Below are 72,089 nucleotides of genomic sequence, written 5' to 3'. Positions count from 1 at the left end.
TGGTGGGCCACTTGTTGTTTCTGGGTCGGGGGAAACCTTTCTTCCTGATGGGGTCTGTGATCTGCTGCTGATGCCTCTGTGAGACCTCCCTGCTTCAGGGCTTCCCCACTCCACTTTAAATGAGGGTTTCTTTATTCATTTTCACAGACTCCACAGGGTGCTATTTTCCTCCATTTACCTGAATAGCCTGGCGTCCTTCCCCCTCCTGGGTGCCTGCACACTTGGGAAGTGCCTGACTCATCCTCTGCTCTCCAGGCTCTGCTAAGCATCTCTCTAATGGGGTCCACTGATGGCCACACCTCCAGAGAAGCTCTGCCCTGAGAAATGGGGATTCAGGAACACTGGGGATCTGCCTCACCTCAAAGGCTCCTGAGGCAGCATCCCCTTCCCTCTGTTGATTTACAGAGGAGCTCTGCTGCCTTCACTCTAACCCTAACCCCGGGTTGGCCCAGGCTTGAGAGGTTGACTGGCAACATAAGAGTGAGGGCTTGGGTCAGGGAAGCAGGAGAAAGCTATGGGGTGGCAGGATAGAGAGTGCCAGGCTCCCACACCTTTCCAGAGGGATTTGACCATGAGTTTTGAGGTCCTGGAGAGAGGGGTGCACAGGCCCTGCAACAAGGCAGTTCTAGTGGTCCTCAGCACAGTCGCTGGGTGGTCTGGGGAGACTTGGAGGGACTGGCAAGCTGTTTAGGATTCACTCATGGGGAGACCTGACAAGGATTCATTTCCCCCTCCTCCACCCAATGTCCCCCAGGGTCTGGACCAGGTTGGCCTTGAGCATCCTGCCTGACCCCTTCTGCTGGAGCATGCCTCCTGTTGGGACAGGTCTACTCTCAGAGAGCATCCTCACCTTCAAGGCTCACTCAGAGTAGAAGCAGTTTGTAGCCTCCCAAAACTAGGACCCCCTCCCTAGCACAAGAGTTTGTCTCTCTCCTTGTCCCTCTTCCCATCGGAGTGGGCCTTCCTTCTGGTCACCTGTCCTGAGCATCAACTCTAGGGATCCAGGACCTCGGCCATTAAGGACCACAGTGTTGGCACCTGTTGACCGAATGAGTGACTGTGATCAAGAAGTTCTGAAGGGGAGGCTCAGGTCATGGATCCTCACTCTACAAACAAAGAAGCCAAGGCAAGAAGAGGTGAGGAGGCCTGCCCATCCATTCTTGTAGTCGTGTAGCACATATTTATTATTATATTATTAAAGATGAGCTTATGCTGTGACTTAGCAATTCAGCTCCTAGGTACTTCCCATAAAAAGAAAAAATTAGAAAAGTGGCAACTTTCAAAGCTCAAAAACATTCATTGCGAGGTATTTTTGATACTAAAGAAATGAAAACAGTCTAAATATCTAAAACTAAGAAAGCAGATAAATGACAAAGCAACCATGAATGCGGCCAGTACAATCCTTGTTGCAGCAGAAGGCTGTTGACATGGAGAGGTCCACAGACCAATGCCAAGTGTAAAGCACAGCTGTCAAACACCATCTGCAGGTTCCACACACCCGTGGCTCTAGAAGTGACCAAGGAAACACACACAACATTAAGTAGGACTGGTGGGCATATGGTGATGTTTTGTGTTTTTCAAGAGTATTTGTTTGTTTTTAGTTTGAGTGTATTGACTATGTAATTAGAAAAATGATCCACTTTTTAAAAAGCCCAACAACAAGGGAGAGATAGCCAAGTTTTTTCCAAAAGATCTCACACCTGATAATTGGAGAGTAAGGACTGAAATTTAGGACATGACCTTTCTGTCCTGTGCTTGGCCCACTGGTCCTCATGAGCCCAGTCAGGGACTCAGAGCTTCCTTCTACCTCAGGCTTCAAATACATCTGTCCCTTGTCCCTCTTGCCAAACTTCCTCTTGCTGACAGACAAGGGATTAGTAACACTTTTGGCATGAATGCTTACATGTCTGGACAAGATATTTACATATTAACATGGTTAATTCTTCTATCCCATTTGAAAAACAAGTTTAAGTTTTGCCAACCAGAATCTCACTCTGGGCATTTATGCACCTCTCGTTTTGTTACCAAACACAAGTATTTTGCGTGCCAAACAAACGGAAACATCAGAGTTTGGAGCAGAGAAAGGTTTATTGCAGGACCATGCAAGGAAACAGGTGGCTGGTTCCCAAAAAAAAACCCTGAACTCCCCGAAGGGTTTCAGCAAAGCTCTTTTAAAGGCCAGGTGAGGGAGGGTTGTGGTTAGTTGTTGCAAACTTCTTGATGTTGGAATCCTTTGTTCTTGCAGCTGTCCATGCAGGTCAGGTCATGATGTTCCTGTAAACCTCCAGCAAGACAAATGTTATCCTCTGTTCTGCAACTTTTTACCTTTATATGAATGGACTCTTAAAGGTCAGAGCCTTGAGAATGGGCTATCCTGTATATTTCAGGCTGTAGGCAACCTTCTTTTATAAAATGTGCAGAGCCAGCATGACTAAGCACAGGCAATAAAACACAAAGGTTAAAGCAAAAGGAACAGATCTAATATGGAGTCAGTTTTGTTCTTCTCTATTATAGTTTGATCACACAGGTTTTGCACCTTTCAGGTTGACATCATTCCTGGGATTTATTTTTTTCCTGAATGGACACTGTTTCCCACTTTATTTCTTAAATGTTTTTTGTTATTGTATAAGAAACCTTTGGTTAGTGGATACCGATCGGTAAGCAACAAGTTTGTGTGCCCCCTGTCTCTTGGCATCCAGCCAGCTATGGTTTCCAAGCCCAGGTGAATCTCAGAATATACAAGAATGAAGATTCCTGCACCCAACCCTTAGCAAATCTACTTCAGTAAGTCTGGGGCAAAGCCCTAAATATTTAGCAAGTGTGCTGCATGATTCTGATGGATGCAAACACTTCCCAAGGAGGCATCAGGAACCACCTCGGTGCATTTTAATATCACCATTGTGTCTTCCCTTTGTAGGCACTCTTTCCCCAGCTTGATCTATTGCATTAAATTATACCTCTGTGTGGATCTCTTTCAGTTGATTTTGTTTGGCCCTTGGTGATGTATTGCATTGATGTCTTTATTCAGTTCAGGGAAAATGTTTCATTAGTTCTCTGTTAACACAGTCTGAATGTCCTCAGGGTACCCCGTAGGACTCTATCCTATCTCTTCATCTGCATCATCATCATCTTCTCCCTTAGTTTTGGGAGAATTTTAGTAATTTGTCTTCTAATTCATGGGTCTGGTTTTGTTTTCCATATCTAATCTATTATTCACTGTCTACAATGTATTTTCAAATAAGTTCACTGTATTTCCATCTGAACACTGTTGCATTTTCAGAGTGCAGTAGTCTCTCAACTTGAGATTTCTGGCATGTTCTCCTACTTTTTGTTTGTTTGGGGGAGGAGATAATGCCTTGGCATCCTGGAATATTTTCTTTAACTCTTCAAACTGAAACATATTTTGAATGATGGCATTTTTTTCTAACCAGTGATTTTGTCCATTTGTTCACTCTTAAAGGGTTTTGGGGATTCTATATTTATCCAGTAGTGGGGGTAGATTTGGGTCCTCTCAAAAGGTTCTTGGTCCCTTTCATATCTTTTGAAGGTCAAATGAAAAGAATGAAAAGTCAATATATTTGTGTTTCAGCAAAATACTTTGGGAAAAATTCTAAATCTGGCATTTTCTAGTTGTATGATTTTGTATCTGTAGCCTTTGTTTTCTTCCATGTTCTGTCTGTATCATGAGGTAGACTTATATGAAACGAAGTCTGTAAAACACATAACATGGTTCCTGACTCCTGGTGGACAATCGCTCATTGAGGTGGGTTATCATGGTGCCATTGTTGATGTTGCTATTACTTACTTCCTGTTTCAGGTAGGTCTCTGATTCTTTTAGGACTTGCCCTGTGTACAGGTAAAGTTCAGGCCAGAGGTTGGGCCTGAATTCTGCCCTGGGATGTTCTGCAGCATCCCGTACCTTTCTAGGCACACTTTTGGGAGAAGGGAGGGGCCGAGTGTTAGTATAAAGGAGAACAAGATGGTAACAACAACCACTGCCTCTTAATACTTATAGTGAATTTCTGCTTCACTGCTGCAGTCATTTTTCTTAAATTTAGCAACTTGTACTGGTCACAAAAAGTACACTTTATAAGCAGATGGTACCCTTCACCACTCACCCACACAGGACTTGGGTTCTGTGTGGGGCCTGACAACCCATCTCTCCTCTGGCCCAGACCTGTGGCTGCTGCTGCTTCGGATCTGTGCTGAATGAAGCTTGAGCCCAGCCTCCTCCTTCCAGTTTTCTCTCATGCTGAACGTCTGCTGCATTCTCATGCGATCAGAAGCGATCTTAACATCTTTCCTCCTCATGTGGAATTTAATTTCCTAACTGCAGTTTTATATAGTGCAAAATGAAGACGCTGGGTCTCTGATCTTGCAGGAAAAAAAAAAAACCCAGATCCTCACTGGTGTGGGGAGCATGGATCCAATTGATATGTTAATGCAGGAGGATGCAGTCCTGGAAGGATGTCAGGGGCTTCCACATATACACTGTGTGTGGCCCAGTTCTGACTGCTGCAGGCTTTGATGTCAAATAAATGGGATAAGGATGGGAGAGTGAAGCCACACCACAGATCTTCTTCCTTCCAACAGAAGGGCAAAAGTTTGCAAAGTCCTCACCAACTGCTTACAAACAAAGGAAAGAGGACTTCATTCCACAGCTTGAAAAAGGAAAGCCGAGTTAAAATTTAGAGTTAAAGTGCTCAGCAAGGCACTCTTCCCCACAGCCAGAGGCACACTGGACAAAGAAGTTAAAGAAAATTTCAAGAATTCAAAGCCCCCACATTTGGAGAGAAGGTGATTATGGGGTAAGTAGACCAAGATGGAAAATATAAAGATCAACCCTAGGGAAGGGAAGGGAAGGAGAGGGGAGGGGAGGGGAGGGGAGGGGAGGGAAGGGAGCTCACCTGGCTTCTTTCTGGCTCTCAGAGAGAGGGAAGCACTCCAGGGTTCCCTGTCACTGAGGGTTCCCCACTGAATATTCCAAGAATATTCCACCAAGGGAATAGGGTGAAAAAGTGTATAAAACACAATTCAGCCCTGGAACTGAGACTCTGCAAGGAAGACAATATCAGAGAAGGTAGAATAGCTGTCAAGAAAAATTTGACCAATGATATTAGAGCAAATGTAGGTTAAGGACAAGGCAGACAGACAGAAATGACAGAGTAATTAGATGAACATGTTTCAGGGAAAATTATGGAAAGAAGATAGCACACAGCCTGCAAAAGACTGATGAAGAAAGCAATCTGAGTGAAAATATAACCTGAAGGCAAAATATATTTCCATGAGGCCTTCACATCAGAGAAAATCTATACAAAAATATGAATGAGTTAAAAGATGAGATTAAAATGCAGAGAATAGGTTTAAAAGAGTTTTTTTTTTTTAAAATTTAGCACCAAAGAACATTATTAACAGAACTAGTAAATTAACAAAAACAGCAAGGAACAAGATAGGTAATCAGTTACTGACATAGAAGAAGACAGGTTTGAGGTGACAGCTATGAAAGCCCAAGAAAAGACCTAGAGATTAAAACAATCATGGAAAAAACAATAGAAATGAAGGACAGGCAAGGGAGAGCTAGATATGACTAATTGGTGTCCCTGAACTGGAAACCTTACAAAAGGGGATAGAATGTCTTTTTAAATATGTAAAGAGGAAATTTTTCATGAACAAGGGAACATGGACTGAAACCAATCTAAAAGGTAAACTCTACACTCCAGGAAAATTTAATGCAGAATTAATGCCAGTGAAATTGTTCCTGGTTAAGTTAATAAACACTAAAGACAAAGGCTTACTTCATGCATTCAGGCATAGAAAGCAAGGGAGAGAGCTGGCCAGGGATGAACCAGACTATGCAGACAGGTCTCAGGCTGCCCCACAGCAGGATCCAGAGTTAAAAAAGAAAATGGCATGGAGAGAAAATTCTGAGAGCAAGAACATATTACCCAAGATTATTATACCCAGCCAAGCTGGCTTCCAGGAATCATAGTCACATGTAAACCTACCAAAAAGTAGGCTCTTTTCATGAGACATTAAAAAAAAGTCAGCCCACTGGCATGAACAGAGAAAGGACAGGTAGACCTGGGCAACACTTAAAATCAGAGGACAAACAGTTAAAAAGTACATTTTATATTATGTATACCTTACCATACAATTTTTAACAACCAGGTAAAAGAAAAAAATAAAAACAGAGGACATGGAGTATGGACTGAAGAGTTCTGAGGGAAAGGAAACATTGTTTACCCACCCAAGTTTCCTTTTGATTACATAGGCCACAGACGATTCTTGACCGACAAGAATTTAAGAATCCAGCATCTGTGAGAACTTAGAACTGCTCAATGATAAAATCCAGCCCAGCAAGCAAATAAAGCAAATAGAAATTCAGCCAGGAGAGGGAAAGCTATTAGGGAAAGGGCTCCAAATACCAAATCCACTCAAATACAGGAAAAGGCTAAACAATGGTGGGAATAATTGTTACATGATAGAATACAAATGCTACTAACCTTGCAAATATCACCAATAAAAATCACAAGAAATGTGAAAGTATAAGGATGCTGATTTCCTCATCTTTTATAATACAGCATAATTAAAATTTTCCGAAATTGAAACATGAAATTAAAAACATAAAAAGCCAACCTCTTAATGTTTTTCACATCCTTGTTCTTGATCTTAGAGGGCACTTTTACAAAATAATATCTTTTGTGCCAACGCAACATTTATTTGAAGATAGGCAGTTTCCTTCACTTAAATACCACCCCATTTTCTTCTTTTAAATTAAAGTAAAATTTAATAAAATACTTTTATATTGAAAATAGTAGGTGTCACTAATCCCATTTTTATCGAAAAGTCTTTGTTTATCTATACTTGCACCTTTTATGGTTGATATGGGTACAGAGATGTCTGAGGTGAGGGCCACCTGAGGCTGAGATGTCTGTTGCAGAGCAGCTGGATCTGAGGTCGTTTTAAAACTTTCTTTTTCTGTATTATTTCCATTCTTTACAATGAACAGGCTTCATTTTTACCAAATCAATACGATTTGAGAAGATGAATAAATTAAAAGAAATCAAATGCTTGAAAATTAAAACAGATGCTGTTTTCTGTAATATCGGGGTTTTTTTTTTTTTTCAGATTTTATTTGGAAAAGGTGTAATACCATCCTGGTGGATAAGGGAAACATTTATTTCTCCTGTGTCTGGAATAGCTAGGTGGCTCAGTCCCATGTCCAGGGTCCAGGACTGGCAGTCAGGTGATTTAGGATGAGCTGGCTAGGGCGACCATGGACACTCTGCTCCCCAAGTCCCTCGTCCTTCGGGTACCCCATCCCAGGCCTCTTTTCAGGGTGGAGGCAGCAGCACCAGAATAGCAAAGCCCAATTACACAAGTGCTTTTCATGCCTCTGCTTGCAACAAACCAAAAGAAGTCAGAGTCAAGTGGTGGAGATATAGACTCTGTTTAGTTGGGGGAAACTGCAAAGGTCATGTGGTATAATTCATGTATACAGGGAGGAGTGAGGAGCTGGTTTCAATACAATATGGCCAGGTAAGCTGTTTCTGCTTAATTTTGCCACTGTAATCAACACGTCGGTCAGTTTTATCCTAATACCTCTCTTCCAGTAGGATTGAGAGGGAATCGCAATGGCTCCCTAATCCATTTACCCAAGAATGGAAAGTGCAAGAGTTTTTTATTTCAAAATATTTAGCTGGAGGATGGACCTAGAGGCTGTCATACAGGGTGAAATAAGTCAGAAAGAGAAAAACAAATATCATATATTAATGCATATATATGGAATCTAGAAAAATGGTACAGATGAATCTATCTGCAAAGCAGAAATAGAGACACAGACATACAGAACAAATGTATGGATACCAAGGTGAGAAGGGAGGTGTGGGATAAACTGGGAGATTGGGATTGACATATATACACTACTATGTATAAAATAGATAACTAATAAGAACCTACTGTATAGCACAGGGAACTCTACTCAGTACTCTGTGGTGACCTAAATGGGAAGGAAATACAAAAAAGAGGGGACATATGTATATGTATAGCCGATTCACTTTGCTGTACAGCAGAAACTAACACAACATTGTAAAGCAACTGTACTCCCATAAAAAAATTTTTTTTAAAGAAAATTTAGCTAGAAGTTACCAGTTTCTTTAGTTCAAGAAAGAGATTAGAGATCCATTTCCAGAAGCAGTGACCCCAGGCTTGGGCAAAGAAGAGGAAGCAAAAGATTCCAGGAAGAAGATTTTTCTTCAAATAAAGAAATCCAGGGTAAACCCCTAGTACTGGTAAGGAGACAAGTTCCCTGGCTGGCTGGCTGTGAAAGGAGCATACATCAGAGAGCTTGGGGGAAGCAGGGACAGGTCTCCAGCTGGGCTTGCCAGTTCCAGGGCACAACACAGAGTTTTCTGTCCCTGAACAACCTGATGGCTACCTTGGACCTGTGTGTGAGCAAACTGATGAGAGGGAGGTGAAAGAGTGAATTCTACTAACCTTTGGGATATTAGACAATAGTTAACTTCAGAGAAGCTGAAGAGGTCTGACATTTCTGAGAGTCACACTTAAACTAGGTCCTAGAAAATGGAGAGGATTTTGCACATGGGAGAATAGTCCAGCAAACCCCCCACACACACACACATACATACACATATACGCACACAGTTTTGGACTGAGTTTTATTCCCAGTTTTTCTGGTTATCTGCCACAGGATCTTGGACTAGTTACCTAAGTTTTCTAAACTTCAGTTTCATCATCTGTAAAATGGGCATAACACAATAACCAAGGCTCAGGGTTATTCCAAACTTCAAAGGAGATGCTGTTTCTAAACTGGCCTATGGTTAGCCCTCAACGGATGGTAGCTGCCATGATTATTAATAGATAGATGTCAGGGGTGAGAGGAAGGACATGGCAAAGATGGGAAGAGCAATGCATGCTGATACATCTTCATTTGAGATTCACTATTTGGAAACTGCACTTAGTTTTCTCAGTGCCTCCATGGGCTGGTTCTCAGGTAAGCAAAGGTAATCTGTCCCTGCCTTCTTCAACCTCTGCTGTATTCTGAAGCATTTAAAGGACAATTAAACTGTGACAACTCACTGACGAATAACTGTGCTCTCTGCTAATCTTGTCACATTGGGCACTGGCTAGAGACACAATTAATACAACATGGTTGAACAGCTTACACATTAATTACATGCCCCACTAAAGGTGACAGGGCTGGGAGGCCTGCAGCATCTTAATTTCCCACCCTCTGGGGGTTTTCCCAGTGAAAGTGAGGTTCCAATGTAGGCATAAATCAACTTTGTCATACCAGAGCTCAGAGCTACACCAAGGGGGACTCAGTCCTCTGGGTCCCACACCCTCCATTCCCAGACCCGGGGCTCTCGCAGCTGGGTAGAAGTGATTTACAGCAAGCCCTTCAAGATGATGTGTTAGCACTCAAGGTCAATGAATTGAAGAGTGTGGCTTAATAACGTGCAGCACTTTGAGCTTCACCCTCAACTTCAAAAAGAACCTGTCTTTTGCAACACTAATGGGCTCTGATTGGTGCTTCACCCGGGTTCACTCAGTCAAGCCTCACAGCAGCCTGAGGGCTTCAAACAACACACCAATCAGGAACCCCTCCTTCCCCAGCCTCTGGACTCATCACTGTCACCCAGGCAGGATGCAATTTCCAGACCCTTTTCTATGCAAATGCAAACATATTTGTGTAAGCATTTATCATTTTATATATCATTTAAAATTTTTTAAACAACAGAACCATTTATACATAGTTTTCTTTTTCTTCTTTAACAGTATTTCTTTTCTTGTCGGTCCATGTAGGTCTACATCATTCTATTTAACGACTGCATCATACTCCAGAGTAGATGTTGGTTGACTGAAAGAAAAATGCACAACATGAGAGTTGTGAGTTAAGTTTTATTCAGTAAGACTACTGAGGATGGTAGCCTAGGAGACAGCCTCTAAGATAGCTCTGAGATACTGTTCCAGAGAGGTCCTGGGGAGGCTAGTTTATATGTGATTTTTCTTATGGAATACACGCAGTCAGTAAACATCTTGGTAAAAGATTACTGTTAGTCTCAAAACACAGACATCTCATGTTGATGATTACAGTACTTTTCTATGTATGGGAAGATGCAAGAAATGGGGCTCATTAAAATTCTTCCTGAAATGCATCCAACTATTCAAAGGCCTGTTTGTACAAAGCACAGAGCATCCTGTTATTGTCTTTAATTTCCTCTGTCTGAAGCACAGGGTGCTTCATCCCATCCTGTTATCACCTTAATCTTTGTCTGAAATACCAAAAGCACTGTGGGTCAGCAACTGCAGTGGGTTAATCTTTGTCTACTTGGATGGAGAGAGAAATGCTCACTGCTCTTCTTTTGTTTGCAATTCCCCCCTTTTGGTCATAAATTCATCCAAAGTTTGGGAGGCATTTCATGACCAATTTGTCCCACTGCACTAGGAAGGTTCACTTTTAGGTCAAGCAAGGATTTCGTTGATAGACCACTCAATGTGTTATGACCAAACTGAGCCAGTCTAACGGTAGCTATAAAGCTCTCTGGACCACCTGTCTTACTAGTCTGTTATGATCCAGGAAAAATTCACCCTTGTTGTTTATTTCCATATCTAGAGTTTATACTATTACAGTCCATCTTAATCTTATATGGAATTATATAGCTGGTTAATCATTTCAAGTCACTTAGCCATCATTATGTCTGGCAGAGACTCAGTTGCATATTGGGTAATATAAGAAAATAAGCAGAATACAAGTAATACAGCTAATAGCATTAATAAGGTCATAATTCATATGTAAAAGTCCAAGAAGTCAAGAAAACACTATAATTAAACATACTGGTCTGGTCCAGCATCTTGGGATAACTATCTACTTCTGATGTCACCTTTTTCCTGTCCTGCTGTGGAGATCCTTCTTCTCTGTTTGAGCATTGCTTTAAGGTGAGTTTGAGGTTAACAATCCTCTCTGTAGACCAGTCCAGTGCAAGGCCCTTTTTAAGTAGGAAATATGAATCCAAGAGTCAATTCCCTTTAGTTTTGTTGTGTATGAGCTAGTTAAAAGTACCTGATAAAGGCCTTTCTACCTAGGCTGGAGAGTGTCTAGTGTCTAAGATAACTTTTTCAGTATATATTTTCCTGGTTCTAGCTCTTGGGGCATCTGATCTTCATTCAAACAGAGATTATAGTGATGAACTTCAGAAACAAGCCTAAAATGTCCTTTCAATAATTCAATTAAATTTTGCAATAATGTTAACATAGCAACAAGGAGCCATCTAGGAAGTGAGTCTTAGGAGGTATACATATGAAAACTTAAAGAGAATTAATAGCACTAGAACTTAATATCCACAAAGGTGTATTACTGAAATGTAATTTTTCTATCTAAAATGATCTTCATTTTCACCAGATATAGCCAAACTAAGGCTAACTTGGTTGCAAAATAAGTCTGGTTTCAATAAACTTGGCCTGATAATTTACATAAGTATATCAAGAAAAGCAATTGATCATATAAGCTGTTTTAAATTTGCTTTGCTGGAACGTTCCATAAGGAATCTCAGGTTGAACATTAAAAGGCCTCTCAAGGCCAGGAAATTTATGCTAAGGACTTGTCATCAGACTCACCTGTAATACTTATAGATTTGAGTGAAGTCCTGTCTTCTCAAGCTCTGCAGAATATCTTGAGATCCCTGCACCTGTCAGGAAGTGACCTTTCTTATTCATCTGGTAAGGTTGCTGGGAACCCTGTAAGTAAGGTACCAGGTTGTTTTTCTAAAGGCTTTTTTGGCTCCATAAAGTCTATCTTAGTTCATTAAAGCTTTCTGGTCATATCTGATTCTATGTATGTTCTCAAATATGGCATTCCAGTCAAAGTCATGATAATATAGCCAATGTTTCCAACTATGTCCAGTTATAAGGAGAACAGATTCTTTTTTTTTCAACATCTTTATAGGAGAACAGATTCTTTTTTTTCTTGTTTTTGCCTACAAGAGACTCCCTTTATTTATTTATTTATTTTAATTAAAGCATTTATTTAGGCATTGTTTCAATCAATAAAAACACAATACAGGCCACTGCCTTGTTGCCTAACACAATAGGAGATTGCAGAAGCACAAAGATGAATTACAACATAGTCTCTGCCAGTAGAAGGCATTTCATTTCAACATAAGAAAGAACTCCTTTGACCAACTAGGTGATAAAACTCAAGAACTGGCTGAAGGAACATATATAAGATATAAATGCCTAGAGATTGTCAAGAATAATATTGACTGCTATTCAAGATTGTTATGATCGTTATGATCATAGAACTAGATGATTACTGAAGTTCCTTTCTAGACTGTGATACTAAAACCTGTACCTTAGTTTTTTGGTGTTTTTTATTGAATTTTATTTTATTTATTTTTTTATACAACAGGTCCTTATTAGTCATCAATTTTTATACATATCAGAGTATACATGTCAATCCCAATCGCCCAATTCATCACACCACCACTCCCACCCCCCGATGCTTTCCCCCCTTGGTGTCCACACGAGGAGAACAGATTCTTATTGAACATACGCAAATAACTATATTGCCATGAAAATAAGAATACTCACTAAGAGTTTCTAATTCTGAAGGATCAGGTACAGAGAAAAGATAAATGTTTCAATTCTGCTTACAAAAGTATAATTTACCAAATTGTTGTAAGTCATAATTAGCGTAAGGAGAAAAGTTTCCTTTTATCTGGAAAGCAACTTTTTTTTTTAACTGAGTAACATTTTAGACAAAAGTCATAAAATTTATAACCATATTCATCAATTCATTCAGTCCTATGTAATTAATTTTTGTTTATTTTGATCTTCTGTTAAGTTTTATGAAGCCATCAGTTTGTTCAATAGCATTCTTTAATTTCTTACCCAGTTCAGTAGTATGATCTGAAAGTTATCAGAAACCTGTGGTTGTTTAAAACAAAAGTCATTCCTATAAATCTTCTTGGGAATTTCCCTGGTGGTCCAGTGGTTAGGACACAGGGCTTTCACTGCCATGGCCCGGGTAAGATCCCTGGTCAGGGAACTAAGATCCTGGAAGCCATGCAGTGTAGCCAAGTAAGCAAATAAATAAATAATTAATTAATTAAAATAAAATAAATTTAGGGCTTCCCTAGTGGCGCAGTGGTTGAGAGTCCGCCTGCCGATGCAGGGGACACGGGTTCGTGCTCCGGTCCGGGAAGATCCCACATGCCGCGGAGCGGCTGGGCCCGTGAGCCATGGCTGCTGAGCCTGCACGTCCGGAGCCTGTGCTCCGCAACGGGAGAGGTCACAGCAGTGAGAGGCCCATGTACCACAAAAAAAATTAATAAATAAAAATTAAATAAATAAATGTGAAAATATATAAATCTTCTTGATGAAGCATTTTTGCAAAAGTATAAGGATAAAATAATAATCGTCTATAAATGACAAAAGACTTTAAATGGCATGGTTAGTAACCTGATTAAAATATAATTGACAAAGAAAATTGATTATTTCTGTGACATATATTTCAAGATAATAATTAGGATTATGAATGGTAATATTATATTAGGACATATCTGAATTTTAGGGATTTCATAAAATTTCTAGAATATTTATATTAATAACATTTAACCATACAATATAATCTAAGAAGGTTTATCATCATTTATTTTAAAATGTTTCTCATGTAATTTAATATACCAATAAGCCTCATTAGTTTAATATCTCTCCGAGATATTTCAGGGGCCCTGTGAAACATCTCAAAGTTAGTTAGAGGTCAAAAAAATTCATTTAAAATTTTATTTGAGGAAGTTTATCCAAGATAAAGGTTTTAAAATACTTGGTCAAATAGGATCATACGTCTCTGAGAAACAATACTTAGTTATTCACTTAACCAAAGTGACAATAAGATTTTAAAGGCAAACACGAAAAGTTACAACAGATCACTTAAAAGGTAAAGAAAAATTTACAATCTATTATCAAAAACAGATCAATATTCCAAGAGAACTTTGTCCTCTTAACAGAGAGAAAATAAAATTCTAGTTTTGCACTAGCTTACTTATAATATTAGAATTGTTTCAATCAATTAAGTCCATTTTAACTTGACCTGACCAGCCATTAAACTCTTTGCCGGTGTTTCTTTTCCACAAACCTTCTCCAACTTCTTTTTTTAATTTCAGATTTTGTCCTCTGCTTTCCATTTTTCTTTCTCTTTCTCTCTTAACCTCTCTTTAGGAAAAAAATATTTTCCTTTCCCTTAACAAAATGCATTTCTATTCGTTATATCCTTTTTATTTTCTTTTGGCCATTTATTTAAACAAGAGGAAAACAGATACATGCTAAAGAATATGAAGAGCACAAAAGAGCACACAGTGATATGTTAGCAGCTCCATCCTATAGGTAACTGGTATCAAGTTTTTCTTCTTTCTTTCCAGAAATGCTTTGTGCAAATACACATATGTATTCTCTTATTTTTTGTCTCATTTAAAGTTATTTTATTATGATGAACAGATATTTGGACAACGTAAAACTCCACTTCCTGTACAGACAACTCCAATAATCCCTCAGTTTAGCATGTAAATACGTATTTAAACAATTTAAAAACACATTGACTGCATAATTTTTACTTGTTACTGCTCAAAAGAAAGGACATTTGTGTGTGTGTGTGTGCCTGAAGTTTTTATTTTTTTAACGTCTTTATTGGAGTATAATTGCTTTACAATGTGTGTTAGTTTCTACTTTATAACAAAGTGAATCAGTTACACATAAACATATGTTCCCATATACATTCCCTCTTGCGTCTCCCTCCCTCCCACCCTCCCTATCCCACCCCTCTAGGCAGTCACAAAGCACCAAGCTGATCTCCCTGTGCTATGCGGCTAATTCCCACTAGCTATCTATTTTACGTTTGGTAGTGTATATATGTACATGCCACTCACTCACTTTGTCACAGCTTACCCTTCCCCCTCCCCATATCCTCAAGTCCATTCTCTAGTAGGTCTGTGTCTTTATTCCTGTCTTACCCCTAGGTTCTTCATGACATTTTTTTTCTTAAATTCCATATATATGTGTTAGCATACGGTATTTGTCTTTCTCTTTCTGACTTACTTCACTCTGTATGACAGACTCTAGGTCCATCCACCTCACTACAAATAGATCAACTTTGTTTCATTTTATGGTTGAGTAATATTCCACTGTATATATGTGCCACATCTTCTTTATCCATTCATCCGATGATGGACACTTAGGTTGTTTCCATCTCCTGGCTATTGTAAATAGAGCTGCAATGAACATTTTGGTATATGACTCTTTTGGAATTATGGTTTTCTCAGGGTATATGCCCAGTAGTGGGATTGCTGGGTCATATGGTAGTTCTATTTGTAGTTTTTTAAGGAACCTCCATACTGTTCCCCATAGTGGCTGTACCAATTCACATTCCCACCAGCAGTGCAAGAGTGTTCCCTTTTCTCCACACCCCCTCCAGCATTTATTGTTTCTAGATTTTTTGGTGATGGCCATTCTGACTGGTGTGAGATGATATCTCCTTGTAGTTTTGATTTGCATTTCTCTAATGATTAGTGATGTTGAGCATTCTTTCATGTCTTTGTTGGCAGTCTGCACATCTTCTTTGGAGAAACGTCTATTTAGGGCTTCTGCCCGTTTTTGAATTGGGTTGTTTGCTTTTTGATACTGAGCTGCATGAGCTGCTTGTAAATTTTAGAGATTAATCCTTTGTCAGTTGCTTCATTTGCAAATATTTTCTCCCATTCTGAGGGTTGTCTCTTGGTCTTGTTTATGGTTTCCTTTGCTGTGCAAAAGCTTTGAAGTTTCATTAGCTCTCATTTCTTTATTTTTGTTTTTATTTCCATTTCTCCAGGAGATGGGTCAAAGAGTATCTTGCTGTGATTTATGTCACAGAGTGCTCTGCCTATGTTTTCCTCTAAGAATTTGATAGTTTCTGGCCTTACATTTAGGTCTTTAATCCATTTTGAGCTTATTTTTGTGTATGGTGTTAGGGAGTGATCTAATCTCATGCTTTTACATGTACCTGTCCAGTTTTCCCAGCACCACTTATTGAATAGGCTGTCCTTTCTCCACTGTACATTCCTGCCTCCTTTATCAAAGATAAGGTGACCATATGTGCATGGATTTATCTCTGGGCTTTCTATCCTGTTCCATTTATCTATATTTCTGTTTTTGTGCCAGTACCATAGTGTCTTGATCACCGTAGCTTTGTAGTATAGTCTGAAGTGAGGTAGCCTGATTCCTCCAGCTCCATTTTTCGTTCTCAAGATTGCTTTGGCTATTCGGGGTCTTTTGTGTTTCCAAATTGCGAAATTTTTTGTTCTAGTTCTGTGAAAAATGCCAGTGGTAGTTTCATAGGGATTGCATTGAATCTGCAGATTGCTTTGGGTAGTAGAGCAATTTTCACAATGTCAATTCTTCCAATCCAAGAACATGGTATATCTCTCCATCTATTTATATCATCTTTAATTTCTTTCATCAGTGTCTTATAATTTTCTGCATACAGGTCTTTTGTCTCCTTAGGTAGGTTTATTCCTAGGTATTTTATTCTTTTTGTTGCAATGGTAAATGGGAGTGTTTTCTTGATTTCACTTTCAGAGTTTTCATCATTAGGGTATAGGAATGCCAGAAATTTCTGTGCATTAATTTTGTATCCTGCTACTTCACCAAATTCATTGATAAGCTCTAGTAGTTTTCTGGTAGCATCTTTAGAATTCTCTATGTATAGTATCATGTCATCTGCAAAAAGTGACAGCTTTACTTCTTCTTTTCCGATTTGCATGCCTTTTATTTCCTTTTCTTCTCTCATTGCTGTGGCTAAAATGTCCAAAACTATGTTGAATAAGAGGGGTGAGAGTGGGCAACCTTGTCTTCTTCCTGATCTTAGTGGAAATGCTTTCAGTTTTTCACCATTGAGGACGATGTTGGCTGTGGGTTTGCCATATATGGTCTTTATTATGTTGAGGAAAGTTCCCTCTATGCCTATTTTCTGCAGGGTTTTTATCATAAATCGGTGTTGAATTTTGTCGAAAGCTTTCTCTGCATCTATTGAGATGACCATATGGTTTTTCTCCTTCAATTTGTTAATATGGTGTGTCACATTGATTGATTTGCGTACATTGAAGAATCCTTGCATGCCTGGAATAAACCCCACTTGATCATGGTGTATGATTCTTTTAATGTGCTCTTGGGTTCTGTTTGCTAGTATTTTGTTGAGCAGTTTTGCATCTATGTTCATCAGTGATATTGGCCCCTAGTTTTCTTTGTGACATCCTTGTCTGGTTTTTGTATCAGGGTGACGGTGGCCTCGTAGAATGAGTTTGGGAGTGTTCCTCCCTCTGCTATATTTTGGAAGAGTGTGAGATGATAGGTGTTAGCTCTTCTCTAAATGATTCATAGAATTCACCTGTGAAGCCATCTGGTCCTGGGCTTTTGTTTGTTGGAAGATTTTTAATCACAGTTTCAATTTCAGTGCTTGTGATTGGTCTGTTCATATTTTCTATTTCTTCCTGATTCAGTCTTGGCAGGTTGTGCATTTCTAAGAATTTGTCCATTTCTTCCAGGTTGTCCATTTTATTGACATAGAGTTGCTTGTAGTAATCTCTCATGATCTTTTGTATTTCTGCAGTGTCCATTTTTACTTCTCCTTTTTCATTTCTAATTCTATTGATTTGAGTCTTCTCCCTTTTTTTGTTGATGAGTCTGGCTAATGATTTATCAATTTTGTTTATCTTCTCAAAGAACCAGCTTTTAGTTTTATTGACCTTTGCTATCATTTCCTTCATTTCTTTTTCATTTATTTCTGACCTGATCTTTATGATTTCTTTCCTTCTGCTAACTTTGAGGTTATTTTTTGTTCTTCTTTCTCTAATTGCTTTAGGTGCAAGGTTAGGTTGTTTATTTGAGATATTTCCTGTACTTAAGGTAGGATTGTATTGCTATAAACTTCCCTCTTAGAACTGCTTTAGCTGCATCCCATAGGTTTTGGGTCATCGTGTCTCCATTGTCATTTGTTTCTAGGTATTTTTTTATTTCCTTTTTGATTTCTTCAGTGATCACTTCATTATTAAGTAGTGTATTGTTTACCCTCCATGTGTTTGTATTTTTTACAGATATTTTCCTGTAATTGATATCTAGTCTCTTAGCGTTGTGGTCAGAAAATATACTTGATACAATTTCAATTTTCTTAAATTTACCAAAGCTTGATTTGTGACCCAAGATATGATCTATCCTGGAGAATGTTCCATGAGCACTTGAGAAAAATGTGTATTCTGTTGTTTTTGGATGTAATGTGCTATAAATATTAATTAAGTCCATCTTGTTTAATGTATCACTTAAAGCTTGTGTTTCCTTATTTATTTTCAGTTTGGATGATCTGTCCATCCGTGAAATTGGGGTGTTAAAGTCCCCTACTATGAATGTGTTACTGTTGATTTCCCCTTTTATGGCTGTTAGTATTTGCCTTATGTATTGACGTGCTCCTATGTTGAGTGCATAAATATTTACAACTGCTAAATCTTCATCTTGGGTCGATCCCTTGATCATTATGTAGTGTCCTTCTTTGTCTCTTCTAGTAGTCTTTATTTTAAAGTGTATTTTATCTGATATGAGAATTACTACTCCAGCTTTCATTTGGTTTCCATTTGCATGGAAGATCATTTTCCATCCCCTTACTTTCAGTCTGTATGTGTCTCTAGGTCTGAAGTGGGTCTCTTGTAGACAGCATATATATGGGTTTTGTTTTTGTATCCATTCAGCCAATCTGTTTCTTTTGGTGGGAGCATTTAGTCCATTTACATTTAAGGTAATTATCTATATGTATGTTCCTATTCCCATTTTCTTAATTGTTTAGGGTTCGTTATTGTAGGTCTTTCCCTTCTCTTGTGTTTCTTGCCTAGAGAAGTTCCTTTAGCATTTGTTGTAAAGCTGGTTTGGTGGTGCTGAACTCTCTCAGCTTTTGCTTGTCTGTAAAGGTTTTAATTTTTCCATCAAATCTGAATGAGATCCTTTCTAGGTAGAGTAATCTTGGTTGTAGGTTCTTCTCCTTAATCACTTTAAATATGTCCTGCCACTCCCTTCTGGCTTGCAGAGTTTCTGCTGAAAGATCAGCTGTTAACCTTATGGGGATTCCCTTGTATGTTATTTTTTCCCTTGCTGCTTTTAACATATTTTCTTTGTATTTAATTTTTGACAGTTTGATTAATATGTGTCTTGGCATGTTTCTCCTTGGATTTATCCTGTATGGGACTCCCTGAGCTTCCTGGACTTGATTAACTATTTCCTTTCCCAAATTAGGGAAGTTTTCATCTATAATTTCTTCAAATATTTTCTCAGTCCCTTTGTTTTTGTCTTCTTCTTCTGGAACCCCTATAATTCGAATGTTGGTGCATTTAATGTTGTCCCACAGATCTCTGATACTGTCCTCAGTTCTTTTCATTCTTTTTTCTTTATTCTGCTCTGCAGTAATTATTTCCACTATTTTATCTTCCAGGTCACTTATCCGTTCTTCTGCCTCAGTTATTCTGCTATTGATCTCTTCTAGAGTATTTTTAATTTCATTTATTGTGTTGTTCATCATTGCTTGTTTCATCTTTAGTTCTTCTAGGTCTTTGTTAAACATTTCTTGTATTTTCTCCATTCCATTTCCAAGATTTTGGATCATCTTTACTATCATTATTCTGAATTCTTTTTCAGGTAGACTGCCTATTTCCTCTTCATTTGTTAAGTCTGGTGGGTTTTTATCTTGCTCCTTCAACTGCTGTGTGTTTTTCTGTCTTCTTATTTTGCTTATCTTACTGTATTTGGGGTCTCCTTTTTGCAGGCTGCAGGTTTGTAGTTCCCGTTGTTTTTGGTTTCTGTCCCCAGTGGCTAAAGTTGGTTCAGTGGGTTGTGTAGGCTTCCTGGTGGAGGGGACTGGTGCCTGTGTTCTGGTGGCTGTGACTGGATCTTGTCTCTCTGGTGGGCAGGTCCACGTCTGGTGGTGTGTTTTGGGGTGTCTGTGGACTTATTATGATTTTAGGCAGCCTCTCTGCTAATGGGTGGGGTTGTGTTCCTGTCTTGCTAGTTGTTTGGCATAGGGTGTCCAGCACTGTAGCTTGCTGGTCGTTGAGTGAAGCTGGGTCTTGGTGTTGAGACCGAGATCTCTGGGAGATTTTCGCCGTTTGATATTATGTGGAGCTGGGAGGTCTCTTGTGGACCAGTGTCCTGAAGTTGGCTCTCCCACCTCAGAGGCACAGCACTGACTCCTGGCTGCAGCACCAAGAGCCTTTCATCCACATGGTGTCTCCTGAGCAGGCAGCAAATCCACGGTCATTCTCTCCTTCTTAGTTTTCCTGAAATAAATTTGCTCTTTTGTTCATCTCATATAATGAGAACTCTAGAAATGAGCAGCATAGGGTCAATATGGCAGCTCCATAATGTAATCAGAGACCAGCCTCTTTCTGTTTTTGCTGCTTCTTACACACCCCACAGTGCTGAGCTTTACAGTTTCCACAAGGAGATGACCTTAGACTCAGCCCTCAGATGGAAGGTTCATTTCTCCCTCTGGCTCCTGCCATCCTGTAGTTCATTCTCAACACATTATGGGCCACGTCCTGTAGTGGTTGCACAAAGGAGACATCAAGGCTGTGTAACCATGCTTCCTGCTCTTGTGAGGAGCATCAGTCTCTCTGCTAGAGTTGGAAGGTCTCCTGCAGAGGCGGGGGGTGGCTGTGGCGCACCGTGGGGACCTCCTCATACCCTTTGAAAAAATTTCCTTGCATACGAAGATACTTTCCTTTTTAATTTTAGTAGTTTTATTTACATAATCCAAATTCTCAACCCTTAAAAACCCCAGTCTCTAGTGAAAACCAAGATGCAAGCAATCATAAACTGTCACACCAGCATTTCCTGATTGCCAGACTTACGAACATATTCCATAACCTCTGCAAACACACATTTTCTCACAACATAATTTCTTTCCTCAAAGTAGTACAAGGTATGTGTCCAATAAACCCAAACATCTTTAGTTTTTCTCTAATAGGAAGACAAAAGTAGGTAAACTAAGACTTACTTAGCAATTAATGTTTCAGTATTTTACTTGGAAATGATATGGATATTCAATAAACTTCCATCATTTAATTTAATTTAGCAGAACCTTAAAGTTTTAAATTACCAAATATATTTGGAGAATATATTTGAGAATGTCTACTATTTTTAAGTAGACAAACCATAGAATATGGTATGTTTTAGAGAGTTCACTTAAAAACTCTTGCCCCATTTGCATTTTAATTTACTTACAAAAATATCATTATACCAGTTATTTTTCCTCTTGGCAAATTTTGTAACAAAGATAACATGATCTTATTTGATGTTTCGTAAACCTATGTACGATAAAAGTACATTTAATGTTGTTAACTCTAAAGATAGCCTATTTAATTAAACCAACAAACTAAAACTTCTTTTTATTCACTAAAGATTTATCCTACATAACACAATCTTAAAAAACATTTGAGTTAGTTTCTACTATATGCTTGAGACTATATATGAGTGCTTAATTTTCTTTAAGCCAATTAAATAGCGCTCCTTTACAAATTAATTTTCATAATACCATCCAAACATAGAAACATATAACTATAATGTACACACAGACAAATAGTCACAATCAGAGATCTCATACCTTCATTTTAAAACTTAGTCATGGGCTTCCCTGGTGGCGCAGTGGTTGAGAGTCCGCCTGCCAATGCAGGGGACACGGGTTCGTGCCCCAGTCTGGGAAGATCCCACATGCCGCGGAGCGGCTGGGCCCATGAGCCATGACCACTGAGCCTGCGCCCGTGAGCGTCCGGAGCCTGTGCTCTGCAATGGGAGAGGCCACAACAGTGAGAGGCCCGCGTACCGCAAAAAAAAAAAAAAAAAAAAAAACTTAGTCATGAATCAGGTATTACAATACCTGATTCACTAGTTTATAATAACAGTTGGAATAAGTTAAGCTTACTCACTTGAGTTTTTAAAGAAGCTTATTTATCTCTTTTTCTTCCTCAGTCTCAGGAATTGGAGATGGTCTAGATAAGAGTTTCCTGAGAGGATGTGGTAGAACATTTATATCTCAAAGGCAGAGAGAGATAATTGTAAGCTCTCCTAAAAGGACTTTTGTTCACTTGGGGTCAGAATTTTGAAAAGATGTTTTATCAAGCTGGTTTTCTCTGTGTACACAAAAACCAGTTTTGAGACGTCAAAAGAGCCCCATCTTGGCCATTTTCAGGGTGAGATTTTCTTTAGTTCCCAGTTAAGTACATGCAAGTATAAGCTCCATAGGTACATAAACACAGCTGTGGTGTTAGTCAGAGTGCCCCTTTCTTCTGATTTGAAGGCTTTGTTTTCCATTTCAGAGTTGTTTGGTCAGGGTAAAATTACTATTGAAAACTGTGGTGGGCTGGTGGGCTTTTTGTGAGCTTATCTCCTCTAGATGTTACCCTACAGTCATTTCAGCTCTTTTATGTGTCTCAGTTTCTCCCTCCTGCAGTCTAAAACCACCGAGGGCACTCAGAGCACTAGATGGCCAATCCTTATATGCATGTGTGTGCCCCCAGATGAGTGAGTTTTTAAATTAATGAGTGGACTTCCCTATGGGACCACTGGACAGTATGAGGACTCGACTCAACAACTCTTGTAAATTTCCCAGTTGCCTGAGAAAGCCATACCTGGCCTGGAGGATCTGTGTCCCTTATCTTTGGAGCTGAAAGCTCTCATATGGAATCTTTCCTTTTATTCTGACAAGCTACTTGTTAAAGTAGTCAATTCAAGGAAGGATGCCAAGCTAGTCCCCCACTTAATCACCCAGTCTAAACCTTCTCAGTGTCTTTCAGCTGAACAAAGTCATCCCAGTGTCTTTCAACTGGGGAACCCAAGTACCTCTTCTTGAACCTAAATTCAAGACAAAACCTATGCCTCATAGCAAGGAGTTTTAACAACCGCCCAATAAAACTCAGGAATGTCAACCAAGACAGGAGATCTGAGACCAGGAGAGACTTACCCAGCCATCTTGACTCACTGAGGATGTGGACTGGCACAAGGGGCCCTTGCTGGTACCAAGCCTCCAGATCCTGGTAGAGGTCAGGCAAAGGAGAGAAGTCTGCTCTGGGTCTCTTCATGATCACCAAAACTGCTGACTGAAATAAAAATGCACAACATGAGGGTTGTGAGCTAAGTTTTATTCAAGGTCTTACTGAGGACAATAGCCTAAGAGACATCCTCTCAGATAGCTCTGAGAAACTGCTCCAAAGTAGTAGGGGGAGCCTAGTTTACATGTAATTTTTATTGTGGAATACATGCAGTCAAGCATACATCTTGATAAAAGAACACTGCTAGTCATAAAGAACGGATATCTCAAGTTAATGATTATAGTGCTTTCCTATGTATGGGAAGATGCAAGAAGTGGGGTTCATTAAAATTCTTCCTAAAATGCAGACAACTATCCAAGGGCCTATCTGTCCAAAGCACAGAGCATCCTGTTAGTCTCTAATTTCTTCTCTCTGAAGCACAGAGTGCTTCATTCTATGATTTCCTTAATCTCTTTGTGTGAAGCACCAAGTTCACTGTTGGTCAGTGGCTGCAGTGGGTTAATCTTAGTGGACTCGGATGGTGAGCAAAATGCTCTTCGCTCTTCTTTTGTTTGCATGTTGTTATATTGCTTCAAATTTCTGTTTATAAAAAGTTCTGGAATAAGCATCTTTGTGCATATAGATTTATGTGCATATAAAAACTTTTTTTTTTAAAGGCTAAAGTCCTAGAAGCGAAATTTCCTCATCAAAACTTATATGCATTCTACATTTAAACAGAATGGCAACTTCACTCCCAGGAAGCTTCACCAAGCTTCTCGACCCTGTCACCTACTGCGTACAAGAATGCTTGGTTTTCCACATTCTTGTCATCAGTGAATGTTATTAGTCTTTTTAGTTTTTGCAAACCAGAGAAACAAAACAAAATATAGTACTATGGCTTAAATTTACATGTCCTTTTAAGTTGAACATCTTTTCATATGTTGTTCTTAATATGTGGACTTCCTTTTAATATCCTTTGCCCATTTTTCTTTTCAATTATTTGCATTTTTCTTATTGACTTTTAGAAGCTCTACATGTATTTATATATAGTAATCCCTAACCTGATGAATGTTGCTTTCCAGAAGTTTGTGATTTGTCATTTAATTTATTAATGTTTTTTCTTTCTTCTAGAAGTTATTCTTAGTTTTTGGTAAAGTTCTCTGCAAATGTTTTATAAAAAGTATCTAGATTATATGCACTTCCCCAAAATATTTTTTATGTATTTTCTTAAATTTTTCCTAATGCTTATATAATTTTTTTAAATGGCTCTTAAATACAGCTACTTTACTTATGTCATGGCATGAATTAGGTATCTTATTTTGTTTTTCCAAATTCATAGTCAATTATTCCAACAGCGTTGTTAAAAGTAGTCCATGTTTCCCCCACTAATTTGAGATGCTACTTTAACCACAGATACAGGTAAGAGTACCACAAATCCCTGAGTCTATTATAAAATTTACCATTCTGTTCAATTAATCTATTGAACCCTGTGCATGTATCATAAGGTTTCAATAATTTATTAGCTTAATAGTATATTATTTATTAATCTTCTGTGTCAAATGTTCCCTTGGTTATTCTTGTGTATTTTCTCTTCCACCTGAATTTCCATGAAAACTCTGGTGGAGATTTTATGTTCTACAAGTTGGTGGGAAGAGAGATAACTTTTTTAAATACTGAATTTTCCTTCTAGACACATAATGTCTGTTTATTACTATCTCCCTTAATGACATACATTTTTATTTCATAATTTTGCAATTTTCTTTTTATGTATCTTGCATATATCTTATAAGGTTTATACCTAATTATTTTATGTTTTGTGTTGCTGAATGCATGGGATATTTTTTACTTTCAAATTTCATTTCTAATTCTGATTTTCTAATTTCATTTTCATTTCTAATCAGTTACTGCTGATATATAGGAAAGCACTTCATTCTCGTACATTTATTTATATTTTGTTGATTTGTCAAAATTTTTAAATTTATTTTTTTGGATATCTTCAATATGCAGATGTGTGCAAATGTTGTCTCCTCTTTCCAGTATTAATTAATTTTAATTCATTAAAATTTTTTTTAATTTGTTCTTTAACCACTTCCAGTATAATGATGAGAGTGGACATTCTTGTCCCATTCCTGTGCTTAATAATAATACAATACCATTAAATGTAATGCTTATTGTATGTTTCTGGTAAATGTCCTTTACTGAAAATTTTGCTCCTGTTCAAACCTATTGAGTTATTTTTTTAAATCAGAAGTGATAATTGAATTTTATCAAATATTTAACCAAATATAGAGGTAGTCAAATGATTTGTTTCTCTAATAATGGTTAATATGGTGAACTATCTAAAAATTATCCCTGATTTAGAACCATTCATTCATAATTAGGATGCTAATACCTGAGTTTAATTTATCACTTATTATGTACCAGGAACTATTGTAAATACCATACACATATCATCTTATTTATTTCCAAGTTATGACATATTATATTTTAAATGCAATGCTGGATCTAGTTTGTTAACACATTATTGGGGACTTTTGCCTCTATGTTCTTAAGTGGCTGGGTTTTTGTTTTTTGTTTTTTATCCTTCCTCATCTGGGGAGTTTTCCAGTCTCATAGAATAGGGAATCTTTTCAACCATTTTCTATGCTCTGTTTTTGTTAATATACAGTATGTCTTTTTACTGAAGATTTGGTTTTTAAAATTCCCTATAAACCTGTCCAGACATGTTGACTTTTTAGGGGTACATTTTTACCACTTTTAAAACTGTTTCCATTGGTTTTCTATTGTTTCTAAATTCTGCTTTGGACATTACATATTCCTTGTGAATCATTTATTTTCTCTATTTGTAAGGTGTACAATGTGATGATTTGATAGACATATAGATTGTTAAAGGATCACCACGGTCAAGCTCATTAACACATTCATCACCTCAAAAAGCTAGCTTTTGGGAGGGTGAGGAGAGATGAGAACACTTAAATTTTACTCTTAGCAAATTTCAAGTATACAATACAGTATTATTAACTATAGCCATACCCCAGCCCTGGGCTAACACTATTCTACTCTCTGGTTCCATGAGTTCAACTTTTTTAGATTCCACATATAAGAGAGATCTTACAATGTTTGTCTTTCTGTGTCTGGCTCATTTCACATAACATAATGCCCTCAGATGTTATCCTTTTTTTCTGGCTGTGCCACATGGCATGCAGGATCCTAGTTTCCCAACCAGGTATTGAACCCACGACCCCCACATTGGAAGCATGGGGTCTTCACCAGTGGACCACCAGGGAAGTCCAAATTTCATCCATGTTGTTGCAAATGACAGTATTTCCTTTATTTTTAAGGGTGAATAATATTTCATTATATATATTACATATAATACAATATTATATTATATGATTATATAATATATATGCCACATTTTCTTTATACATTCATTCATCAATAGACACTTAGATTGTTTCCATAGCTTGACTATTGTGAATAATGCTGCAATGAATTGGTAGTGTGGATATCTCTTCAATATCTTATTTTCATTTCCTTTGGATATATACCCAGAAGTAGGATTTCTGGATCGTATGGCAATTCTATTATTAGTTTTTTGACGAATCACCATGCAGTTTTCCACAGTAGTTGCACCAATTTACATTCCCACCAACAGTTGACAAGGGTTCTCTTTTATTTTAATTGATATATAATTAACACATAACATTATATTAGTTTTAGGTGTACAACATAATGATTCAATATATGTATATATTGCAAAATGGTCACCACAATAAGTCTAGTTAACATCCGTAACCACACATAGTTATAAATTTTTTTTCTTGTGATGAGAACTTTTAAGATCTACTCTCTTAGCAGTTTTCATAGATACAGTAGAGTATTATGAACTCTACTGTCACCATGCTGTACATTACATCTCCATGACTATTTTATAACTGAAAGTTTGTACCTTTGACCCCCTTCACCCATTTCTTCCACTCCCCACACCCCACCTCTGATAACCATCAATCTATTCTCTGTATCACTGAGTTCAGCTCTTTTTTAGATTCCACATGTTCATGAGATCATACAGTATTAGCATTTCTCTGTCTGACTTATTTCACCAAGCACAATGTTCTCAAGGTCCATCCATGCTGTTGCAAATGGTAGGATTTACTTCTTTTTTATAGCTGAATAATATTCCATTATATATATATTATATAATAATAAATTATTATTATATAATATATATATATAATTTTCTTTATCCATTCATCCATCAATGGACACTTAGGTTGCTTCCATGTCTTGGCTATTGTAAACAATACTGCAGTGAACATGGGGGTGCATGTATCTTCTAAGGTTAGTATTTTCATTTCCTTTGGATAAATACCCAGAAGTGTCACTAACATTTCTGTTTATTCTGTGTGAAATATACTGTCATGCATTATAATTATGGATTTATACTTTGTATCTCTATCTGGTTTTTGCTGTGTCTTGAAGCTACGCTCTTTATGCATAAGTTGCTGATTCTTATTTCTTCTTGTAGAATCATAACTTTCACCCTGGAACGACCCAAATAGGAGACAATGGCATGTGGTCTTTCGGTTGCTCCTGTGAGTTGCTGTCTAATAGCAGTGTGGCAGCTGCAGCCTGGCTGACTGTCCCTACACCTGCCCTGCCCCAGAGAGAGTAGGGAGGTAGGGAGAGATACTTAAGCTTAGGAATTTGAATTATTTTCTGTCTGATATTAACATTGTTACACTACCTTTATTTTTGTTAGTATTTCCCTGATGTAAATAATGTTCTAATTTATTATTTCTAACTTTTGTCATGTCATTTTGTTTTAGGTATGTTTCTTGTAAATTTCAATCTTAAAGTTCTTAACTTTTTTTTTTTTTTTTTTTTTTTTTTTTTGCGGTACACAGGCCTCTCACTGCTGTGGCCTCTCCCGTTGTGGAGCACAGGCTCTGGACGCACAGGCTCAGCAGCCATGGCTCATGGGCCCAGCCGCTCCACGGCATGTGGGATCTTCCCAGACCGGGGCACGAACCCACGTCTCCTGCATTAGCAGGTGGACTCTCAACCACTGCGCCACCAGGGACGCCCCTGAAAGTCCTTAACTTTTGATAAGGAATTTACCTTATTCCCATTAATAGTGGTAGTCCATATGTTTAAATTTATTCTTGTCATCTTGTTTAATCTTGTTTTCTTTCCAACAAGTTTTTCTTATTCTTTTTTTCTGTCTCACCTTTGTTGGATTGACTCCATTTTCTTTGTCAAATTTTTCTTATTCTTGTAATTCAGAATTTATTCACCATTTTTTTGTGGTCACACTTAAATTTTTAACAATATACATGTTGTTCTATTGATTTCTAAATAAAATCAACCTCTTTTTAATGCTATATGTGGAACTATTTTACAATCAACTATTTTTCTAGGATACTGTTTTCTCTATTCTCCTCACAATGCTTCTGACACCAGAAGTGTGGGTTTTTCACACTAAGCAATTCTTCAATTCTCAGCAGACACCAAATAGATGTCCCACAATTTTTTTTTTTTTTTTTTTTTTGCTGCATTGGGTCTTCATTGCTGCACGCAGGCTTTCTCTAGTTGCGGTAAGCCGGGGCTACTCTGCATTGCGGTGCTCAGGCTTCTCATTGTGGTGGCTTCTCTTGTTGCAGAACACGGACTCTAGGCATGCAGGTTTCATTAGTTGTGGCATGTGGGCTCAGTAGTTGTGGCTCACGGGCTCTAGAGCACAGGCTCAGTAGTTGTGGCACACAGGCTTAGTTGCTCCACGGCATGTGGGATCTTCCCGGACGAGGGCTCGAACCCATGTACCCTGCATTGGCAGGTGGATTCTTAACCACTGCCACAGGGAAGCCCTGTCCCACAATTTAACTCAATTCTGACACTATCTGAAGTTAAATGCAGACCCCACAGGTTAAGGACTCTGAACCACAAGACTGCTCCCACTTCAAATGCCAATCACAAGTAAAAGTTGTCACCTGGAATTCTAACCAATAAACTAAATCATGGGTTTCCACAACCCCTTCCTTGGTTTTTCCATAATTTGTTGGAATGGCCCAGAGAACCCAGGAAGACACTAAGTAAACTCACTTAATAATTACTTACCATCACTGTTTTATCATAAAAAGATACAACTTGAGAATGGTCAAATGGAATTGACACATAGGACAAGGTGTGAGAAACAGAAACACACCATGCCTTCTCTGGGTGTGCCACCATACCAACACATGGATATGTTCACCAACTCGGAAGCTCTTCAAATCCCTTTGGTTAGGATTTTTTATGGAGGCTTCAATAGGTAGGCATGATTGATTGAATCATTGGCCATTAGTAATTAACTCAACCTCCAGCCTCTCTCCCCTCCCTGGAGGGGATAAATGGGGGTGGGGATGGGGTTGGACATGCAGCTGTGCTGAAAGTTCCAACCCTATAATCACATGGTTGCTTCCTCTTGCAAACAACTCCCTCCTTAGGGGCTTTCCAAAAACTCACCTTATTAACCTTATTAACATAAACTCAGGTGTGGTTGAAAGGTGCATTTTATGAATAACAAAAGACCTTTCACCTTTCTCATTCCAGAGTTTTTTCAGGAACTGGGAACAGAACAAAATATAACAAAAGATGCTCCTATCACTTTTAGGATAGGAAATTATAAGGGTTTTAGGAGCTCTGGCCAGGATCTGACAAAGACCAAAATACGTATTTCTTATAATATCACAGACACATTTCATGTTTTTCTAGAGAATATAATCTGGCAATTCTTAGATGACAGGCTACGAGGTGGCAAATTTCTGAGTAATTGCATGTCAAAGTGTTTTTGTTTTGTTCTTTCATATGAAAGCTAGTTTGGCCAAAGATAAAACTCTCAGCTCAAAATTGTTTCCTCAAAAATCTGAAGATATTTTTTCTATTACTCTTGAATCTAGTATTGCCCAGGACTAGTTGAATACCCCAAACCATTTTTTGTTCTTTTGTTAAGTTTTTTTTGAGGATTTCTTTTTTTTTTTTTTTTGAGGATTTCTTTTTATTCCGAAATTCCTCATTGGTGTCTCCCAGTGTAGCTTTTTCTTCATGTTGCTTGTCCTTTCTGCACACCCCTTCACTCACTGGACATATGCCCTAATACCTGTATTTTTAGTTTCATTTTGACTCTTCAGTGTACAGATATTGGAAAATTTTATGTTTATTTTCCTTATCTCTTTTTTAAATTATTTTTTTGGTTTTTTTGTACTGCAGTTTTCAAAAATTCCTATTCTGAGTGCCTCCAGTTCATTAAGATAAATTTCAGTTGTAGGCATTCTGCTGTTCAACCCATTTACTAAATTTTTCATTGCCAAGACCATTATATATATGAATTTTTTTCATATTTACATCTTCTGTTTTCATAGCAGCAGTATTCTCGCTTATCTCTCTAAGAATATCAACTGTACTTCTTTTACTGTCTTACTTTTGCTGCTTTATTAGCTCTTTTTCCTCTGGTGTCAGTTCTTCTCTTTGTTGAGTATCTTTGCTGATTTTTGTTGAAGGATGAGGATGGAGGCAGCTGTGGAAAATCCTTCCAAGTGGGATGTATCAGTACTTCTCTCCTGAGTTGGGAATTCATCATTCTCCCTGGGTGTCACCAGCCCTCCAGGGAAGTTTCTACCTCTTGACAATAAGACTCCACATTCATCTCACCATCCAGGGGACAAATGACTGAGTTGTCACCACTAGGCAAAATTTAGTGGAAGAAGGGATTATCTCCCCAACTGTTTTTCTCATGCTTTCCTCAACTATTCACCATAATGCATATCTTGGGCTTTCTCCTGCTCGTTGTGTCTATTATGTTTGAAATTAGAAGATTCCTAACAGTTCTCCTATCTTTTTTCTCTATATTTCGTAAGTATGCACTTTGGACTATAGTTTTCTTCATTAATGTCTTCTATGTCTTAGTAATTTCTCAAAATATCTGCATCACTGATGACATTCTCTTGTTATCCAACAATAAGTATTTAATATTTGTAAAATACATTCATTCTATAATTTCTTGATATTGGGAGTATGAAAGGAGGTTGGTAGATAACCTTAGACACCTTGAACTGAACTATCTGCTTCAAGAGAGGCAAATGAGGAATGAAGAAGTCACGTGCTTTGCTCCAGATCTCAGCACCTATCAGTGACAGTGGTTCTTGAACCTGTATATCCGTGATTTCAAAGCCTGTGTATTTTCCACTGTACTACATGCAGGGATGTCACTGGCAATGGAGAGCATTACTGGGTGCATGAAAATGTGAGTGGAGTCTCTGTGCTGGTTAGCCTGGGGAACCACAGGTGGTGATTAATAGTTAACAGTTGTCGAGCTCGCTTTTGAGAAACGTCTCTTGGAACAGTGGAATAGGCACAAGGAGGGAGTGCAAACTGAAGGGGTCAGCTAGGGGTCTGGAGGCAATCTGGTGAGTGAGGGTCAGGGAAGTGTCCTAGATGTACAAGGAGAAGGAGATTATGCACACACACACACACACATGTCTTCAGTAAGCTGCTGTGGGACAAACTAATGTTAAACCATTAGTACCAGTAAGCCCTTGCAAACCTCTTCCTAAAGGTCTGAACCACTCAGCCTGTCTGGATGGCCTAGGTGTCAGCCTAGGTTGCCTGTAAAAGCACTGCTACAGGTATATCTTCTTGTTTGCATTTCTTCTCTGCCATACCTCCCCCCACTCTGGCAAACCTGCTCCCTCAACTTGTTCTCTCTACGTATGGACTCACAGCTCAGATATTTTAGTGGACAGCCGATTTGCCATGGTCATTGGCTCGATGTAGCCCAGGAAGTGTTTGTCTGTGAGCTGAATAACAGCTGACCAGCAGACTCTGAAGAGGGTGGCTTTGCTACCCATTAAGAATATAGTCCTTAAAAGAACAGGAGCAGGTAATGCCATTGATTCCCAAATTCCCAAACTGCTACCCAGGTCAGTTCATGACAATCACAGAAACCTGGACCAGTTCCCTCCCAGACTCTTCAGTGCAGTCACTATGCAGGGAGAAATGTGATGTCCCATCCGCCCACGTATTCATGTCCACCAGATCTTTGTCCTGCTTTGTACATGATTTTCTGTCAGTTCAAGATGTGTGAATAAGATTCATTCCCACACCACAAAGTTAAGTTTCTAGACAATCTAGTTTTCTAGACAATCTCAGCTGACACAGGTCTTTTGGAGTGACCTCTTGTATGAGCACCTCTGACCTGTTACCACAAACCCTTTAAGACCAGACCCATCAAAGGTACCATGAAGCAGATCAAGGCAGCTTTCCTTCTGGTTGGTTGTGTGAGAAAAGGTTCAAATTCCTAGTGAGACATTAAGTCTTTGCCTAGGCTGGTAGCTAACCTCACCTACCTTGTTAACAAGGCTGTTCTCCTAACTCCAAATGCCCTGACTTTCAGGGCCATGCTTAGATATCTCCTCTTCTCAGAATGCTGCGATACCTCCAAGCCAGGCAGGTTCTCCCCAGGCTTTTACCAGCCAGCTCAGTGTCATACTCATGCATGAAGTCTTCTGGGAACAACACAGCACACACTCACTTGTCTGAATTCCTGCAATATTCACATAATAAAAAATGCCTACCATATGTTCACTTGCTGTAAATCTCTGCCATTAAAGGCTGAGCTCCCTGTCAACCACCTTTTTTTTTTTTTTTTTTCTGTATGTCCAGCACCAAGCATGGCTCTTGGGGAAGAATAGGCTTCAGAGTCTTTTACCTGGAGATATGGGTACCCTGATGATGCTGAGAGCACACATGAAGAGCTGGGCAATCATGAGAAAGGTGGGGCCAGCATCAAGGTCAGATACCAAGTCAAGAGACAATGCTGAATTCAAATTTAGGAGATACACAAGCCCAGAGACAAGTGAGTCTGGCAGACAAAGGGCACAGTAGTCTGGGAAAATCCCCAAGTGTTCGCTCACCTCGTCACCCCTTAAGCTCTCTAACATACTTAGAGAGCCCACAGAAAAAGTGCCTTGAACCCTGTTGCTGGCTTTTGCTGCCACCACCAAAGCTCCCGTTCCTATTTGGTTCCCCTCTATGTATTTACACATTACATGCATTACACGAGAAAATACTGTTAACATGTTCCTCTACCACAGTCTATACTGGCTTAACAGGTGCATACAACTGGCCTGTCTTCTTGGTTCCTGCAGCTCCATCTCCAAAGCCGGTCTGATTCTCAAGGAAACACTACCACTGCCCGCTGCACTTCCTACCACCAAGTGCTGGTCACATTGCTCGTTTCCCTCCAGTTTGTGAGCAAAGTGAGACACTGAATGACTGTGTCTTTTTCATCTTTGCATCTCAAGAGCAAGGCATGATGATGTCAAGCCCAATGCTTGGGAAAGTGTCTGGCACATTTTATTGGCACTAAAAAAATTGTCTGTTGGATGGAGAGGTACAGTCTAGTGCAACAGTTATTCTTAAACTATATTTTGAATCTCCTGGTCCACTTTCATGTCCAGAACTGTCTTTAATCAACCCTTTACCTAGGCCCCCCCCACAGGTCGGGGGTTAGCAACTTGCTCCTTTCAGGGCTTCTTGCCCAAACTGGAGATGAGTCCATGGGGAGAACATCCATCCAGAGACAGCAGGGGGAAGAGCCTCAGGGACAGGGATGGCAAGGGAGTAGCCAGAGGAGCCAGGGAAACCAGAAAGCACAGGGTCCTAGTGTACAAGCAGGAGAGGACTGCCTGGAGGACAGGTGAGCATTGGCCAATGCAGGAGGACAATAGGTTATCAGTGGGAGACTCTCTGATGTCCTATAAAAAGCAGTTTTGGTAGAAGTTGAAGCCAAGCCCTGCCTGCCAAGGAGTGAGCTGTGACTGGCTGGTGAAAAAGCAAAGCAAGGGGATGAGATTTTCAAGAGCTGAGATAAAGGTAAGGAGAGAATTATGGTACCACCCTGAGGGGAAACAGGATGTGTAATGGAGTGAAATGGCAACTCTACCCTCAAGTCTACTGGTGGGCCTTGACCTGAAATGCTGTCCTATTCTGATGTGATTGCTACGTGCCATGTAGGAGGAGATGGGCTTCCCGAAAGGAGTCAGTCCTCTAGGTAAAAGGAAGATCCAATGGGGGGGATCCAGGCATCCTTTTATTAAAGGTAAAAGCAGATTGCTTAAGTGAGGAGGGCCAACTAGCTGAATCCCCCCAAAAGATGTTTGGCTGACAGAGTGATTTTTAAAACGTGAATTACCTTTTCGGTAGAATAAGGACATTTTGGATGGGAAGAGGTCTCACTACTATCTATTTTATCAGAGTGTCTGCCTAATTTACATATGTAAGTTATTCGCTTGACCAACCTTGAAGGCATTTGAGCTTCTGGCACCCACCCTATAGGGAAATGCAAGTATTGATTAGGTGCTGGAAAGTATCCAATGCCTGAGGGCTTAGGCTAGGGGAGAAAGACAAAACACATGGAAGATTTACTCATTCTCTTACAGCTAGGAGGGAAATACTTGGGCCTGAGAGGAAGTGAAAGACAGGGTCTTCTCTCTGGTCCTGGCCTGGGGAGCAGAGTTGGCAAAGTGAATGCTCTCTTAGCTGCATGCCTTCCAGCCATCCCTGGGGCTTGAGGAGCTCTGAAGAAGGGGTTCCCAAGTTCACCTGGAGGACAGAGATTACTACCAGTATTACAACACGTGTCAATGTGAAGAAAGGGAGTGTCACTGGGGTTTATATGGTGCTGGTAGCTTACATGCTTTTCAACTACTGGCTTTCTTAGCAGGAACTCAGACGTGAGTGGCTGGCTACACAAGTGCCCCTGAAGGGGCTGTGTTTGGAGGGCACACTCCGCATTCCTGACCGTGACCTCTTTTGCCCAACACCTCTGCATCCTTTCATGTCCTAAGTGAGAATTAACACCCAATAAAAAATGACTGGTTGAAAAGAATTTAAGGGCCCGCTCAGTTACTCACGTTTAGATGGTTGATGCAGCCATCAGGAATGGCTCGTGACTAGCATGTAAGGCTTCTGGGGGCATTTCCGTTCTCAGACTCCAGCGAATAGCAGAGCTGTGGCCAGCCAGGGCTCTGCCACTAAAGGACATTTGGTCTACCACTCTGCAAACTTGAGCCCAGAGTAGCATAAGTCAGTTGTTCCTGGGGAGTTTCAGGTAGGGTTAGAAGCGTCTGAGCTTAAAGTCATGGAAGCAAAGAGCATAAGGCAGAGCAGAAGGAGAGTCCATTTTCTAAGTGTGACCTGGGGTGCTGGGTTCTGCAAAACGTCCAAGTATTCCACCCTCCTCCCTGGTGAGGGGCTTGTTCGCTTCATGGCTTTGCAGACTAGAGAGGGCTAACATGGTATGGTCCAACGCATGGGGACTGGGACAAATTAGGGGCCGGGCAGCATCTTCAGATGTGGAAAAGTATGACTCCAGTTTAGACATACGACAGGCAAGGGGCTGACCACCCCAAGGGACACTGGAAGGGACAATTCTGCCTCTGGTGTGCACCCCAGACTTTTTCCAGAGGCAGGGGGCCAAGTTGCACAAAGCATGAGTTCACACTCACACCCTCCAAGAAAATTAGCCCAAACATTAAAGTGAATGTTTAGAAATCACAATAAACTGGGGAACAGATTCCAGGAAATAGACTCTGAGGTCAGTGGAGGAATGTGCAGCATGTTCTGTGTGGGTAAGCTGGCACTCAGAAGGTGGTGTGTGATTCCCTTTGCTACTGCACGAGACTCAGTACCTTCAAGTTCTGGGTTCATGGGTTATAAAATACAGAATGTCCCAACTGGCACTGAAGGGACCGTGTAGAAGGCAAGGACATAGGAAGGAAACAAATGTCTACTGAACATCTATTTGTGAGGCCCAGATAAAAAGCCAGGCATTTTATCTTCATATCTATTATCTTACTTAATTACTTTCCTCATTTAGCAGATGAGGAAACTGAGGTTCAGAACCCTGAAGATTACCCTGTCTTCATCAACTCTGAAAGGATCAGAGGTGAGGACAGCAGAGGGCCTGGATGCTCTGTGCGTCCACGTAGGAGTGCCCTGGCCTCAAGGGTGGTGTGACCAGAGAAGCACACATCCAATGGCCCACAGTCCTCTAGAGCAAAAGGGACACAGTGGACTGTGTGGGTTTGGGAAGCCCCCTGCCGCAAATCAAGTTCTGAGTTAATGGAAAACTTATTAGAGAAATCTTGACTTTCAATAATGAAATTAAAAGCTTATGAAAGTAGTGCAATTGACTGTCCTCAGAATGAATCATAATTTACATTTAATTACAAAGGCAGAACTCAGGTTGGGAGCTGTGCCAATTAAGCTACCTGTTTTGCTATATTTGAGGATGTTGCAGCCCCAAAGAACTGGTTTTTGAAAAATGTACATCATCATGGTGTACGTTTAAACAGCACCCAGTATGCTTTTAGTCAACTATTAAACACCTACTGTGTGTAGAAGATAGGATTCCAAAGGAATCCAAGAGAAGCACAAGAATCCCTTGACTCCATCCTTCCAGAATTCTACCGTATTTCTTCAGAGAAATCACAAGGACAAATATAATTGTTACTATATCCTGTGTGCCTGGTACAAATAAATGAACAGTCAGGAAGGAAGGTATTAGCCCAGGCTGGCATTTTCAGGGAGGAGCCATGGAGGGCTTGGGACTCGAGATTCACAGAGTGATTTGTTTAAAATATAAATCCAAGTATGGTCCTGTCGCTAGTTAAAGTCCCTCCGATAACTTCATATTCCTTCCAGGTTTGGGCATGACCTTCTCAGCGTGGGGCTCAAAGCTCTCCCTGTACGTAGCACTCTGACCAGACCCACATTTCATCTCCGTTCACCTGTCAGGCATTGTGTCCCAGCAATTCCAAACTATTTCAATTTTCTGTCCACACAGACCTTTCCTTATTCTTTCCCTCTGTATGCCCCTCCCCTTTGCTCCCTACTCAAGCCTGGCCATCCGTTACCCCTCAGGAAAGGGTATCAATACATGACCACACGCACATTGCCCCTGCACAATGCTGCATCATACGCCTCAATCATGCCTCTTCTGTCTCCTCAGAAACACCTTTCACAGTAGGATGTGGCTGAGACATGTCTCCTTAACACCCCCTTCGGATCCAGGCTCTCCAAGGCCGCCCTACAAGCTTGCTTAGAATCCATACACCGGGCCTCACTCTCCCAGGGAAGCTCTGCATGGCCACATGAAGCCTGGTATGTGGGCAGGGAGGCAGGGGGAGCGGGGACTACTTCTGTGAGGCTCAGCACTTTGCAGACAGCAGCCGGCCCTGCTCATACAGAGCCAGCATTGGGTGCCTTGGGCTCTGGTGCCTGGGGTGCTGCCTGGATGATTAGAAGGAACTTGGCCATGTAAACACCTTGGGTTGGATCCTGTTTCTACCACATAGTAGTCGAGTTACCTGGGACATGACTCGTCCGTCGTCCTCAGTCTCCCTTTCCACAAAATGGGAGCAGAAGAATCAACTACCTCCTATCAATGACACGAGCTAAGCCCCGAGTCTCAGGCCCATACCCAGAAAAATGATAGCTCTCATTCTGTCTGGTCGAGGCTCCCCAGATGAACACTGCTGGATGGCCAGAGTCCGTAGCCACGGCTCCAACTCAGGCCATCGCCAGGGCTGACCCTGCCAGCCCCAGGGAGAACGATTTCCTGGGCCTTCTCCTTGAGGCCACCGCCTGCAACCCCACTTCCCAGAGGGTCTGCCTGGCACCACCTTGTGGCAGAGACGGGAACTGCAGGCCCACCTCCGGAGCTTGCTTGCTCTCCTCGGTGGTCTGCGTACTGTGGGGGTGGGGCACCCCTGGAGCTGCCACCAGCCAGATGGTTGTTTTGGACTTTGATTCAGGTTAAACTTGGTCCTAGGCTTCTAAGGATACAAAGACCAATGGACTCAGCTTCGCAGCACCAGGGTATATTTCAAAGTCAGCCCATGGCTGTGGGCTCACGGTAGGCTGTACTAGCAGCCTGGGCGTATTGCCCGGGCACCAAGTTGCCAGGCAGGGGCGGCTGCCAGCATTCCAGGCTCTGTCCACCCCATGGCTTAAAATCCGGGAGGGATGAGCAATTTCCCCCATCTGTCCAAACCAGCCACTCTAAGGATAAATTACATACTTTCTTTGCCGGTACATGGCTTCAAGGTCTGCAGTGCCTACAGAATGGCTTTGCCAGCACCCGTGTGATCTGAGCCAGCAAACCATGCCCGCAGGACAGAGAGACGGCCAAGAGGGAGACGCAGCGAGATGGCGAGTGGGAGACATAGCCCAGAGCTGGATCCCTGGCCCAGGGCCTCTCTTGAACTCTAGACTCCCAGGTCCAACCACTGATGGCATCTCGACCTGTGTGTCCAGAAGGTGACGTGTTCAGCTGACCTCACCAGCGGCCCAGACCTGGGCTCTTCCAGGGCCCCCCGGCTCAGAACATGGCTCACCTGGGACAGGTAACCTGAGCCAGCCCTAGGGCCCCGGGACCAGGCATGAACAGTTGTCACACAGAGTCCCACCCCGCTTTTCCTAATTCCAGAACTCTGAGCTGGTTCAGGGTGACACTGTGTCCAAATCAATATTCTTGTTTCATCAGATGCTGTTTATGCACACGCTTCTGGGAGGGTCCTCCTTCTAGAGCCAAAGGAAAGGCCACACTGGAAGGAGCTTCCTCCTTTCTGCCTGATTCCATGTCTCCTGAGCCCAAGGCCTGGAAAGTCAGGGCCATCCTGCATCCCCAGGGCAGCCAGCAGGAGGTGCTGGCCTCTGTGTGTAGGGCCATGGAACAGGAAGATGTGCAGACCTGGTCCCCAGGTGGAGTCACCACCCCAGTCTGACTCCCCACCTGAACGTCCCCTTGCACTGCACACACACCAGGCTCGGCTCCTGTACTGTGGGAGCCGAGCACACTCCCAGCGACGGTGGCCCTTCTCGTCCCCCTCTACCCTCTCTGCACAGTCAATTCTACCCCACCCCCATCCTCTTCTCTCCATCTCACCTACAGTGACGGTAATTCAACCCTCTCCTAACTGCACTCGGGTCTTCCCCCAGCTCTGTGACACTAGGAAACCTCTCACGGACACTAGCTCTGCCCGGAATTAGTGGATCTTTTGGGTCGGGGGCTCCCGTGTCAGGCCCACTGCGTTCTTCCCACTCCTTTGCAGGTATTCACTTTACCTGCAAGCCAGGTGCCGTGTGGGAGAAGAAAGGAGAAGGGGACTAAGGGGAAAGGGTTAATTGTCCCTCTCCTGATTCTTTCAGGAGCAGAACCTTCCAATAGCCACCAGCAACCTCCATTTTCAGAGACGCATGGCACTCTGTGCCACATGGAGTGTAAGCAGGGTGGATGTGTGCAACTTCCAGAGTGGTCCCTTGAAAGGAAGCTGCTTGCCCTCTGAAAGGAAGGACTTCCCCTTCTCTTGGGCAGGAACGGAAAGGAGGGCAGAGCTTAGACCCTGACAATGACAGAAAGGACCTGGGTGACTTCTCAGAGTGGAGACGCCCACCCTCCTGACCACCTACCAGCGTCCACTTTTATAGGAGAGAAACACAGCCCCTCTGTCTCACTTAGGCCACCAGTATTTGGCCTCTGTTAAAGCTTCTGATGACAAGCTTTGAATCTGCTTGAAGAAACAGGATTTACACACAAAGGTTTGTTCATTGTGCTGGGTTTCCTCCATCTGCCCCTCCCAAGCAGCTCTCCATCATCCTTCCCTGGGATCTGGTCCCTTGAGGGTGACCTGGACAGACCGCAGCTACAGGCTTCCAGTTTGGCTTGTGGATGGGGGGGCCCCAGCAGGAAATCGGAGGGCGAGGGAGAGTGAGCTCCCTGCCTGCAGCGCTGCTCTATTTACCAGAGTTTACAGCTCCTACAGGAGGCCCTCTGCAGGTCCAGCTGCCAGTGAGGACCATGCTCCTTGCTCAACACAAAACAGTGAGTGATTAGTCATTACTGTATGTGTTACATCTCAGGGCATTTTGCATGTTACAGTAAAATGTGTAGAGATTAAAGACTTGACTCAAGGAAATGTACAACGAAAGGTACAATTCCAGGCACTGAGGTACTTAAATGAGACACTGATACGGTGGCAGGAGGAGGGAGTGTTGTCACCTGTCCCCATAGCCTAATAGTACATAAGAGGGACCCAACAGGAGTCACTACAGGCAGAGGCCCTGGAGTAGCATGCCCTGAAGTATGATCTGGAGGCAAAAAGGGGTCTGTTGTCTAATGAGCTTGGGGACACCAGGTATGCTCTCCCTCTTGGGAGACTGTTGATAGGCATATCTTTTAAAATGTATTACAGCGTGGCTTCTTGACCCCTCCCCCCCCACCTCTACCCTCACTCATGGAGATTCAGCCACGAGGGCCTCCTCAAGCACAGCCAGCACGGTCCCCACCAGGACTCCCGCTAGCTGCCCTCTGCCTTCCATGCTCATCCCAAGATCGCCCCTGGACTCCCTCCGTCATCTCTGATCATAAGGAGACCCCCTCCCTAACGGGGCACCCCACCTCTGTCACATTCCTGCCCCTCGCCCTGCTTCCTTCTTCATCATTGCAATCAGCACCGATCGACACTTTACATACAGGATACTGGGGAGACTGTGATGCCTTCCACACCAGCGCAATGAAGGGGTCATATGAATATTTTGGTTTCTCAGTGCATGTAAAAGTTATGTTTATGCTATACTTCAGTCTATTAAGTGTGCAACAGCATTATGTCTTAAAACTGTACATATCTTAATTTTAAAAGACTTTATTTCAGGATTGGAGGGAAGATGGCAGAGGAGGAAGACCCTAAGCTCACCTCCACCCACAGGCTCACCAAAATTGCAACTATTTACAGAGAAACTAATGGTGAGAAAGACCAGAGTCTACCAGAAAAGATCTTCTGCAACTAAAGGTATAAAGGAGTAACTACAAAGAGATGGGTTGGAGGGGCAGAGATGCAGTACAGTCAAGAACAATACCCCAGGGTGGGTGACCCACAAATGGGAGGCTAATTACAACTGCAGAGGTTCTCCCTAAGGAGCAAGGGGTCTGAGTCCCACATCAGGCTCCCCGGCCCCGGGGTCCTGTGCTGGGAAGATAAGCCCCTAGAACATTTGGCTTTGAAGGCCAGCAGAGCTTATATTTAGGAGACCCAGAAGGCTGTGGGAAATAGAGACACCACTCTTAAAGGGTGCACACAAAATCTCAGGCGATCATGGACAGAAGCAATAACGTGAAAGGAGCCTGGGTCAGACCCACCTGCTGATCTTGGAGAGTCTCCCGGAGGCAGGAGGCAACTGCAGCTCCGCTGGGGACACGGACACTGGCAGCAGCCACTGTTGGGAGCCCATTCTACCACGTGGACACTGGGGCTGACAAGTGCCATTTTGGAATCCTCCCTCTAGCTTAGTAGCACCAGGACCCAGCCCTGCCCACCAGCCTGTTGGCACCAGTACTAGGACGCCTCAAGCTAAGCAACTAGCTGGGCAGGGACACAGCCCCACCTACGATCAGACAGGCTGCCTTAAAACTCCCAGAGCACACAGCCTCCTTAGGACACAGTCTTGTCCACTAGAGGGCCCAGGACACTGCTCCACACACAAGTGCACAAGCATTAGCCCCAGGACCCCAGGACCCAGCCCACCCAGCAGCAGGCAAACACCAGCTCAGAGATACCTTGGACTCTTCAGCCAGTTGCCCAGGGGTCCAGCTCCACTCACCAGCAGGCCAGCACCAGCTTTAGGACACACTGGAATCTGCAACCAGCCATGTCAGCAACCAGCCCCACGTGCCAGCAGGCCAACACTAGATCTGGGAACCCTGGCCCTGCAACCAACCAACACACAAACCAGTTCTTCCCACCAGTGGGCCAGCACTAGCTCCAAGACCACCTGGGATTCCACAGCCAGTTGTGACCTGGCCCCACCAACCAGCAGTAAGCAGCCTCCACACAAGGCAGGGTCAGGGCACCCTAGCCAATAGGACATCCCCTTCAAAAGGCCACTTCTCCAAGGTCAGGAAACATATCCAACCTACCAGACACAGAAATAAAAACAACAAATTAGGCAAAATGAAGTGACAGAGTAACATGTTCCAAATGAAGGAACAAGACAAAACTCCAAAAGAAGAGCTAACTGAAGTGGAGAGAGAGAGACAATCTACTCAATAAAGAGTTCAAGGTGATGATTGTAAAGATGATCAAAGAACTTGGGAGAATTGGATGAACAGAGTGAGATGTTATAAGCTTTTAACAAAGAGTTCAAAAATATAAAGAAGAACCAAACAGAGATGAAGAATACAGTAACTAAAATAAAAAATGCACTAGAGGGCTTCCCTGGTGGCGCAGTGGTTGAGAGTCCACCTGCCGATGCAGGGGACACGGGTTCGTGCCCTGGTCCGGGAGGATCCCACATGCCACGGAGCGGCTGGGCCCGTGAGCCATGGCTGCTGAACCTGTGCGTCCGGAGCCTGTGCTCCGCAACGGGAGAGGCCACAACAGTGAGAGGCCCACGTACCAAAAAAAAAAAAAAAAAAAAAAAAAAGGCACTAGAAAGAGTCAAGCATAGATTAAATGATACAGAGAAATGGATCATCAAGGTGGAAGACACAGTAGTGAAAATCACTGAAGCTGAACAGGAAAAAAGAGTTTAAAAAATGAGGACAAGCAGAAACTAACACACCATTGTAAAGCAATTATACCCCAATAAAGATGTTAAAAAAAAAAAAGAGGACAGTTTAAGAGACTTCTAGGACAACATATATATATGAATATTCATGTTACAGGGATCCCAGAAGGAGAAGAGAGAGTGAAAGGGGCAGAAAACATATTTGAAGACATAATAGCTGAAAACTTCCCTAACATGGGGAAGGAAATAGACATCCAGGTCCAAGAATCACAGAGAGTCCCAAACAGGATTAACCCAAAGGGAAAAACACCAAGACACATTGTAATAAGAATTGCAAAAATTAAAGATAAGGAGAGAATATTAAAATTAGCAAGGGAAAAAGCAACACCTTATGTACAAGGGAACTCCCCTAGGCTATCAGCTGACTTTTCAGCAGAAATCTATTGGCGTCTTCTGGAAATCCTGCATTGCTCTGAGCTTTATCACAGATTTACAATAGTGGTTTTATGCTCCTACTGATAATCAGATGCTGAGCCCTGGTTTGTCTTGCTCTGAGCCTCATTTAAGTTGAGTACCCTGCCTCTTAACGATGTTGCATCTGCTTTCCATTTTGTACATTTTGCTTTGTTAACAAAATCATGGCAGTAAAACAGGAATTGAGACATTTTGCTTTCTCTCTGTCACCTTCTAATATTATACCATATGCCGTCAACAGCTGGACTCTGTCAACAAAACTTTTTAAATCCTTTTTTAAAATATTCATAATGTATTTTTCATTTATGAAGTTCTTCTGATCTTTCACCTTCCTTAGAATCTTATTCCAGATTTGTGTCATGCTTGGGCATTTTATTATACTAATTCCTCTTTAGCACACGTGAATCAATCTCAGAATAGCCTCCTTCTACAGCTCCTTCAACATGTCCTTTCTTGACTTCTCTTCCTCATCCAGACCCCAGAGCTAAGAGTGACCCAGGACTTAAACCCTGAACCTTGTTCCTTCTTTATCCACACTGTCTCCCTAAAGTGTTTGCATCCGTTCCAATGACTTTTAATATCAGATATATTCTGACAACTCCACAATCTATTTATCTACTCATGGTCTCACTCTTTACCACAAAATGTATTTATCAAACTGCATAGTTGACCTCTCCATTTGGATTCTAACAAACAACCCAAGCCCTTCCCACAACAGCACCTGACCTCCCTGTCTTCCACTTTTAGTAAATGATACCCACAATCAACCAGTAGCTCAAGACAAAATCCTAGAGTCAATCTTGTGACCACTTTCCCTTGTGTCATACACCCAATTCACCAGAAAATCCTGTCACCTCCTCCTTCAAGAAGATATATGAAGTCCAATATTCTTTTCACCTTGTATCTTACCTTGACAAATTTGATGTCATCCTACATGGCCTCCCTACTTATAATTTTGCCCTATAATCTGTTCTCCACATGGGAAGATTTTTTTTTCCAAATTTTTCCTCAGACCCCAGATGGACCTTCTCTGTCTGCCTCTCCATCTCATGGAACTCTTCCAGTCAAAGTGGGTTGCTTTGCTCTCTGCCCAGAATATTCTTTCCAGTATAGTTCCTCATATATCTTCCTCATTTCATTCAAATCACAGCTCAAAAGTCATGTCCTCAGAGACAGCTAAAATCACAAGGCCTATCTACGCCCTTATTATATAATTACATTATATATCATTTGTTTACCTGTTTACCTCTCCCACCACTAGAAAGTAAGCTACCTGAGGGCAGGGGCTTTGCTGTTTCCAGGTCTTCGGGTCCCAGAGTCCAGAGCAGTACCTGCATGGAATATATCCTCCTTAAACATTTGTTGATTCAGCAGATGACTTCAATACACCTCCTGAATCTCTCCACTGCAGACTTTGCAGAGAGCTGGGTATGCAAAGGGAGAGAGCAGGGGAGACTTTGGCCAGGATGCTGGCCTACCTTTTGAGTGGGTCCTGAGCATCTTTGAGGGCTGACTGTACTTGGGCCTTGGCAGTGATGGGAAAGGAAAATAAAAACATAACCGTGAAATCAAACACAGTAGGTGTTTGGGCATGGACATGTCTAGCTGATTTCAAGGGATACCAAAGGCAATACTGTCCACCTAGGAATGCTGCCTGGTTAGAAAAATCCTGGACCTACAAAGCATTAATGCAGTCAGGTGTAACCCCTATAAGGAGAATATGGCTCCCTGGTCAGCTGTCCCCATTTGAAGGAAGATTTGCTTTGACCCTTGATAGTGCTTCTTATGGGGATCAGATGAGAACTGACTAGAAAACCACTACCTCATAAACACGCTCAGAGAAACCCGAGTAGCAGCTTCCTTAACATACTTGCATATTCAACCTGAAAACTTATTAGCATTATAGTGACAGATCAATGTGTCACATAGCTCCCAGAGCTTGGGAGATGCTAGATGACCAGGCCAGGCCATTTCCATTATAGGAATTACCTTTGACAAGTCCCCAAAGCACAGCCTGTCTTCTGTTCTATGTAGGGCCAGGCCCAGGGATGGAAACCCTGGTCTTTGAAAATCACTGCTTGTAGTATATGAGACTGATGGCAACCATGTGGATGATGGATTGAAAAGAAAACCAAAAGTCAGTCTGCCATCTATCTTTTCCAAATATTCAGGGATTCTACGTGATATTATGGAAGAAACACAGAACATTAGATTGGTGGTGACTTTGGAAGCAACAGCAGGTATAGGAGACCCCTCTACAACACCTCTGTCAACACCCGGCCTCAGCTTCAATATCCTCAGGAAGGTGAGTCACAGCCTCTTGAAGTGGCAACTTCAAGGTTGACTTCCAAGGTTGTATTCCACAGGTGAGCTACATATTAGTACCCGCCACACTTTCCCAGCATTGTTGAGAGATAAGTGTTGGAGAGTCAGATGTCTTGGTTGGGACTGCCGGCAACACCCCACAAGGCCCAGATGACTCTTACAGTATAGATACCCTCCTGTGTCCATCCCCACTCCTGTGCTATCCAGCAGGGTCCTCCCTGCTCTCTCATCCAGACGACTGAAGTGGCCTCTATTCCTTGATCTCCCGGCCTCTGTTATTTCACTACTAACCCATTGTTCAACCTAGCACTCCTTGCTTTTTGTTCTTTAATTATTTTTAATTTTTATCAAGATTATGCATACAGAACTTTTAAAAAGTACCACAACAGGCCTCTCCACTCCCCCTATTTTCCTCCTCCAGTAGAAACGAAAACAAAACCCTGAGGGGCAAGAACCTGAAATCATGAATGTGGTTATAACAGGGCTGGTCATTGGCCTTCTAACCTCCAAATCCCCAGCTGGCGGGCTGCACGCAACAGTGGAGGGTATTTCATTCACCTTTCCACAACGTGGCCCCTCCCACTTTACATACAGGACTGATTAGTTTTTAGACACAGCTTACTGTAGTATCAGTGATGGGGTTCTATTTTACTTTATGATATTTTTGTACTTAGCTCTGTATGACTAATTGCCATGCTCACATTGCTATTTCTTGAGTGTTCCATCTGGCTATCATCAATGGACTGCTCATAATGGAAGAGGAGATTCATTGTTCCCAAGCCCCACCCTACACATGTTGACTTCCCATCCTTGACTTGGTCCAATTTCATTCCCTTATCATTTTAGTCAGCGCAGTATTTGATCTTCATATCATTATCACTGGCTAAATGCTCTTCACAGCTGAGCCATGCGGTATACTATGATTACCTTTTGTTTCCTGGACAATACTTTGCTTTCGCTGAAGTTAATAATTACTTTGTTGTTCCATTTACTTTGTTTTATTTGCACTCTTGCCCTGTTATAAATATCCTCTCAGTGTATCATCATGAAGAATCTCTACTTGGAGCTTTCTTTCTGTTTGGTAGCTTCTTTTTCATCTTATTTTTGTTTTAACTTTTTATTATGGAAATTTTCAAATGTACGTAAAACTCCACATATCCACATTTTTGCTGAAATATTTTAAAGGTAATCCGAGACATCATATCATTTCATCTGAAAATGCTTTAATTTGTATCTCTAACTTATAGGTACTTTTAAACAATATAACCATCATGCTATTATCAAACCTATTAAATTAATAACTCCTTGGAGCTTCCCTGGTGGCGCAGTGGTTAAGAATCCGCCTGCCAATGCAGGGGACACGGGTTCGAGCCCTGGTCCGGGAAGATCCCACATGCCACAGAGCAACTAAGCCCGTGTGCCACAACTACTGATCCTGCACTCTAGAGCCCACGCACCACAACTACTGAAGCCAACACACCCTAGAGCCCATGCTCCACAACAAGAGAAGCCACCGCAATGAGAAGCCCACGCACCCACAATGAAGACTAGCCCCCACTCGCTGCAACTAGAGAAAGCCTGCACACAGCAACAGAGACCCAACGCAGCGAAAAATAAATAAATAAAATAAAATAAATAAATTTTTAAAAAGCATACATTATAAAAATAATTCCTTAATAATCATCTGATTAATCAGCATATATCCAAATTTTATGATCGTCCCCAACATATCTTTCAAGCTGGTTGGTTGAAATAGAATCCGAATGAGACCCAAGCATCGAATCTCCTTGTCTATTAAGTCCCTTATTCTGTAAGAGTTCCTTCTCCCGTTATCTCAATGTCCTTGATTAGCTGAAGTGACCAAGTCATTTGTCTTATAAAATGTCTCACGTTCTACACTTGGCTGATTACTTCTTCTGAGTGTCATTTAACTTGTTTTGCTTTCCTTCATATTCCTTGTACCCTGGTAGTGACTCTCAGCCTGGACAGAATATTAGAATCACTTGAAGAGCCTTTTATACTAAAACCCCAATGCCCAGACCAATTAAGTCAGAATTTCGGGATGGGACTCAAGCATCAGTATTTTGAAAGTGCCCCAGGTAAGCCCAATGGACATCAGACGTTAACAAACACTGTCCTATAGAGTAGCATTAGCACACCTGGGAACCTGTGAAATGAAAATTTTCAGGCACGTGCACAGACCTACTGAATCAGAAACTCTGGAGGTGGAGCCCAGAAATCTGTTTTTTAACAAGCGCCCAGGGGATTCTGATGCTCACAAACATTTGAGAAGCACTGCTGTTGAGGTTTCACTTGATTCATTCATTTTCTTCAAGCATAAATGAACTTATTTTCAAAAGACAAATAGACTCACAGACATTGAAGACAAACTTATGGTTATCAAAAGGGAAAGGAGGGGGGCAGGGATAAAGCAGGAGGCTGGGATTAACATACACAGTACTATATGTAAAATAGATAACCAAAAAGACCTACTCCATAGCACAGGGAACTATACGCAATATTTTGTAATAACTTATAACAGAAAAGGATCTGTAAAAGAATATATATTATACATACACATGTATATGTGTATATATGTATAACTGAATCTGTGCTGGATACCTGAGACTAACATAATTTTGTAAATCAACTACACTTCAATTAGAAAAAAAAGAATCACCTGCACAGCTCTTGTTAACTAGGATTCAGGCCCAGCCCCAGGTCAATTGAATCTGGTTATATGAGAGTGGTGCTCCAAGGCCCATGTTTTTAAAAGCTCACCAGGTGACCACACAAGCACAGGGAGGGTTAGGAATCACTGTCCTACCTCACCACCTTAGGAGGTACACAGTGCAGGAGTGCCCCATCTTTAGTGCTGCTAAGATTTATTAATGGATTCAGGTATTGTCGGCCCGATCCCTCCATTATAAAAATGAGGTTGAGGAGGACCTTCAAGATGGCGGAGGAGTAAGACGCAGAGATCACCTTCCTCCCCACAAATACATCAGAAATACATCTACATGTGGAACAACTCCTACAGAACACCAACTGAACACTGGCAGAAGACCTCAGACTTCCCAAAAGGCAAGAAACTCCCCACGTACCTGAGTAGGGCAAAAGAAAAAAGAATAAACAGAGACAAAAGGATAAGGACAGGACCTGCACCAGTGGGAGGGAGCTGTGAAGGAGGAAAGGTTTCCACACACTAGGAAGCCCCTTTGCGGGCGGAGACTGCCGGTGGCGGAGGGGGGAAGCTTCGGAGCCACGGAGGAGAGCACAGCAACAGGGGTGCGGAGGGCAAAGCGGAGAGATTCTGCACAGAGGATCGGTGCCGACCAGCACTCACCAGCCCGAGAGGCTTGTCTGCTCACCCGCTGGGGTGGGCGGGCGGGGCTGGGAGCTGAGGCTCGGGCTTCGGTCGGAGCACAGGGACAGGACTGGGATTGGCGGCGTGAACACAGCCTGCAGGGGGTTAGCGCACCACGGCTAGCCGGGAGGGAGTCCGGGAAAAAGTCTGGACCTGCCTAAGAGGCAAGAGACCATTGTTTTGGGATGCGCGAGGAGAGAGGATTCAGAGCACCACCTAAACGAGCTCCAGAGACAGGCGCAAGCCGCAGCTATCAGCGCAGACACCAGAGAAGGGCATGAAATGTTAAGGCTGCTGCTGCAGCCACCAAGAAGCCTGTGTGTGAGCACAGGTCACTGTCCACACCTCCCCTCCAGGAAGGCTGTACAGCCCGCCACTGCCAGGGTCCCGGGATCCAGGGACAACTTCCCCGGGAGAACACACAGCGCACCTCAGGCTCATGCAACGTCATGCTGCCCTCTGCCACCACAGGCTCGACACGCATTCCGTACCCCTCCCTCCCCCACCCCAGCCTGAGTGAGACAGAGCCTCCTAATCAGCTGCTCCTTTAACCCCCTCCTGTCTGGGTGGGAACAGATGCCTGAGGGTGACCTATACACAGAGGCGGGCCCAAAACCAAAGCTGAAACCCAGGAGCTGTGCAAACAAAGAAGAGAAAGAGAAATTTCTCCTGTAGCCTCAGGAGCAGCAGATTAAATCCACACAGTCAACTTGTACCCTGCATCTGTGGAATACCTGAATAGACAACAAATCATCCCAAGATTGAGGCAGTAGACTTTGGGAGCAACTGTAGACTTGGGGTTTGCAGTCTGTGACTGCTTTGTTTCTGATTTCTATGTTTATCTTAGTTTAGTGTTTAGCACTTGTTCTCTCTGGTAGATTTGTTTGGTTGCTCTCTTCTTTTTATTATTATTATTATTTTCTTTCTTTTTTCTTCCTTTTCTTTTGAGCCGTGTGGGTGACAGGGTCTTGGTGCTCCAGCCTGGTATCAGGCCAGAGCCTCTGAGGTGGGAGGACTGAGTTCAGGACATTGGACCACCAGAGACCTCCCAGTCCCATGTAATATAAATTGGTGAGAACTCTCCCAGAGATCTCCATTTCAATGATAAGGCCCAGCTCCCAGCTCCACCCAACTACCAGCAAGCTCCAGGGCTAGACACCCCATGTAAAACAACTAGCAAGACAGGAACACAACCCCAGCCATTAGCAGAGTGGCTGCCTAAATCATACTAAGTTCACAGACACCCCAAAATGCACCACCAAACCCGGTCCTCCCACCAAAAGACAAGATCCAGCCCCACCCACCAGAACACAGGCACCAGTCCCTCAACCAGGAAGCCTACACAACCCACTGAACCAACCTCACCCACTGGGGGCAGACACCAAAAACAATGGGAACTACGAACCTACAGCCTGTGAAAAGGAGACCCCAAACACAGTCAGTTAAAAAAAATGAGAAGACAAAGAAATATGCAGCAGATGAAGGAGCAAAGTAAAAACCCACCAGACCTAACAAATGAAGAGGAAACAGGCAGTCTACCTGAAAAAGAATTCAGAGTAATGATAGTAACGATGATCCAAAATCTTGGAAATAGAATGGAGAAAATACAAGAAACAGTTAACAAGGACCTAGAAGAACTAAAGAGCAAACAAACAATGATGAACGAAACAATAAATGAAACTAAAAATTCTCTAGAAAGAATCAATAGCAGAATAACTGAGGGAGAACAACGGATAAGTGACCTGGAAGATAAAACAGTGGAAACAACTACTGCAGAGCAGAATAAAGAAAAAAGAATGAAAAGAATTGAGGACAGTCTCAGAGACTTCTGTGACAACATTAAACACATCAGTGTTCGAATTATAGGGGTCTCAGAAGATGAAGAGAAAAAGAAAGGGTCTGAGAAAGTATTTGAAGAGATTATAGTTGAAAACTTCCCTAACATGGGAAAGGAAATAATCAAGTCCAGGAGGCACAAAGAGTCCCATACAGATAAATCCAAGGACAAACACACCAAGACACATATTAATCAAACCATCAAAAATTAAATAGAAAGAAAAAATATTAAAAGCAGCAAGGGAAAAGCAACAAATAACATAGAAGGGAAACCCCATAAGGTTAACAGCTGATCTTTCAGCAGAAACTCTGCAAACCAGAAGGGAGTCACATGGGCATATTTAAAGTGATGAAAGGCAAAAACCTACAACCAGGATTACACTACCAGCAAGGATCTCATTCAGATTCGATGGAGAAATAAAAACCTTTACAGACAAGCAAAAGCTGAGAGAGTTCAGCACCACCAAACCAGCTTTACAACAAATGCTGAAGAAACTTTTCTAGGAGGAAACACAAGAGAAGGAAAAGGCCTACAAAAACAAACCTAAAACACTTAATAAAATGGTAATAGGAACATACATATTGACAATTACCATAAACGTAAATGGATTAAATGTTCCAACCAGAAGACACAGACTGGCTGAATGGATAAAAAAACCACACCCGTATATATGCTGTCTACAAGAGACCCACTTCAGACCTAGGGACAGATACAGACTGAAAGTGAGGGGATGGAAAAAGATATCCCATGCAAATGGAAATCAAAAGCAAGTTGAAGTAGCAATTCTCATATCAGACAAAATGGACTTTAAAATAAAGACTACTACAAGAGACAAAGAAGGACACTACATAATGATCAAGGGATCGACCCAAGATGAAGATATAACAATTGTAAATATTTATGCACCCAAAATAGGAGCACCTCAATACATAAGGCAAATGCTAACAGCCATAAAAGGGGAGACTGACAGTAACACAATCATAGTAGGGGACTTTAACACCTCACTTTCACCAATGGACAGATCATCCAAAATAAAAATAAATAAGGAAACACAAGCTTTAAATGACACATTAAACAAGATGGACTTAATTGATATTTATAGGACATTCCATCCAAAAACAACAGAATGCACTTTCTTCTCAAATGCTCATAGAACATTGTCCAGTATAGACCATATCTTGGGTCACAAATCAAGCCTTGGTAAATTTAAGAAAATTGAAATCATATCAAGTATCTTTTCCAACCACAACGCCATGAGACTACATATCAATTACAGGAAAAAAAACTGTAAAAAATACAAACACATGGAGGCTAAACAATATGCTACTAAATAACCAGGAGATAACTGAAGAAATCAAAGAGGAAATCAAAAAATACTTAAAAACAAATGACAATGAAAACATGATGACCCAAAACCTATGGAATGCAGCAAAAGCAGTTCTAAGGGGGAAGTTTATAGCAATACAATCCTACCTCAAGAAACAAGAAACATCTCAAATAAACAACCTAACCTTACACCTAAAGCAATTAGAGAAAGAAGAAGAACAACAAAAAAAACACACCAAAGTTAGCAGAAGTGAAGAAATCATAAAGATCAGATCATGAATAAATGACAAAGAAATGAAGGAAATGATAGCAAAGATCAATAAAACTAAAAGCTAGTTCTTTGAGAAGATAAACAAAATTGATAAACCATTAGCCAGACTCATAAAAAAAAACAGGGAGAAGACTCAAATCAATAGAATTAGAAATGAAAAAGGAGAAGTAACAACTGACACTGCAGAAATACAAAGGATCATGAGAGATTACTACAAGCAAATATACGCCAGTAAAATGGACAACCTGGAAGAAATGGACAAATTCTTAGAAAAGCACAACCTTCCGTGACAAAACCAGGAAGAAATAGAAAATATAAAAAGACCAATCACAAGCACTGAAATTGAAACTGTGGTTAAGAATCTTCCAACAAACTAAAGCCCAGGACCAGATTGCTTCACAGGCGAATTCTATCAAACATTTAGAGAAGAGCTAACACCTATCCTTCTCAAACTCTTCCACAATATAGCATAGGGAGGAACAATCCCAAACTCATTCTACGAGGCCACCATCACCCTGATACCAAAACCAGACAAAGATGTCACAAAAAAACAAAACTACAGGCCAATATCACTGACGAACATAGATGAAAAAGTCCTCAACAATACTAGCAAGAAGAACCCAACAGCACATTAAAAGGATCATACACCATGATTAAATGGGATTTATCCCAGGAATGCAAGGATTCCTGAATATATGCAAATCAATCAATGTGATACACCATATTAACAAATTGAAGGATCAAAAACATATGATAATCTCAATAGATGCAGAAAAAGCTTTTGACAAAATTCAACACCCATTTATGATAAATACTCTCCAGAAAGTAGGCATAGAGGGAAACTACCTCAACATATTAAAGGCCATATATGAAAAACCCACAGCCAACATTGTTCTCAGTGGTGAAAACCTGAAACCATTTCCTCTAAGATCAGGAACAAGACAAGTTTGACCACTCTCACCACTATTATTCAACATAGTTTTGGAAGTTTTAGCCACAGCAATCCAGAAGAAAAAGAAATAAAAGGAATCCAAATCAGAAAAGAAGAAGTAAAGCTGTCACTTTTTGCAGATGACCTGATACTATACACAGAGAATCCTAAAGATGCTACCAGAAGCCTACTGGAGCTAATCAATGAATTTGGTAGAGTAATAGGATACAAAATTAATGCAGAGAAATCTCTTGCATTCCTGTACACTAATGATGAAAATTCTGAAAGAGAAATTAAGGAAATACTCCCATTTACCATTGCAACAAAAAGAATAAAATATCTAGGAATAAACTTACCTACGGAGACAAAAGACCTATATGCAGAAAACTATAAGAGACTCATGAAAGAAATTAAAGATGATACAAACAGATGGAAAGATATACCATGTTCTTGGATTGCAAAAATCAACATTGTGAAAATGACTCTACTATCCAAAGCAATCTACAGGTTCAATGCAATCCCTATCAAACTACCAATGACATTTTTCACAGAAGTAGAACAAAAAAATTCACAATTTGTATGGAAACACAAAAGACCCTGAATAACCAGAGCATTCTTGAGAAAGAAAAACTGAGCTGGAGGGATCAGGCTCCCGGACTTCAGACTATACTACAAAGCCACAGTAATCAAGACAATATGGTACGTGCACAAAAACAGAAATATACATCAGTAGAACAGGATAGAAAGCCCAGAGATAAACCCACACACATATGGTCACCTTATTTTTGATAAAGGAGGCAAGAATAGACAATGGAGAAAAGACAGACTCTTCAATAAGTGGTGCTCGGAAAATGAACAGCTACATGTAAAAGAATGAAACACTCACTAACACCATACACAAAAATAAACTCAAAATGGATTAAAGACCTAAATGTAAGGCCAGACACTATCAAACTCTTAGAGGAAAACATAGGAAGAACACTCTATGACATAAATCACAGCAAGATCCTTTTTGACCCACCTCCTAGAGAAATGGAAATAAAAACAAAAATAAACAAATGGAACCTAATGAAACTTAAAAGCTTTTGCACAGCAAAGGAAACCATAAACAAGACCAAAAGAAAACCCTCAGAATGGGAGAAAATATTTGCAAATGAAGAAACTGACAAAGGATTAACATCCGAAATTTACAAGCAGCTCATGCAACTCAATATCAAAAACACAAACAACCCAATCCAAAAATGGGCAGAAGACCTAAATAGACATTTCTCCAAAGAAGATATACAGATTGCCAACAAACACATGAAAGGATGCTTAACATCACTAATCAATAGAGAAATGCAAATCAAAACTACAATGAGGTATCACCTCACACCAGTCAGAATGGCCATCATCAAAAAATCTACAAACAATAAATGCTGGAGAGGGTGTGGAGAAAGGGAACCCTCTTGCACTGTTGGTGGGAATGTGAATTGGTACAGCCACTATGGAGAACAGTATGGAGGTTCCTCATAAAACTAAAAATAGAACCACCATATGACCCAGCAATCCCACTACTGGGCATATACCCTGAGAAAACCATAATTCAAAACGAGACATGTACCACAATGTTTATTGCAGCACTATTTACAGTAGCCAGGACAAGGAAGCAACCTAAGTGTCTATCGACAGATGAATGGATAAAGAAGACGTGGCACATATATATACAATGGAATGTTGCTCAGCCATAAAAAGAAACAAAATTGAGTTATTTACAGTGAGGTGGATGGACTTAGAGCCTGTCATACTGAGTGAAGTAAGTTAGAAAGAGAAATACAAATACCATATGCTAACACATATATATGGAGTCTAAAAAAAAAAAAGGTTCTGATGGATCTAGCATCAGGACAGGAATAAAGACACAGATGTAGAGAATGGACGACACGGGGAGGGGAAGGGCAAGCTGGTTCAAAGTGACAGAGTAGCATTTACATGTAGACTACCAAATAGTTAGTGGGAAGCAGCTGCATAGCACAGGGAGATCAGCTCGGTGCTTTGTGACCACATAGAGGGGTGGGATAGGGAGGGTGGGAGGGAGACACAAGAGGGACGGCATATGGGGATATATATATACATATAGCTGATTCATTTGCTGTACACCAGAAAGTAACACAACATTGTAAATTAACTGTCTGTCCTCCAATAAAAATTAAATAAACAACAAAAAATGACCATGAGACCTATCAGTAACTCACGACTACTGGTTAACTCATTTAAGAAACTAGAGTTAATTTATCAAAAAACAACCCAAAATGATGTTGATCATCTTTTCATCAATTGGTGATTGTTGCCTAGGTTACGTTGTTAAGTGTGAAAAAGTGATTTTCAAAATCTACCATTCCTTTTGCATGGGAGTTGTGTAAAGAACTATTCCTTTTTAATTATGAGGTTACTCTACAGTTCATACAAGAAAGGTTGTACAAATGATGGCTTCTTTCCTCGTATTTGTTTTCAAGGTGATGGGTTGAAGACCATCACCATCAATGCCAAACACCAAAGGTGAGCAGTGAATGTTTTTCTAAGTGTGATTATGAACTCATAGATTTTATCTATGTGATATGATTCAGTACTTTGCCATTATTATTTTTCAATGTTCTAATTGTCCTAGTTTTGATTAGGAAAAGCCCTTCAAGTTGCCTCCTGTGTCCTTTTGATGTGACCCCACACGAATCACATATGCTCCATGGAGCTCTAGGTTCTCTGAGTGGAATATGGTATTCAGAAGCCACAATCCAGGCATCAAGTATGCTCATCGCTACCTAATTGTCAATTCTTCTAAACCTGTTCAGTGGACAAAGCAAGGAAACATTTTTCAGAAAGAGAAATCATGAGTTTAAACTGGTATTTCCAATTTTTTTTTTTTTTTTTTTTTTTTTTTTTGGTACGCGGGCCTCTCACTGTTGTGGCCTCTCCCGTTGCGGAGCACAGGCTCTGGACGCGCAGGCTCAGCGGCCGTGGCTCATGGGTCCAGCTGCTCCGCGGCATGTGGGATCTTCCCGGACTGGGGCACGAACCCGTGTCCCCTGCATCGGCAGGCTGACTGTCAACCACTGCACCACCAGGGAAGCCCAGGTATTTCCAATTTTAATTTAGGAATACAGGGTGTTGAGTCAACTACTCTGATTTCATATTTCTCTTATAGCTTGATTCTTAACTACATTATCATATTTACCTATTTGCTTTTCATGCAATACACTTAACTGAATTGTTTTATGATCTGAACTGTGTCCCCCTATAAACAATACATTAAAGCCATACTCCCAATGTGGCTATATTTGGAGACAAGGACTTTAAAGAGGTAATTAATGTTAGATGAGATCATAAAGGTGGAGCATTAATCCAATCAGATTGCTGTCTTATAAGAGGGGGAAGAAACACCAGCGAGGAAAGGCCATGTGAAGTAGAATGAGCTAGGAAGCTAGTTAGGAAGAGTCCTCACCAGAAACCAACCCTGATGGCATCCTGATCTTGGGCTTCCAGGCTCCAGAATTGTGAGAAAATAAATTTCTGCTGTTTTAGCCACCAAGCCCCTGGTATTCTGTTACAGCACCCAGAACAGACTAATACAAATGGTTTTGAAATAATAATACACTATTAACAATTAGTCTACTGAATTAGTGTTTAAAATTTCTTTGTTGTTTTATTATCCTTAAAATATATACCACTAAGGATGTAGAGTCAATATAGTGTGATTTAAAGTAAATTGAAGAAATTCTTGGGCTTCCCTGCTGGTGCAGTGGTTGAGAGTCCGCCTGTCGATACAGGGGACACGGGTTCATGCCCCGGTCCGGGAAGATCCCACATGCCACGGAGCAGCTGGGCCCGTGAGCCATGGCCGCCGAGCCTGCGCGTCCGGAGCCTGTGCTCCGCAACGGGAGAGGCCACAACAGTGAGAGGCCTGTGCACCAAAAAAACAAACAAACAAAAAAAAAAACAAGGTGTCCTGTTCCTTCATGGATGCAACTCTCACCTCTCTAATAATATTGATATATTTTTTTCTCTCTACATAGTCTGTTTCTTTCAAGTTGAGTTTGTTTTGTTTTATTTTATTTTTTCTGTCTTTCAGTTTGTTTATCTTGATTCTGCCTTTCACATTGCATGTTGTCTTCAGATACCTTGAGACATGGGATCAATAGTGAGGCAGAGAAAAGTGGATGGGCATTCTCTGTGTCAGAGTCTTGTTGACACTCTTCCCTGTAAAGGATCTGACTTGAGCATATCCTACAGGAAACCTTATTATCAGTATCTTTAGGTTTTTATTTCTTCTAGGCTGGTCAGATTCTTCAGAGAATGCACTTCTGTCTGAGGAGGGGAAGGCAGTTGTAGGAACACAGGGACAAAGGCATGTAAACATTCTCTCATGTTCCCTGTTGTCTAGATCACACCTCTACTCTCAGCAGGACTTGCTGTCCAGCCCAGAGACCTTCTGTTTTATCCTCGCCAAATACTAAACCTCCATTTCCTTCCAGGGTCCGGGGAGCAGTTGCCCCATCGCAGAAACTTGGGGAGGAGATCTGGGGCTCCATTTGCTTCTTAAATTGATCTGCAACCATTTCTCCTGATTTTATAAATTTCCAGAGGTGCCTTATGCTGCAAATTCTTTGGTTTCTTGGGGATTCTACTATGTAAGCCAGGTTGCTTTTTACTTATGCCAATGAAAAATTCCATTTTCTCAGCTGAGCTACATCACTTGCCACTCACCATCTGCTTTCCAGTTCCCCAAATTTTGTTACTTTTGTCCTTATGGGTTGATGCCTTTTTAAAGTGTTTCTTATTGAAGTGTAATATAAAAACAGAAAATTGCATATATCCTAAGAGTTGATCTCAATCAATGTTCAAAAATGGAACACAATCATGTAACCAGTATCCACATCACAAAACAGAACATGACCAGGATCCCAGAGGACCCCTGTAGGCTCCCTTTCAGCCCCAATCTCCCTTCTCTCAATGGTATCCGCTGTTCTGACTTCTAACAGCACAGATGAGTTTTTCCTGCTCTTTAACTTTATGTAAATGTAATTACACTGTATGTATTCTTTTGTGTCTGGCTTCTTTCACTCGGCATTTGTTTTTGACATTAATCCGTAATGTAAAATGTGAATGGTTCATTCTCACTTCTGTATTCATTGTTCATTTTTCCAATGTACCATAATTTATTTATCCACTTTTGATGGACACTTGGTAGTTTCCAATTTGGGAGCTATTGTTGATACAAATATTCTTGCACGTGTTTTTTGGTAAACACACATGTGCATTCCTGTTAGGTCTGTGCCAAGGAGTGGAACTGTTATGTCACAGGGTATGTATATATTCAGCTTTATCAGATACCATCATATTGTTTTCCAAGTTGTTTGTATCCATTTACACTCCAACCAGCTGTATATAAGAATCCTGGCTGTTCTATTTCATTACCAACATCTTTTTTCATTGTAAACTTTCTGGTGGGTATTTGTGCATTTAAAAAATTATTTTACTGTTTTCACCGGGATAGAAAAGGAATTAGACTTTAGTGTGTCTATTTATGCTGCCATATTTATTAGGAAGCTACCCAAGTCTCCCTAAAACACCACTTTGATCGTGTCTCTCACCTTTACTAAAATCTTTCAGTGGTTCTCAGGATAAATTTCAAATTTCTTTCCTTAGTCCTCAAGGCCCACCTTGAGCTGTCCCTGGATAGATCCAGTACATCTTTTCCATCTTTATCGCTATAACTATGTAGAACATCTTGTAATTAACCAACATGTAGTGCTCTCTTTTAGGCATCTGTGCAATTGTACAACCATTGCTTCTTAAATTGCTTTTTCCAGCCTCCTCTACCTAGCTATCTCCTCTGTCACCGTCAATAACCACTCCCACAGAACACCTTCCTTGAGTGCCCACAAGGTGCCCACCTCTGTATTCCTCTACCACCCTTTGATTTCTTCTATCAGGTCCTTTATCATGGAATGATCACCTGTCTCTCTTCCCCAGTGCCTGGGGAGCTCACTGAGACGAAGACCTGTCTTATTTCATTCTGAAGCAGCAACGCCCATCACAGTGCAGGACACTGAACAAACAGTCCTTTCGTTCATTCATTCAGTTAATTATTCAGCAAATATTTAACAAGTAACTGTCACATACCAGACTCTGTTCTAAGCCGAGGGAATGTCATGGGAAGCAACCAGCAAAACCTCTGTTCTCAGAGGCTGACATTGTAGTGAGCAAGGCAGAGAGTAAGCAAATAAACACAGAAATAGATAAACAGCATGATTAAGGGTATGCAGACAATGTCCTTCCCCAGCTCTCCACCTTCCTCTAAAGACAGTCTCCTCTGCCCGCCCTGCTCCAGTGACACGGTCTCCTCTGCCCTGCATCTCTTGGGGTCTCTGCTCCGGCTCCTCCTGGGCCTGGAATGCTCCCTTTACCCCCAAGATCTCTGTGTGGCTGGGTCCCTACCATCATTCAGCGTAATGTCAGATTTCAGCTTAAATGTCACCCCCTCGTAGGGACATTCCTCGACCACATAATCAGTCACTATCACACCATATTCTTTTAATTTTCTACATAAAATATACAAATATCTGGTAGCTTTATCGTTAATGTGGTTTTTTGTTTGTTTTCTATTTCCCTAAAGCAACTCTATGAGGGAATTTTTTTTTTCTGTTTTAACAGCTCAACTCCATTTTCCCAGATATTAGTGCCTGATCAATAGTAGGTGCTAATGTACTTGCTAAATGAGTGAATAAATGAGTTCATGGTAGGAAAATTAGAAATTGGAGAATTTTCAGAAAGGAAAAGGTAGCATTCACTTATACAATCCACAATTGCACTCCTCACGATTTACCCAACAGAAACGAAAACATGTCCACTAAAACACTTTTATGCGAATGGTCATAGCACATCTATCCATAACAGGCAAAAACCGGAAGCAGTCCCAATAGCTATCAATAAGAAAATGGTAAACAATGTGGTATATCCAGCAACGAAATACCAACTAGTGAGAAAAAAGGAGGAAGCTACTGAGTAAAGTAAGCAGGGCACTAATTTGATTGCCTGCAAGGGGCACAGACTCTTAGAACGATGGGATGGACTAAATCTTGACTGTGGTTATGAATACATGGTGGGTACATCTGTCAAAGTTATTGAACTATACTTTTAAAATGGGTACTTTTAAGTGACATAAAATATACCTCAAAAATTTAATTTAAAATTATATTGAAAGGAAAATTTGAGCATGAGAGCACTGCTCACCTCCACTCTCACCCCCAGCCTTACCTAAGACGGTAGCCTTGATCTGTCCTTGTTGGCCTGAGAAGCCCACCCCATACCCCACACAGGCCTGTGCTGCTGTCTTCCCAAGCAGCAGGAGTCACAGGTTCACTGTTGGGCTGCTACCTCATCAGACTCCCAGGGTCCAATCTATCAATGGATTAAAGTCCAGTACCTCAGTTAGGCACACCTGGGCCCCGCAGCTGACTCTGAGGGCCATCCTGATGCCAACAGCGACAGTCCTTTGTAGCTTTGTCTTGCAAGCAGCTGTGTGGACCAGGAAGATGATCTAACTCCTTGCTCCTCGGAGTGTAATCCCCAGACCAGCAGCATCTGCACCGCCTGGGCACTGGTCAGTAATGCAGTGTCCAGCCCTGGCCCAGAATCTGCCTCATGTCGTGACCCTCAGGGGACTTGGATGGACACTAAAGTTCGAGAGACACTGAGCTAAACTTTCTGAGCTTCAGATCTCTCTGTAAATGGTAATAATCATGCCTGCCTTTCCAGCTTCCAGGAGGACTGAGTGAATCACGCCACGAAGGCACCAGCTCGATGGCTGTCACTTACTAGCATTCGTGAACGGCCCCCTCCTGCCTCCTGGCTCCATTCCCCAGTCATTCCTGGCCAGCCTCAGGCCTGGTTAGTCAAGAGATTTGCTGGCAAATCTGAAAGGCCAACCTGACAGCTGGGTGGCCAACTTCACAGAGCTGGAAACGTCACTGGAACCTCCAGAGCACGCGGCCCAGCCAGGAGAGGGGGCTGGGCTCGCTGTCTGTCAACATCTCATGGCCCACTCCTCAGCCCACCCTGTGCTAATAATGGCAAACACATTTCCATGTTGATCAGATATGGCATTTCCAACTGGGTCATCATCCCCAATGTGTCACCTCTCTCTGAGGATAAAAATTAGATCTTTGTCCCTGAAACTTACCATTATTCATCTGTCTGCCAACAGAAAGACAGACACACCTCAAATGGGACCCAGAGATGCATCAGATAAAGAAAACATTCACACCTCCTCTTCCTCTTGTCTTCCCCAATTTTCCCTCCCCTTCTCCTGCCTCCCTTTTTACCTTTCTCCTCTTGTTCCAGAGCCTCTCCTCTCTGGGGAGATGACTTTCCCTCCAGGCAGTTGTCATTAGCTCCCAGGCAGTGTCAGGGTCAGCCCTGCTGCTGGCCTGGGAAGTGGCTAGTTCACAGGTGTGCCAGGGCCTCCCGGCTCCCACGGGCACCCCAAGCCTCCGCTCTGGACCTCACTGCCACTGCAGCCCAGGGGAAGCCTCGTGTGCTGACAGAGAGCAGCAGTAATCCCCAGAATGCCTGCCACTGCACCCCACCACACACCCCCGTGCCACTTCCTCTGTGCCAGATAATCTCTAGACACTCTATGCCGTCTCCACTTAATCCTCTAAACCGTTCTAGGACAAGGAGAAAAGATCCTCCCTGTTCAGGTGAGACCCCAGGGAGGCGACTTAGTCCAAATGCACGGGTTGGCAAGAGGTGATCTGGTGTCCCACCCAGCTCTGAACCGCTGCATCAGGCCTCCTACCAGGAGCTGAGGGCCAGGCTACACCAGGCTGAGTGAGTCAGCCCTCCTCCTCTGCCCTCACTGCACACCTGCCTGTAGGAGCCTCTGTGGGGTTAGTGGGAAAGGATGGCGGATCTGAGGTCAGGGAGGGCATGGTGGGGATGCTGGTCCTGGAGAGCTGGGGCCGCAGCACGGGTGCTCGTGGCTCCAACATCTCCATCCCTTCCCAAGGACCTTGGGGTCTGCCTGCCTGGGGTGTCAAAGCGATGACGTAGCATGACCCTGGCTCTCTGGACCTCCAAAGAGCCCTCCCCTGGCTAAGCCTCCCTGAAAGAGCACTGCTCCCTCGTGTGAGAAGGAGTAAGGGTTAACACCAGACAATGGCAGTGCTTCCCAGGAAGACTGAGCCAGATGGAGCCCCGCTTAGAAATCCAGTGTCAAATGACAGTGTCGCCAGCACTCCGAGCAGTAATTGGCATTGAGAGACTTGGAACTGCAAAACCAGTGATTTTCAGTTGGTATTTTAAAAAAGTAATTGACATTAAGTGCTGTTTGGAGCTTCAAACTAGTGATTTGCAAATGACATTCAATGAGAAATCATTTACGTCTATTGACATTAAATAGGCGTGAGCTCACAGCGCGCCCGAGGGGCAGCGGAGCGGGGGCGGGGAGCAGCTGGGAGCCGCCTCGGATAGCAGAGGCTTCACCCCAAACGCCCCTTCCTGCGTAGATGCCCTGCGCGAGGAAGGGTGTATCCAGGCTCAGGCGGTGCTCCCCACCGTACAGCCCCTTCCCTCCCTGCCCGTCTCCTCCCAGCTGCATCCTGTGACTTCCCCGAAGGAGAAAACGCCCTCCATCTCTGCTCCCGACCCGCTCTCGGCACCGCGACTCCCTCGGCCTGCGGGCTCCCACTTGTCACGTGGCGCCACCCGCCCTAGGAAGCCTCCCGCTCGTGGACCTCGCGCGCGCTCAGCCACATCACCCCGCTCTGGCTGCCTGGCGACCCTCCAGACGGTTTCCGGGAGGCCAGCGCACACTGCACTGCGATGAGCCAGCGCGTCTGCTGTTCTGGTTGAGGAAGTTCTTAAAGAAAGGGAACAAGCGCTCTGCAAATGGTCTGGGAACGGAAGGACATGCCCGGTGGTGGTCGGAGGCAGCAGCCTATGGCCGTCGCTCCCACCCTCACCCCGACCCCTGACCCTGACCCCTGCGTGCTGACGTCGTTGCCGACCTTCTGCACAGGCAGAGCAGGGGGCACCGCAACTGTGATTTGCAGGCTGTGGACTACTGCCTTTCTGGTGAGGCTATTCCCGATCTATTCTGTGATGGACGAGAGTGAGCCTTATAGTTCCCAGAGCTTGATTCTCAGGACACCTGCCCGTGCTGGAGTGTACATACCTTTTGCAATGCCTACAATTACAAGGTGGATGCCTATTAATAGTTACATTACAGATGGGGACTTACATGGCTGGCTGGAGTGCACCTTAAGTGAAAGAAGCACAGCAGGAATGAAGCCTGGCTCCCTCTAACCCTGCAAACCAGCACACCTAGCACCACAGCACAGCCCCTGTTAAACTTGAGACCTGGTGGACAGTCCTGTGTAACTTAGTCCCCCAGCCATTAGCCCCTTTCCGGGAACCTCTGCCAGCCTTTCCCACCAGGCAGCCGCCTGGAGCAGGTTCTGGAAAGGGGGAGCAGTAGACAGCTTGTTCTGAGAACACTGCTGAGAAGAGCAAGGGGACAGTGCTGAGTTGGATCTTGTCCCCAGAATCAGGCAGTGTCCAAATAAAGCATGACCCCTTTCCAAGAAAAAGAAACGTGTCACCAGGGAATGCTCATCTTCTTGGGAACTTGATTTTTCCAAATACTGCTCTTTTGGAATCTGTTGAATTACAGAAAAGGAAAATCAAAATCCCTTTGGCCCGGGGCAAAAGGGGAAAAGAAACCTAGGTGGAGTAAGTTAAAACCTTCATCTTTCCTTTCTTCCTAGGGGCACACATCAATTGGGCCCAGGGCAATGAGTGGCCCAGCACTGGCTCAGGTCCTGCCTGCAAGCTAGAGACCTGGAAATCAGCAGGAGGCTCTGGCAGTGACCAAGAAAGAGATGAAGGGCCTGGACCACAGTGAGGCCAAGGATGCAGAGCAGGGCTTGCATCAGGTGCACCTTCCTCAAGAAAAATACGGCTTAAGGTCAGGAACAGCAGATTATTAAAAACCTCTTCCAGAAGTACAAAGTAATTCAACTGGAACAGTAATAAAGTAAGAGGCACAAGTGTTGGGGTGACAAGAAGCAAAATGATCACTGCTGGCAAATGGGATGCTTTTGTACATGGAAGATTAAAAAGAATCGACAGAACACCACAGAAACAGTAAAAGACTTGAACTAAGTGGCTGGTTAAAAGGTAAATATACAAAATTGCTTTTAAACCAAATCTTCTTTTAAACCAACAGTAAAGTTAGAATCAGAGGTAGAAGGTATGACAAACAGAAACCATTCACAGCAGCAACCCAAACCGTAACATGTCTTAGAGATACCTTAAAAATAATGTGTCCGCCTGTCTGAAGAATGCCATAACACTCTGCTAAGGGCAGACATGGTTTGCATAGGTGGCCGAACCCACCTCGTTCCAGTACTGGAAAACTGACTATTATAAACATCAATTTTCCTTAAATCAACAAGTTCAATAAAAACCAAATTAAAACCTCTATGGGTTTTTTTTTTAATAGATTTTCTGGAGCTAGACAAAGTAATTTACCTGGATAACCAACATTAAAGCAAATACTGAAGAAAATTTCAGCTAGAATAAAGACTTGCCTCGTCAGATATTAAAATGTTTTATAAAATTGTAATGATACAATTTTTATTGCTTTGGGAGAAAACTTGTATTATTGTTGGAGAAGAATAATACAATATGTATTATTAAGTTGGAGAGGAATTTTATAAACATATCACTATAACAAAATAAAGAGAACAAAAATATAGGGGAGTTTATTATATTATGACTGTATCATTTCATAATAGGAGCTAAAGATAGACCATTTTAATACATGATGTTAGGGGCACCAAATAATCATTTTCTTAAAACATAAAGTTGGAACCTTCCCTCAGTTACTTGTTATACCAACACTTATTACAGATTTAAAATAAAAATAGAGGGAGGCATGGTGAGGGAAGAGAGAGGGGAAAAAAAGACACTAGAAATACTAAAACTATACAGGCTTCAGTTTAAAATGTTGGAGTTGGGAAGGTCATCTTTAAAATAACACCTAGGGGCTTCCCTGGTGGTGCAGTGGTTAAGAATCCGCCTGCCAATACAGGGGACACAGGTTCAAGCCCTGGTCCAGGAAGATCCCACATGCCGCAGAGCAGCTAAGCCGTGTGCCACAACTACTGAGTGTGCACTCTAGAGCCCATGAGCCACAACTACTGAGCCCGTGTGCCACAATTACCGAAGCCCGTGCACCTAGAGCCCGTGCCCTGCATCAAGAGAAGCCACCACGATGATAAGCTTGCGCACCGCAATGAAAAGTAGCCTCTGCTGGCTGCAACTAGAGAAAGCCTGCATGCAGCAACGAAGACCCAGCGCAGCCAAAAATAAATAAAATAAATTTATTAAGTAATATAAAATAAAATAACACCTAGGTATCACCTTGCACGAGACAAAGTTCCAGAAGATACTCAAGAATGGACTCAACTCCAGCCCAGGAGCCCTTGTTTCCCTGGGTGGGTCTCTGGAATGCCTCAATTTCAAATCAACAGGATGTCTAGAGGCCTGGGCAATTTGGTAGGCCTCGAATGCTATTCTAGGGAGTCTTGCCTTTAGTTTGAGAGCCAGGGCCAGAGATCTGAGACTTTACAAGGGCATGGGCAGTCCAGATTCAGGTTACTCTGATGGCCATGGTCTGGGCTGGACCTCGGGCTGGGCCCTGCCACACACATCTCTAGGGACTCGTGTGTGTGTGTGTGTGTGTGTGTGTACAAGGATGAGAGTAGGTATAAAGAATAGATACATGTATATGTATAACTGAATCACTTTGTTGTACAACTGAAACTAACACAACACTGTTAATCAACTATACTCCTATATAAAATAAAAAGTTTTAAAAAATGGAGAGATTGATTGATTGATTCCTCCAGGTTAGAGCTGGGGCAGAGAATGGCAGGTCCTGAAAATACTCAAACCTATGGATGTTACAGGGCCTCTGAGGCTAGTATCATATGATGCCCTAAAGCCCTCAACAAAAACTCCCTGTACTTTGCATGGCAGGAAAGCAGAGAACCACTATATGCAGGGGCCTCCTTAAGTGTGGCCAAAGGGCATATCACTGATAATCACATAGGTGGAGTAGTGGGGAGTTTTCCTGACTACACTATATAACCTGGGTGTATGAAGCCCCAAGAAAGACTGAGGTTGAATTTCCTGCCTTCTTGGCAGGGACTGAGTAGATCTGGATTTGAGTTAAAGCAAATAAAGAATTGTGACATCTCTTATCTCATCTTCCCCACTGCAAGTTTTCTCCAGGCCTCGTATTGGTTCCAATATTTCTACCCTCCTCAGTACCTTTCATGTGGACATACTCTTCCAGATGTGATTTGACACAAGTAGGACTATCGTATTTCTTGTTAATAATAATAATAACTAGTGTATTGAATGTTTATACTTAACCCAGTGCCAAGTGTTTTACATGGATTTTCTCACTTAATTCTTGCAAGAGCCCTGTGGGGAAGATATCGTCATCATCGTTATTATTTATTATTATTATTACCCTGATTTTACAGATCTAGACACTAGGCCTTTACTAGTGCCACCTAAGATTCTATTCACTTTTTTGTTTTGTTTCATTTTGTTGTATTAGTTTGTTCAAAGGATGCTTGTGAATAAAATTCTTTATCTTTTTCCCCATGAAAAAAAAAAAAAGAATTGTAACATCTCTTCTTGCATCCCAGAGGCTGGGAGTAAGATCCTTAGCTGCTATAGATGTATCACAATCTATTTCACCACTTTACCATTGATATGTTTAGGCTGTCTCATTTTTCGCCATCAGAAATAATTATTTTACAATTTTATTCATAAAGCTTTTCATTTCCGATTAATTCTTTAATCTAAGTTCCTAGAAGTATAATTACTAAATCAAAGGCATAAAGTTCTGAGGTCATAAGTGTGGGGCCCTGAAAGCTATAGAATTAATGTGCTTCTAAGAGGAGACAGAAGAGAGCTCATCCCTTCCCCCACCCCACCCAACAAGGTCTCATCAAAAGGCATATGAGGACATAGTGATAAGTTGGCCAACTTTAAAACTTACTACAGAGCTAATCAGACTGTGGTATTGGCCTAAGAATAGACATATAAATCAGTGGAAAAGGATTGAGAGTCCAGAAATAAACACTTACATTTACAGTCAATTGATTTTGACAATGATGTCAGGACAATTCAATGGGGAACAAATAATCTTTTCAACAAATGATGCTGGGTCCACTGGATACCCATGTGCAAAAGAATGAAGTTGGACCTCCTTCTTACAGCGTACACAAAAACTAACTCAGATGGATCATGGACTGAAAGATAAAAGCTAAAACTGTAAAACTCTTAGAAGAAAACATAGGAGTAAATCTTTGTGACCTTAAGTTAAGCAAAGCATTCTTAGATGACACCAAAAGCACAAGTAACAAAAGAAGAAAAGTAGATAAATTGGACTTCATCAACATTTTAAACTTTTGTGCTTTAAAAGATACCATCAAGAAAGTGAAAAGACAATTCCTCCACAAAATAAGGAGGAAAATTTTGCAAATAACGTATCTGATGAGGGGCCTGTATCTAAAATATATAGAGGACTCTTACTATTCAATAATAGAAGATAAATGACCAGATTAAACTATGAAAAAGGACCACATTTTAATATATAATATATAAAAGGACAATTCTCCAAAGATGTGCAAATGATCAACAGCACACAAAAACATGCTCCAAATCATCAACTATCAAGGAAATGCAAATCAAAACTAAAATGAGTGAATAAACTAGGTTATTCACACCAGGATGGCTATAATGATAATTTTTAAAAAAGAAAAAATAACAACTGTTGAAAAGGATATGGAGAAATTGGAATTCTTATATATCACTGGTAAGAATGTAAAATGTTCCAGCCACCGTGGAAAACAGTGTGGCGGTTCCTAAAAATGCAGAACATAGAAGTTCCACTCCTGTGTATATACCCAAATCCAAATAGGTCCATGCAAAAATTTATACACCAATGTTCACAGCAACATTACTCATAATTGGCAAAATGTGGAAACAACCCAAATGCCCATACTGATGAATGGATAAATAAAATGTGGTATATCCATACAGTGGAATATTATTTGATAATAAAAAAGGAGTGAAATACTGATACATGCTACAACATGAACCTTGAAGTGACAGAAACCAGTGAAAGAAGTGAAAGAAAACTTTAAGTGAAAGAACCTTGAAGTGAAATAAACCAGGCATAGGAACAACTTATTATATGATTCCATTTATACAAAATGTCCTAAAAAGATAAGTCTATAGAGACAAAAAGTAGGTTATTGGTTGCCTGGGACAGGGGGGTGGAAGGAAATGGAGAATAACTCCTAATGGGTATGGAATTTCTCTTGGAGCTGATAAAAATGTCCTAATATCTTTTTGATGATAGTTACACAACTGTGTGAATGTGCCAAAGTTATTGATTTGTACATTTAAGTGAACAAACTGTATGGTGTGTGAATTATATATCAATAAGGCTATCATTTTTTTTAATGAGATAGGCATGCAGAGGCCAGCTAGTCAATTCTTGACCCATCCACAAGTAGGATAATTTTTTTAACTATTGTGCAATATCTCTCTGTTTACATTATGTCAATGAACTAATTTATCTTGATATGTTTGAAATTATTCAGATATAATGTATATAAAGGCAACAGTTAAGCTGTAAAAGCAAGGACTCTACAGTCTATATAATTTAAAACAAAACAAACAACAACAATAAAACTTACTGCCCTCATTGTATTTCACCAGCACTGAGTAATTTTTTTGTTGTGGTTTTCTAAAGATTTGTCATCTTAATATGTAAAAAAATAAATACTTCTTTTTAAAAATTTTTCTGTTATTTGTTAGTAGTGAGCTAGAACATTTTCCCCAATTGTCTATTAATAGGTTATTTGAATGTCTTTTTTCCAGTTTGAAATGCTACCATCATAGATGTTTTTTAGTTTCTTTGTAGCTACACTTATCTTTTTTTTTTTTTTTTTTTTTTTGCGGTACGCGGGCCTCTCACTGCCGTGGCCTCTCCCGTCGCGGAGCACAGGCTCCGGACGCGCAGGCTCAGCGGCCATGGCTTACGGGCCCAGCCGCTCCGCGGCATGTGAGATCTTCCCGGACCCGGGCACGAACCCGTGTCCCCTGCATCAGCAGGCGGACTCTCAACCACTGCGCCACCAGGGAAACCTCACTTATCACATTTTTAATTTTGCTTCTTGCTTTTAAAATCTTAATAGTTTATCATAAAGACTATTTTTTATGTAACTTCAAATACACTTAATTTCTATAGCTACATGATAGCATTTTAGTGGCTGTAAAGGGGTTTACCTAGTGATCTCCTTGATGCTGAATATTTAGACTATTTCTTTGTTGCCTTTTCATACACTCACGCACACACAACAGCAATACCAATAAAACCCTTGGTGTGAAATCATGTCCAAATTTAAGTTATTTATGTGGAAAGATGATCAGAAATAGAAATGCTGTTGCTAAAATGTGAGCCATCTCTTGCTGCCTGACACAACTTTACAAAGTCTTTCCAAAATACTTGTACTCATTTACATTCCATTTCTCTAAAATTTTGAGTGTTTTTGTGTATTATCTGCTAACAGGGAAAACCTATGTCTATTCTTAATGCTCAGGAAAATCAGCTACTTTAGGAACCCTTCTGTAAAAGATGCTGCGCCACTCTGCTCAGCATAACCACTGGAGGAGTTTGTGTTTTCACACCATGTCCTTGGTTGGTGTGAATCCACACACGTGCTGCTCACACTGCATTGCACTGACCCCAAGTTTAACAGCATGGTGTCCAGAACTGCCAGTCCCAGGACACGACGTGCCTTCTTGTGGGGTGCTGGTTCTGGACCCCTGTTCCCACAGCGGGTATTCTAAACAGGAGCATATTTTCCCAGTGGTACCTTGGGGCGGGGTGCAGAACACATCCTTGTATTGCCAGCTCCCGGACCTGCATGTACAAACTGAAAGTTAGAGACAAGGGATCTTCTTCCAGATTATTCTTAAATCTTCACTTGGTGTTTCCTGCCATGTCCCCCACAGTGAACTCCATGTATCAAAGAACAGGAAGAGAAAGAAAAATTCAACCACACATTTCACTGCAGGGCATCCTTAAGGGCGCCCTGGAGACTGGGTCAAAGTAATGTCAATCAGAGGGAAACAGCCTTTTGCCCAGAGACAGTGTCCTGGGAGAGAGCTGTTCGCCCAATTTTCTGCAAATTAGAGTGATGCTGCCTACAAATGTGCTGGAGAGCATCTTCAGATGAAAGAGCAGCATGGCTGAGTACCACACACAGCTTAATTGAAAGAGTATTTCTGGAGGAGAGCACCATATGCTTTACATTTGCGTCCGGACTATAAATATCCCAGCAACAACTTGAGTCCATAAATACTAGATTCAGAATGCTTGGCTGGAAACATCTTTCAGTGCTCGCAGTCATCTGTTTACCAGCGTGATTGTTCATTGTCTCCTCGTTGTGGAGAATTATCCCCACCCTCAGGGTCATGTGGGGAGACGAGCGGGTGCCCACGGATCCAGGAATGGCCAGGCAGCCTATCCTCAGTGCCATGTGCTCTGAGCCCCTTCCGCCTGGCTCTGAGGCCACCTCAAGACTGAAAGTGACAGATGGTACTTCTTTAGCGAAAGCTTGGGAAGGGAGACACTGACTCTTTAACAAAACGTTGCAGAGACTGCAATAAAAGGAGAGCTCTGTGCCTTTGCAAAGCTAACCTTTATTCAGAGCGTTCCATGTGACAAGAACAGTAGTGAGAACTTTTTATTCCTCATCTTCACCACAAATCTCTGCTGCTGGTATTATCTGTATTCCACCACTGGGAAAGCCAAGGCTTGACAAGATTAAGAGGCTCACCCTGTGATTAGTGATTAGCCAGCATTCTAACCCGGAGTTTACTAACACCAAACCCCACTGCAACAAGGGCAAGACAGACAATCCCAAAGCACTGCCATCTATGTGCCAAGGGATTAGAAACACCCACCATTTGCTTCCTGAATGCTGAGCAGTCACATTTACAGTGATTTAACAGGCACACTCTTATTTTCTCCTTGGCATTCTCCTAAAAGACATTTAGAGAAGGTGTTAGTGTCTCCAGTTGCCAGACAAGAAAAGTGATGCTCAGAGAGGGTAAATGACTTGCCCAAAGTCACACAGCTCATAGAGAGCAGATCTAGGAGCAGAATTTCGATTTGCCAGTTTCTATTTCAGTGTCTTTTCCACACACTTAGGACATGCATGTAAGTAGGAGTCAGGAATTGAAGCATGGTCAGCCAGAAGCACCTCTGAAAGCACCCAGGCCCTATCCAGGTCTGGGCTGCTTGGGAGGGAGGCAGATGTGGCACCAAGTTCCATCAGGAGCAGGCAGTCCTGGGAGAAGCCCTGCGGAGCAAACTCACGAAGAACTTTGTAGATCCCTGGGGAGGGGGCCAAGGGGAAGAAAAAAGGAGGCTCAAGGAATTATCTGTCTAGTTAACCCTGTAGTATTTTCCTCTCTCCACAGACTGTAAGCCCCAGGAGGGCAGCACCCAGCATGCCTCCCTGACAGGCCCCAGGCACTGAGTCCCCCGGAACTGCACAGGGTAGGGGGTCAGGCACCAGGATGAAGCAGAGGCAGCGACACAGGGCAGCAGCATCCCCCAGGGATGCCAAAGGTCCACACACTCTGGGTCACAAAGAATCTGCATTGTTTTTGCAAAAGTAAACCGCACGGCCAACAGAACC

General features: G+C 41.8%; 1 long non-coding RNA gene across 1 annotated transcript; it reads right to left on the bottom strand.

The window, feature by feature from the left end:
- Positions 1–21,691: 21,691 nt before the first annotated feature.
- On the bottom strand, positions 21,692–63,182 carry LOC137225928 (uncharacterized). The gene is made up of 3 exons (XR_010944094.1): positions 63,045–63,182; positions 23,042–23,177; positions 21,692–21,864 (listed from the first exon to the last, which is right to left on the bottom strand). It is a non-coding gene; the product is annotated as an uncharacterized lncRNA (long non-coding RNA).
- Between the last annotated feature and the right edge of the window lie 8,907 nt (positions 63,183–72,089).

This window comes from Pseudorca crassidens, chromosome 6, assembly GCF_039906515.1.
Source record: "Pseudorca crassidens isolate mPseCra1 chromosome 6, mPseCra1.hap1, whole genome shotgun sequence".
NCBI classification, from domain to species: Eukaryota; Metazoa; Chordata; class Mammalia; order Artiodactyla; family Delphinidae; genus Pseudorca; species Pseudorca crassidens.
Note: the sequence above shows the minus strand (reverse complement) of the source record. Positions and strands in the feature narration are given on the sequence as shown.